At 36.6% G+C, this 72,089-nt stretch overlaps 3 protein-coding genes across 4 annotated transcripts; all 3 read left to right on the top strand.

Annotated features, from left to right (window-relative positions):
• Positions 1–7,482: 7,482 nt before the first annotated feature.
• Positions 7,483–23,692, top strand: SPON2 (spondin 2). 2 transcript variants are annotated; one of them, XM_042872175.1, is made up of 7 exons: positions 7,483–7,597; positions 17,106–17,169; positions 17,961–18,186; positions 18,577–18,800; positions 19,081–19,272; positions 20,360–20,534; positions 22,641–23,692. In XM_042872175.1, exons 3-7 carry the CDS (start codon positions 17,964–17,966, stop codon positions 22,817–22,819), a joined length of 993 nt encoding a protein of 330 aa, XP_042728109.1. In that variant the 5' UTR covers positions 7,483–7,597; positions 17,106–17,169; positions 17,961–17,963; the 3' UTR covers positions 22,820–23,692. The 2 variants fall into 2 exon arrangements, with proteins under 2 accessions (XP_042728109.1, XP_042728108.1); XM_042872174.1 differs by lacking the exon at positions 7,483–7,597 and having other exon boundaries at positions 16,737–17,169.
• Positions 23,693–27,165: 3,473 nt separating this feature from the next.
• On the top strand, positions 27,166–32,781 carry LOC122180138 (transmembrane emp24 domain-containing protein 11-like). Its single transcript, XM_042871605.1, has 5 exons — positions 27,166–27,821; positions 28,606–28,706; positions 29,442–29,567; positions 30,252–30,398; positions 31,309–32,781. Exons 1-5 carry the CDS (start codon positions 27,692–27,694, stop codon positions 31,456–31,458), a joined length of 654 nt encoding a protein of 217 aa, XP_042727539.1. The 5' UTR covers positions 27,166–27,691; the 3' UTR covers positions 31,459–32,781.
• A 982-nt stretch (positions 32,782–33,763) lies between these two features.
• RNF212 (ring finger protein 212) lies at positions 33,764–51,097 on the top strand. Its single transcript, XM_042872247.1, has 12 exons — positions 33,764–33,875; positions 35,408–35,469; positions 38,766–38,840; positions 42,048–42,104; positions 44,476–44,534; positions 45,778–45,842; positions 45,941–46,007; positions 46,726–46,771; positions 47,316–47,379; positions 48,751–48,820; positions 49,616–49,812; positions 51,060–51,097. The coding sequence occupies exons 1-12, from the start codon at positions 33,764–33,766 to the stop codon at positions 51,095–51,097; spliced, it is 912 nt and encodes a 303-aa protein (XP_042728181.1).
• Positions 51,098–72,089: the final 20,992 nt, after the last annotated feature.

The following is a 72,089-nucleotide window of genomic DNA, read 5'->3' on the forward strand; positions in this document are numbered from 1 at the left end:
ATACTTCTGTGGGATGGCATCACCCAGGCTGTAAAGGAAGCTGGTCAGAAATGCATCCATAGGGACAAAAAGGAAATTGGACATTTCCAAAAGTAGTGCAGCGTATTTTATTTTACTGTGTGGAATTCGGTACGTTAGCAATGGCTTAACTATGTAACTTCTGTGTACTTTTCTAACTATGGGTACTTCTCTCTAGCGAAAGTTCCTTACTAGAGGAGAAATCACATTACGTTTTCACCCCGTCTATATTTTCCACTTTCTATTTAGGAGGTGATAAGTTTGGGCCATGGTGGCTGTTACTGTTCCTTTCCATGCCCTTTGAGAGCTCAGACAATGAAATAAAGCCAAAGCTGCAGCTGCAGCAGAAAATATGCACTTTTTAAATGAGAAACATGTTGCTGATTTCCCCCTCCCTACAGTAAATCGGTGCATAAGATAAAGAACAACATATTGTGTAACAATTAGGCCGCAATCTATTAACATCTCAGTTAGCAAAAGTTAAATACAAGTATAACAATTAATTCTTTTTTTCAGCAACTATAGCACGTATACTGTTGGGTGTGATATTCTGCATTGCGAAGGGAAGGTACTTTCTTCTGTTTTCTTTTTTTCTTTTTTTTTTTCTTCTGTAGGTTAAATATTTATTCTTCCGTTTTAGATGAATATTTTATATGTAGCAATTTTATACATGTGTCAGGCTTGTAAAATTTTGGTAGTTTTTCATGGAGTATGTTTCATATAAACACAGATTGAAATAGTGTACTGCCACGAAATTTGCTATTTTTTGTCACAACAGCTTCGTGTTCTTCTTCAGTTTGATTAATTTGAACACTCATCTGTTGGAGGGGCAGTGATTTCTTGTGTGTGGAAAACCCACAATGCCCTATTTTGCTTTGACAGCTGTATTTATTTCAGTGAGCTAATTAATGGGAATCCCAGTTGCTAAGATGGTTTTCTGATGCGCTGTTCCAAAGAAGCAGCTGACAACTACGCACTGTGATTTCAGGAGGAAGAAAGTGCTTCATTTCTTTTTTTCCTCTCTTGATCTTCAGGTACAGAATAGAAGGATTGTCCATTTGAGAGAACACTGAATACAGGCAAATCCTTCAGTTTCACTTTAAAATTCTTACTTTTTATCATTGAATCGTTTGAGTTGGAAGGGACCCTTACAGGCTATCTAGACCAATTCCACTACAACAAACAGACACCTACAGCTCCATCAGGTGCACAGAGCCTTGTCCAGCCTGACCTTGAGTGTCTCCAAGGATGGGGCACCCACCATCTCTCTGGGCAACCTGTGCCAGTGCCTCAATACCCTTATTGTAAAACACGTCTTATATCCAAATACAGTAGTAGTTTTATTTATTTATTCACGTATTTATTCATTTATTATTTTTACTAATTTTTTATTTTTAAGAATTGTCTGCAATATGGATAAATGAATCGTATTTATATTTTAAAATATATTTCAAGCTAAAATAATTATACTATTGTTTTAAGCTATCTGTGCTACTTCTCACAGTGGATTAAGCAATGTGATTGCAATGACTAATTTTCTTTCATAGTATCTTCAGTATTCTAACACAGAAATCTTTGATTTAGTAGTTAAAGTTATAACAAGACATAACTGTGGCTGAAAGCAGAAGTCAGAAATATTTAAACTAGCAATTAAATGTGACTTTCAAAAGCAGGATGAACTTGACCTTATTTTTTAGCATGTCCCTATGTTGAGGGCAATTAATAATTGACACTTCTTCTCATAGAAAGTGACAAATTGATCATAATTTGGAATCTTGAAATCAAAATTAGATACCTTTGGAAAAAATCTTCTGTAGCCCAGTCTAAATGAAGACTGACAACATTAACTTCTGGTGAAAAGAAAAAATGATAATGTCCCAATATGAGATGGCAAGAAATTATTTGGTCTGTGTAACTAAGAAGCTGGATAATATATCTGCAGTGGATTCTTCTAACAGTCTCAACAGTCTGTTAATCTACAAATGTTCAAATAACACACAGTATGGGTACAAGCATTAGACGGAGCATTTTGAAATGAAGGGTGACATTAGAGAGGCAGTTTGATTTAGCAATTAGTGCATGGATTCACAAGTCAGAAATTCTACATTCTATTCCCATATCTGACATTGATTAGCAAGTCACATTAGGACTTATTATCAAAAGTCAGATATGCAGCTGATCATCTAATTAAGATCATCATACTATTAGCATAACTGCATTTGCAAATCATGCATGCAGAGCTTTAGCCTTTGTTTAACCTTGATCTGTGATATGAAAGCAATCTGTGTCACAGACTTATACAAACCTCTTATTCTATCATTTGAGCAGCTCGCAGTTTTTAATATATTTATCCTCCTCAGACTCTGTCAAACTGGGTATTATTATTTATCCTCATTTTGAGAAATTGGAATGGCAGCACAGAAATATGATGCTCGGATTTCAAAAGATTAGACAGTCAAAGATACAGATAAGCAATTAATGAAATTTTCTTAAGTCCCAAAGAGGATCACATCCTTAACTCCTATGAGTATTTTTCATGATTTTTAAGTGCCTAAAACACTTCAGAATTGGGTTCTGCATCTTGTTAGGTCTAATTCTATTTGGAAACCGTGTTCGTACTAAATATATGGCATTTTAGGGGGCTTCAGTGGCTAGTTTTAGTCTTATCCTGTAGAGTGAACCCTTGCTAAAGCTCACCTTCTGAATAATTTTATTCCCAAATCCAGTTCGTGTGATGCTCCAACACCGGTCCATACAGAATCTCACAGAATCATACAAATGAAAGCACAGTAAACGGGAATGAAATTTGCTTCAGAAGATCAGAGTTGGGGTAAAATGTTGTTGCAGACTCACTCAGTGATTACTAGAATCAAAGCCACCTGAGAACTATTAAGTAATTGGATTCCTCTCTGCAAAGGTGGAGAATTTAGATGTCCTGGCCTGAAAAGCTCACTATTAGCAAACGAGTTTGGCCATCTAAAGATTGCTTTCTAGTTTGTAGCTAACTGAAAAGCTGGATAGAAGCAATTAAAACTAATTTGATAAGAGAGTTACTTAGTTTATGGAAGATTAGACAATTTAACAAGACAAAATACATAGCATCTGCCAAACTTTGCTATATTCTGGGATTATTTTAGTAAATATTTAAACCTCTCTTTGCCAATTTTATGAGAGAAAGCAATAATTTTCCATCCACTGCACACTCATTTTCATGAATTTTCCACATGATGAGAAAATGAAAGAAGAAATGTCTTATTTTAAGGATTCAAAGCATATGGTAAAAGGATTTTTTGAAATTAAATTCACTTTCTTGTAATAAAAGAAAGATTAAAATTTTAAAGAATGAGAGTCTCAGCCAGGTAAATACTTCAAAGATATCCTTGATTTACTTAATCCGCTAACTGCTGGTTCATTATTTTAAATGAATTAATTTTTGTCACTCAAATGTTACAAAGATAAGTTACAAACATATGACAGGTGCTCTGTGAACTGGTATTTCTTACCTGAATGTTTCATTTTTTTACAAAATATGAAATGAACTTCTTTCAGCACTGTACATGTAAACAGACACCAGCCCATGTGATGTGAAATCTGCAGATGTCCAGGATTTTCTAAGCTATTTATCTTTCCTCCCTTTTTTTTTGTAGTACTTCGGTCACGCTGACATACTGAAGTGATAAATACACATGAACGTTATTCAAGAATGCTGGAAATGAGGGAGGGTACACCAACTATTGCCTTAATAGCCTTTTCATGCCCTGAAATATTTCATCAGAGTGAAAAATAAAGGAAGTGAACAACAGGTACTGAAAACAGCTAAATGAATAGAACAGTCACAAACTGGTACATCAAGAGGAAAAATCTGTATAGGTTTTAGACCAAAAAATTATATTTTATTTAATTTTATTCTAAGTTCTCAGTTATGAGGTATTTATTAGGTGTCTAGGGTTTTTTTTTTTTTCTGGTTTCTTTCTTAGTAAAATGATGTCTTAATGTGCTTCCTTTCTGTCCCTTTGACTTTCAGGGAAAACTTAGAGTCCTGATGACTTGTATGAAATAATATTATAGAATAACAGAATCATAGAATGTCTACGGTTGGAAGAGAACTTAAAGCTCATCCAGCCCCAACCCCTTGCCATGGGCTGGTTGCCTCCACCAGCTTAGGCTTCCCATGGCCCCATCCAACCTGGCCTTGAGACCCTCCAGGGATGGGGCACCTGTCAGTATGTCACCACCCTACCAAAAACCAACATTCGTCAACAGCTCATCTTTCCCCGGGCTTTCCTGCAGTAGAATCTTTCTAATGTTATTTTTATCTGTTTTATCTGCTTTGTTTTTATCTGCACAGATTGGAATTAATTTTGTGGGTTTTTTTTTTTTTTTTTTTTTAATCTTAGGAGACACTCAGATGCTATGACAACAGTTATCAGGATTATAGGCTGGGTAGATAATTATTTGACAGTAACTAGAGGGGTGAGACAAAGAGGTGGACACATTTTAATTATGTTTGTAACATCTATCCATTTGTTCTTTTCTGTATTGCATAATTTGCAGGAGGGAAATGAGCTTTTTACATAGTCTGATAGTGATGGGACAAGGGGGAATGGTTTTATACTAAAAAATGGGACATTAAGATTGGATGTTGGGGAAAATTTTCACTGAGATGGTGGTGAAGCCTTGGTGTAGGCTGCTCAGAGAATTGTGGATGCCTCACCCCTGGAGGTGCTTAGGACCAGGTTAGATGGGGTCCTGGACTTGATGTGGTGCCTCTTTTAATAGTTGGCAACCCTGACAATTGCACAAGGGCTGGAACTAGATGAGGTCCCTTCCCACCCAAGCCATTATCTGATTCTATGATAATATGTTAATAGGTATATTTTTGTATCACCATAATTCTGGACTATGGTATCATAATCTAATCTCTGGAATATGAGCATAAACCTGAACCTTTCTAGATCAGCTCCCATCAGAAACCAGGGCCTGAAGAGAGCAGGTGTGCCTACTTCTCACCCAGGTCACACCCAAGGTAGGAAAATGGTGCATTGCTAAACCTGGAAGCAGAGAAAACCTTCGCAGGGAGCACGGAGTTCTTCCTATTTCTGCTTCTCATCTTCATGACAGATCACAAGGGGGGCTGTAAATGTACATGCAAACTCTTTAGCAGGATCTGTTATGTTAGGATGGGGGAAAGTGGTTTCAAAGTAAAAGCGGGGAGGTTGAGACAGGATATAAGAAGTTTTTTACAATAAGGATGATGAGGCACTGGCCCAGGTTGCCCAGAGAGATGGTGGATGCCCAATCCCTGGAGATGCTCCAAGTCAGGCTGGAGGGGCTCTGAGCACCTGATGGAGCTGTAAGTGTCCCTGTTCATTGCAGGGGAATTGGATTAGACAGCCTTTAAGGATCCCTTCCAACTCAAATGATTCTATGATTCTGTGACAAAGCAGAGTGTTTTGTTCCTTGTTTAGCCTCTATTTTATGCTGTTTGGTTTTAGAAGGGTGTGACAGAATAGTATTGAGAAAGGCTGCCTCTTCTTTTTCTTGGCTGTGACAGTTTGTGTCAGGTGGACAGAGGGAGAGAGGGGAGACTGCAGTGCCTGCACGCAGACTGAAAGTCTCCTGAAAGAGCACATGGGCTGCTTGTAGCAGGGGAGCAGATCTACAGCCAAGCCTCAAAGGTCAAGGAGAGGATACATTCCTAGAGACCCAGAGGGAGACTGTGTGAAGGCTGCTGCGGCCCATGGAGGCAGTGCAAATTGATGACTCCAGAGCATCTGGAAGGAGGGACTCATTCTGAAAGGAAATAGAAAACAGGGGGAAATATTTGTTTTCAAAAACTTTATTTAGACTGCATCATCCAAAAGATCTACATCTGCTTGATTTTAAGGGGTTGCTGTGCTCGAAGGAAACACAGAGATCAGGATCACTTCAGTGTTTTGGGATACGTTCTCTCTGCAGATATAATTGGTGAGAACTACCTCGAGGCTCAGACCTCCTCAGAATCACACCATAACCTCATGAACGCAAATGTTTACATATAAGCTTTCTGGGATGAAGATCCTCTCTTCCTTATTTGGAAATGACTATAGAAATTTTAGTAAAATATCCCCAGAGTAATTTATTTGGCCAGTCCTACTGGTAGCAAGAGAGAAATAGCTACTATAATGGACTAGAAAACATGGAAAAACAAGCTTGCTGATCAAACTCTTGAATTTGATCTAATTCATGTTGACAGCTCTGCTCTGGTTAATACAAGGGATCTAAGAGCACACTCCAATAGTGTTTTCTCTTTCTCTCAATCTTTGCATGCTTTTCCATCTCGAGATGTTGAAATTGAACATTTGAGCTCTCCAGGAAAGCATCTATCATACAGTCCACACTGCAAACAAAGTGTATTTTCCATTCTGTTTATCACATCATTAATTTATAAAATCTGTGGTTCAACATTACATATTCATAGACTCATGAGACCACATACAGTGGGCCAAGTTCTCTGCTTGTCCTATATTCTGAGGTAATCCTGGTACAATCCAGCAAAATAAATGCATAAGCTACAGGACCAAATTATCAATAAAAAACACTGATCCCTGTGTAAACTGAACATAAAGCGTAACAACCAACCTTTCCCTTTTATCTTCTTTCCCTTCGTGTTTTGAGATAACTGACAGTGTTATGGAACATGAACTGAACTCCAGATGTTACAAAAGTTGTAATCTATAACCATCCTGTATGATATCTATTGAGCAAAGCTGCATCATGCTTTACTTTGTCTGTGTTATATTACACTAGCTGGCTGAGATGCCAAGGGATTGGTGTAGGGAAAATAATAGTTGGTAAAAATTGTAATTCTTATTGCCTGGTTTATCGTATTTGATAGCACATTTTTGAAGAATTCAACAAAGAAAGTGTGTAAATTATGCGATATTGTGAAATTACAGGATTTCTTTCATGATATTTTTGGGTTTGTTACATATAATATGTGAAGGCTTATCTTTGTAAATTACTATGCAGCTCAAAATAGATTTTACAAACTGTTGTCTTCAAAAGTACTAAAGTTATTCTATTTAACTGTGGTGGGAAAAAAGGCAGGTCAGGTAATGCTGTCACAAGATCTGCTCACCTGCAGGTGAAAAGATGCAACTGCATGCATTCATACCAGTTTTTAACTATTAGAGGAAAAAATACTGATATTGTTGCTGGGGATGATCCAAAATTTGGCAAACTGATGCATCTGTGAATCTCAATGTTGGCATCTCAGTGTCTCTGTTTTATACACAAGCTGTAAGAGAGTCTTATGTAAGAGTAAGTAGGGGCTGCTTACACAATCAAATTTGCCAAAAGTTACTTAGCCAAGAGAACTGTCAAAATCACTATTGAGATGAAGACATCTGTCTGTGAATTAGAACAGCACAGAAGGCAAATGCTGATGTAGTTTTGGAAACAGTGAACATGAGAAGTAGGAGATACAAATGCAAAAGAAATGTGTTATGCACAGTATTGGTAGAAACTACTTAAGACTTTTTTAAAGGAGAAGTCCAAGAGAAAGATTCAGGACTTCCAGATCCACACCTGGAAAAAGGTAAGTCTTTTCTTACATCATAATACAGTGTGCTATAAACAAACAGCACCTGATGAAACGGTATATTGGTAAATTTGAGGGCAGTACTAAATCAGTGGGGTGGGCTAGTAACAAATTTTTCCAGGTAGACCTTCATAATCTTGATGAGAAATCCCAACCTAAAAAGTTCAAGAAGGAGTCCACATTTTTGCCCCTGGGCAAAATGATCCCATGCATCAGGTCAGGATGGGAACAAACTGGCTGAATAGCAGCACAGTGAAAGGAACCCAGGGATTACTGTGGACATCGAGATGAATGGGAGCAAAAAGCATGTTCACATCATGAATAAAGCAAAATGCATACTGGGCTACAACAGGATTTGCAAGGCCAGCAGACTGAGGGAAGTTGTTACAGCCTCTACTAAACACTGGTGAGGTCACACAGCTTAGTGCCCTCAGTTGAGAGATTTCCGAATCAAGAAAGACGCTTAGAGGCTGAAGATTCTCATGGAGGTCTATCAAGGCAACCAGACTGAAGTGCATAGCATATGAGGAGACCTGAGAGAGCTGAGCTGGTTCAGTGCAGAGGATTTTGAGGGCAATCTTAATAGCAGCCTACGCTGTCTTGAAGGATGTTTCCCATCAAAGACAGCAAAACTAAAATTCCAATTGTTCGCAGCAGATTAGGTTGTAGGGATAACAGTTTCAGGCAGCACCTTGGAAAATTCAGATTGCTTGGAATGAAAAACTTTTTCATAAGGATTTTGATGCAACATTAGTGTTAGTTACCCAGGGAGGTGGTAGAAATCTCCATCCTTTGTGCTTTCCAAGACTCAGCCAAAGCTGGCCTTACCTAGTTGGGGTACAACCCAGCCTTGAATAAGATTGAAAAAGAAACACCCTTCCAACTGGTGTTTCTATGATTCCATGAAACAAGTTGATGAACTCTTTTTGGTTAAATGATTAAATATTCAGTATTGTCCAAAAAATATTTAGGACTACATTTCTGTGACTACCACATAGGTTTGCTGAGTTAAAATAATCACTAAAGAACATGTTTCTACCTTATATACACCCAAGATTAGTGTTCGTGTTGCTTTTCTGAGTATCCATTACAGAATATGAGACTCATTATTTAGCTGATTAATCAACACTTACAGTTTAGACTTTAACTGGTCTGGCTTTTTCTATAATGTTATTTCTGGAGACAGCTAGAATTGTGTCATGTAACTGTCATATAGGGTTATTAGTTTCCAAATAATAAACAGAATTCTCAGGGTGGACTGAGAAAGGGAAGAATGTAAATTATTACTGAAGTCTTCCCCCAGTTCTGTGCTTGTTTGTCCTTTAGTTTCATTAAACTGTATTTGCTTTAAAAACTGCATGGAGTTCATAATTACAAAGATGTGTTTAGAACAGTTCCTCAGTGCTTGAAAATTTCAATATATTCAGTAAACTTTATGGTAACTTTGAAGAGCAGGTTAGGACAAGAAGTGAGGAATAATACACTTAATTGAACCTGCAAACACAATACAGGGTGGTTAATTTAGATATGATTTGGGTTTTCTATTTACAAAATAAATTATGATATACGTTTTACATATTTTAAAACAATAGGTCAGGTCCTGGTTATGTTCATATTTCTGTTGCATATTTCTGTTGTTGCTTATTCAGATTTATACCAGTGCTTTAGAATGAAAAAACTGTTCAAGCATTTCTAGCAATGCAGTGCTTTCTAGCATGATACTTGACACTGATTTAGTTTTAAATGTTAAAGAAGTAAATGAATTGTATAGATTCCTGAAATATATACATTGATATCAGTTCATACTTAATTTGTAGCTAGTGCAGATTATAATAGAAAAAACTTAAATTTGTCTTAAGCTCTCTGTTGAGACATATATGATTATTAATAACATAGGAGTCTGGAACAGCACTAGAAATGACAAGAAATTGGATAACAATTTATTTAAAGAGCAGTTTTCTTCCATTTCAAAATAAAATCTTTCTGAAAACTAATTTCGCTTTCTTCAATAATAGCATAAGTACTGATTCAGAAAAGAAAATTCTTACTGTCCATGTTTTCCTTACCTTTGTTGAAAACCCAAGTGAACAGAGCAGTTTATTTAGTTTATTTATGAACAAGGGCACGTTTGTTTCTGCATATGGTCAAAAACAATAATCTCTTATGTATTACAGATTTGTTTGTCCTGATTTCTACTGCTTTTATGACATTTTGTGCTCTTGAGTGTGCATGTCATCAAATCTATGTTTTTTTCAGCAGTCATAGCTGGCATTTTAGTTGAAAGTTTGTTTCCAAGCATTGGGTCATATTTATAAACAAGTTATGAAACAGATATTTGTATATGCAACAAAACTGTATGATATCCTCCTAATTTCAAGTATTTTAAATGAGGATGTGTTTGATTATCTCAACAAATGGTAGCAGTGCTGTGAATTAAAAGTATCCATTTGGTAGGGGTTGATTTCATCACATGCTTATAAAACACTACAAAAAATTTTTGTGATGTTGCTTCCTGTTTGGAGGATTACAAAAGGCTTGACTTTTCCTATAACAAACTCAGTGGATATGCATTTAGCCCTCTGGAGTATTATTTGCATTCCATGCAGAGATCTTCCATAAGCAACTTTGTGAAATTTGCCATCACTGATGAATGTGCAGAGAGCTGTGTGGAGTTTTTTACTCCAAAGCAATACGGCTTTGTTAGCACTATGATGTTTCTGAACTAACAGATCTCCTCTTTCAGTCAGTTAATTAGCTTCGTGTTCACCATCTGCATTTAGCTTTTGTATCACCAGTTTCAGAGATTGGTTGGTGCTAAATTAAAGGCTTCTGCAATGTATTCCATCCATCAGTTGGCATATGCAGGTCTTCTTACATCATCTTCCTTTACAAGGCTCCATTTTGCTTCTGCATTCCCAGTATTGTGAGAGAAAAACCCAGATGGACAGAGAACCTGTAAGAATATTAGACAGTGACAGATTTTTGTTGTTACTTGAAGGACTGGATTAAGATTGAGGAGAAAAAAAAAAAAAAAAAAAAAAAAAAAAAAGCATTATAGCATCATAGAATACTTGAGATTATAAGGGACCTCAAGATGTCTCTGATCCCACCTCTAACTCACGTTAGGGCCAATTTCTAGATCAGATCGTACTGCTCATGTTTATCCAGTCTCATTTCAAAGCCTTCAAGGAAGTATTGCAAAGAGTGGAACAAAGCCCCCAAACTGATATGCTAAATGAGTAGTCAAATTGAAAACTACTGTATTGTACTGACCATGAAGTTTTCTACACGGGATGTATACCCAACCCCAAAAATGAATAAAGAAATGAAGTCGTATATTAGTTAAGGCCTTTATTTTTTATTTTGCTTGCATGTAGTGCCTCAAAAATATTCTGTCTGGTGCTGTAATTAAGCTGTATTATGATAAATGTCTTTGGTTTTGTCTTCAAAGCATCTTTTGTTTGAAGAAGAGGTTTTCTTGCAAATATCAAAAGTAAATTTAAAAGCAAGTTTTCCCACAGGTGTCTGAGGCAGAACTACAAGGTTAGAATCTCCTAAATATTCAGCCTGTTGCAGAGTTCTGCTATGTCACGTATGCTGTACAGTCTAGTGAGCTAACACTGCTGGTGCAGGCACTCCACAGATTAGCACAGTTCTCTGAAAGCTGGCCCTCATCCCACAGCAAAAAAATCCTAGTCTGATGAGCAGATCAAAGAAGCTGGTTTTTTTTCCCCCTATCTGTGGAGTTTTGGTGGATATAAGAATGGCACAAATTCCTGCTCCAACATCCTGTTGCAAGACCCTTTGGAAACCAAATGGGCAGTGGCAGGACAGGCCAGCTGTTTCAGGTATGCAGTGGTCTGAATGGGTGAGGACTGGGATGACACATGAGTGTAGGATTGGTGAGACTGTTCCATACATATCCTGAGCATTAACCATAGGAATGAGGTCATCGATTTGTGATTTAGCTGATGAGTTAGGGGAGGGGATTTAAATTGTTTATTTCTGTATATGTTAATTGGTGCCAAGATAACTCTATTCCTAAGAAGATAAGAAGCTATTGAAGTATTGTTTGGACAACCCTGATGATTAAATCATCAGAGTGCTCCAACTGTTAAACCCTTACACGAGTCAAGAACTGCCAGCTATGGTCTATTATGTCTGAAGGATTATGGTGAAACAGGAGAAAAAGATTTCTTAAGGATGCTTATGCAGTGGAAGACAGCTTCTGTGGTAGCATGATAAATGATAGATGAGTGGACCAAAAATGCTGGTAAAGGTGGCTTTCCACAAAAGTTGAACACCTTGGGAACTAGGCAGCTCAGCAAACTGCTTCTCTAACCATGCAAATCAAACCTCGATAGCTACTGCCTTGGGCTGTCCTATCCCTTTCTGTGCTGAGAGCTGCTTCTCCTGCTGTGTTCCTTCCATCAGAACAGTGAGTCATACGAAGGAAGTTATTTGTCTGAATGCTGACTTAGAAGTATTTGTTATTAACACAGTCAATTCTTCTGTGTTGTTCAGTGTGTAGCCACTGAATCGCTGTACTCATGTAAAGAAGGTGAAACTAAAAATCTGCAATGCAGAAAATGGAATGGATGAAGCGTTTACTATTGCCACGCAGTTTGGGTGAAACTACAATACGTGCAGGGGAAGAAGCCCCAAGGAAGCATGGTCTTTTGTCACTTTGATAGATGACCTTGATTTAGTCATTTACTACTGGCTTGCATACTAGATTTTTCAGTAGTAGAAGTAATTAAAAGTGGGTAAGACAAGAATGCTGGAAGTGTTTCTTACTGATATGTAATTGCAGTCAATATATCTGGGATTTTTCCTTACCTTGGTCTGCATTCTCAGTGAGCTCTGAATTAAACTTGCAAACAAACAAAAAACGCAACAGCGAACAAAACCAAAACCCAACCAATGCAAAACACAATGTCCTTGCAATAGGAATATCTAGACTCAAAATAGAGAGAAAATTTGCAGTTCACTACTAGCAAGTTGAACCTTGGTTATAGTTATCAGTGAGAACATGTAAAAAAGGCCAGTTGAGTTTAGATTCAGTAACAGAGACGTCTGAATCAGTTAATTACATGTAGATTATGTGTGAGCAAGGTGTCTGGTTGATGGAGAGCCTACCAATACACTTGATGGAGACCAGAGAGCTACTCATTAATCATTCATTTGGTCAAATGAGGTGTGTATTAAAGGGTGAGCTGGATAGTTCTCTAGATTTAACTGACTGTAATGAATAGACCTTCAATACATATAGTGGCATTTTACATATCTATTTCATATCGGCTTACCTAGTTTAGGTGCCGTATCCTGCAAATAAAATCATTATTGCAAAAGATAAGTTGAGATTAAAGGCTGCCTTAACTGCTATTGACAGTATTGACAATGTTTATTCTCCTGTATAAATGTGTTTTATAAAATCTTCCAATCAACACTGTAGTTTCTACACAGCAAAATATTCTGCTGCTTACCACTCTGGTACTGAGATCTTACAACTTAGAGGGTGCAGACTGTATGTAAATCTTTTGGCATTGTTGAGTGTCCATAATCATTTCTGTATCCATGGTAACTGCAGGAGAGAAAGTATGGGCGTATAATCCTTATTAAGTAGTACAATATTATGTTTCTCTTGGTAGACAAAGAGATGATAGCTATTCATAAGCATGTCAAATAACCAGCACATATCAAAATTGAACACATGCTAATTACCAGGAAAATAGAAATTGTTTTAGCATGACTTTAATGTGTGATAATAATTCAGGAATAGAGAAACAAAATTTTTGGAGCTTCTTTTCTGAATAAGGTTAGGCAAATTGACTGATATTAAAAGTAATGTTGTAATTAAGTAGGGATTTTTTTTTCTCATTTTATGAACCATTTTAGGTAGCAAAATTCAGCCTATTTTAGAAGATTTTGAACATCATTTAAAAAAACAAAACTAATTGGACACAACTTTTGTTTTATACTATCTGTCTTTCACCCATTGAATCTTGGGAAAGCCTGAAGAAACTGTAAGACCGTTTTCTTATTGTCAAGAAAGAGCAAAAGTTGCACATAGACACAAGCAAAATTAAACGCAAGGCAAATTTCAGCACTGATGTTTGAATAAGATAAACCTACTCCCTCAAGCATTCAGGGTCTATAGAGGTATGTGTATGAGTGGGAAATGGATGTAACTGAAAAACATGGACTTTAAGAACAAAGGCTATTTTGCTGTAAAAGAGAAAGAGAAACCGCCAATTCTGTACACGGGCAAAAATAGTTTCTACAAGTGGAAGTTTTTTCCCCAGTCATCTCTGTGTTTTCAGCTGCAAGCATAGATTCTGATCCCACAGCAATTTTTTTCTCCAACTGCTGGCCCACAGAAATTTGGCATCAGTGGCTTCCCAGCCATGAATGTCATTCATTGAGTAGAAATCTTTTTTTTTTTTTTTTTTTTTTTTTCCTGTTTTTAACTGGGGGAGGGGAGAGTTGGTTTCTTTTTTTTCTTTTTTTTTTTTTTTTTTTTTTTTTTTTCATTTTCTCCAACTATGAGATACTGATTTTGGGGTTCTGATGTCCTTTACAGTGTCAGAAACTGATTACGTTTAGCAGATTCTATTTAAAGAAAAAAGATTGGAAGTCTTCAGGTTGATATTTTCTGACATAATTAGGTGTGTTTTTTCTCTGCTTTTCCATTCAGCTATGGAGGTGGCTGACATGGAGGTGGAAGACAACAGTGCTTATGTATGTGTGTGAGATTATTAAATAACATTTTCATTTTCTATACTTTATCCAACAATTTCACTATGGAATTAAAAAAAAAAAAGTTTATAGGTTTTGAATGTTTTAATCCTCCCTAAGTACTTTATCATAGCTGAGCCCTTATTATGAATAGGTAATAGTTCACTGTAGGAGTGGTAAGGAACAAAATCTTCATTCTGGATCGGAATCTGACAGTGAACATGAGGACTATAATCCATTTTGTTTTCTGAGTGCCTTCAAAGTACTCTTCAAATTCTGTAATTCCAACAAAAGAAAGGTAGGAAAGTACAAGATCTTGCATCAGCAGTGTTCCATTAATTACATATCTGATTTGAAGAATCTGATAAATTCAATAAATGGGAGTAACGGAGCTCTAGAAGAAGGAACACAGATCTGGAAGGTATCTCAGATGTTCAGTTCAAGGCATTATGCATTACTATTGTAAGGGAGAACCAACTAACTTTTTGGTTTTGATACGTCTGCCTAATCGGTACTTAAAAACTTCATGATTTTTCCAAGTTAATGACTTCCAGTGATTCCGTTTCTTTCATCATTTAGAAAGCATTCCCTGTAATATCTGAGCCAAATTATGCAGCCTGCATGTATTGTTCTGTTCCTGGAGACATTCATAACTTGTAATCATAAAACTAGAATGATCTAGTTTGGTGATGTGACTTTTGACAGCAAGTTTTCCTCGAGAGGAAGAGATTAGTCAGATATATTAAATAGTTCTGTTGTGGATGCAGAGTTAGTTGCTTTGTTCTCATTTTAAGTGTTCTCCTGGAAGTACTGCAGTATGTTTCAATATGTGTGTTTAGCTGGTTCAGTAATTGTGATGATTGAAGATATTAATAACAAAACCATAGTGAAGTTTAAGGATAGTAATACCCTTAAGCCATTTTAGCAGTTCTCTGAGCAAGATTAATATTTATGGGATTTTTTTGTTGTTCCTCTAGAAGGTTGCAAGGGCTGGGGACATCACCCATTCTTGATCTGTATAAGTAGACTCAATTCCCTGAAGAATCTCTGGATCTGGAATTCTGTGCCCAGGAGGGTTAAAGCTTGATGTAATTTACTATTTACATTCTCTAACAAACACTCAAGTAACTGATGTAGAAATATCCATAATGTTTCTTAGCAATATTTCTTAGATGACTACGGATCCTGGAACAGAACTAAGCTATGGAAAGCATAGGTATTTTCACTGACATGAATGTAGAATAGAGGAAGGAGTCTTGGAAATAAAGGGCACACCCATATCTGAATGGCCTAACCTGCTCCAGAATTCCCATAATCTATTCAGACAGACATGAATTGTGGATAGTGGACGCTGAATCTAGCTATACTGAAACTTCCAGGGGATTGTGTTTTGCCAGGAGAATAATGATCAATGTGCATACAGTTCAGACTTTCCAGTTTATCCATCTCGTGGTGTTTCTTACCAATTTACCATAAGGGGTGGGGGGCCAGAAAGGAAGGAGAAGCAGCCATTTAATGTGCCAGAGAACTCAAACAACTTTGTTGGTAATCCCCTCCTGGTGGACGATAGAGTATCTGACTTGAACTGTACTCCCACGATGGCCTGGGATTTCCATCTGAAAAACAGCAGGGCTTTTTATTGTATTGTTTTGGTTTTTTGTTGTTTTTTTTTTTTTTTTTCCCTGTGCTGTACCATCTTATTAGATGTCTGTGAAAGTATTTAAGCAACATTCCTCACAATTTCAAAGGAAGACTCTATGCAAGATTTTCCTCATGGTTCATTGTAAACTTTTGAACTTAATTTCCTTTGCTGACCAGCAACAGTAGCATTTCTAACCATGTAGGCATGGCACAAAGCTTTTATTTTTCCTATGGGTATTTTAAAAAGGTGCTAAGGAAAATGATTTTAAATAAATATTTATCATTATTTCTTAATTAGGTCCCTGCTGGAAGCATAATTTTTCATAGGCAATTCGAATAATTGTAGTGAGTATGTGTAAGTATTACATATGTAAGTAGTGTTGCAGAGGACGTATGATTTAACTGTAATAATGAGATTTTTATTTGGGGATTTTTTACTCTGAAGACAGCTAAGAAAAATCTCAGTGCTTCCCAAAACCACTCTTTCCAAAGAAACCACAATGTTACAGAGCCCTTTCATCATCCAGCATACGGTACTGTAGAACACAAAAATATACACTGTACTACTTTAAATTAATTCATATTTGCAGGAGACAGTCTGTGTGAGTATGTGCAATTATGAAATGCAACTTTTTTTTCCTCTTGACTTTTTTAGCTGCCTCACCCTTTTTATTTGAACACATACATATGGTGTGTGAGAGTGAGCAAGCTCTCTGTAAATGTTTGGAAGGAGCATCTGTCAGACAATAAAACTTGCAAGAAAACATGCTTCTCATTTAAAGTGTATTTGCTAGAGCTATTCCAGTGTTGGAATCAGTTCATTTGTATAGCTTAGAGGCATTAATAAGAACAGAGAACTGTAAAGTCACCAGAAAAATCCAAACTGTTAGTAGGAATCCAAGGTATTTTTTAAAAGCATTTCGTCTATTCGGCATCACAGTCTTCTGGTAGGAACCTGAACCAATTGACATAGAGGAAACCTCTGGCAGTCCGTCCAAAAAGATTGCAAGCAAGAAGATGACATGTTTTCTGCAAACCTGGAAAGTCTAAAGATTACAATAATTGTTGGACCAAAGGGACCCTCTTCAGGCATAAATAGCAAGACTCCTACTGTCTTCTCTTGCAGACCAACTCAGCTGCCAGCAAAAGCAGGTGCTCTCCTCTTACCAGTGCTCCAGAGGAAATATTTAGTGAGTATTCACAGCTCTTTTTATCAATTAATGTACTACTAGTGCTTCAGTTCTATTTGCATAGTTTTCTCAAAAGAAAAAAGCATTTAAATGTAAGGTTTTAAGACTGTTAGTTTAAACAATTGCTGGAGTTCAACAGTCTGATGCAATTATCATATTAATTTAAAAACAAAATTTGCACAGCTTTTGACAGCGACTTTTAAAAAAATATTGTTTTTTAACAACTCTGTAGCTTTAACAGTCTGAAGCAATCTCAGTGTATTTTTTATGTACCAGTTCCAAAGAAGTACTTTATATATATTTTAAATGTATTTGATTTTAAATGTTACGCCATAAAATATTCTTTGTTGGACACAAATTTAAAATAAATCATGTCTTTTGGCAAAGTAACCTGCAATTTAATCTTTAGAAGAATAAATATACCACTAATGTTTTCCACAGAAACAGTTGCTACTCTAATTAATTCAAGATGTGTCTCTAATAAGATTTCAAAAGAAAATCAGAAACAGATTTTTTCTCAGAGGTAGAGCTATGAACAAGGTTAGGATATTTTTATTTTCATTAGAAACACTTGTCCTAGGTACAGTTACAGATTTGTAGCATATAGCCTGGAAATATCAAATCTGAAAATATTGGTATGTTTCTAGAAGCATAACAATTTTGGTGCTTGGCATATGAATTTTCTTTTTGTTAAAACTTATGCTTTGTTACATTTTATTAGGTAACTCTTATTCCTTTCAGAGCTCAGAGTGACTAATGTGTCTGCATTTTTTTTTCTCTGCCTGTGGAAGGGAATGGAAAACCTGATGTTTGTCTACTGCTCCTGCAAAGTTATCTGGACGCTGCTTGTAACAATTCTAGGCTATGCCAGCAGCTTGCCTCTGGGTGATGACTCTATTTGCACAGCAGAGGAACTTGCAAAGTACAGTATAATCTTCACAGGGAAATGGAGTCAGACTGCCTTCCCCAAACAGTACCCGCTTTATAGGCCCCCAGCACAGTGGTCATCAATGCTAGGTAAGTGAAAAGTGCACACTTTTAAGATCAGATAAATCTCTTGATCACTGTGATCTTTTTTTTTTCTTTCTTTCTTTTTTCTTTTTTTTTTCCTCTAATAGTAGATTTTAATATAACTAACATGAAAAGAAGGAAAATAGCTGAAGTTATTAAGAATAAATTGCAGAAATTGAAATATTCACAATGCTTTCAAAAATCTACAACTGTTTTCAATTGACTTCTGTTTTCAATTGGCTACAGCTGAAATAAACAGTGATAAGTCAAATGTTTTAGTGTTCACTCATGCTTAAACACAAATTTTTTAAACCTTAGAAATAAAAGAGAGCATCTGAAGAAATATGGACAGTCTAAACCAGACTTTTCTCTCATGCAATGTATTCACTTAAATAGGTGTTACTCATAGTTCTGACTATAGCATGTGGAAAAAAAATGAATACGCCAGCAACGGTGTACGTGATTTTGCTGAAAAGGGTGAGGCATGGGTATTAATGAAAGAAATAGAAGAAGCTGGAGAGAAAATTCAGAGTGTGCATGGAATCTTCTCTGCTCCTGCCATTTCCAGTGGCACAGGACAAACCTCCACTGAATTACAAGTGCATTCAAGACATCCATTAGTAAGTAAATGTACATACTAATCTTTAAAGGTTTTTTGTGTTTTTTTTTTTTAATGTCACCAGCACACAAAGTTAAATATTTGAGTAGGAATATGACAGTGAAAAATGTTATTTAAAAAAAAAAAAGCATGTCAAATTTTGGTGAGCTCTTAAGAGGTTCTGTAAAGCAGAAGTATATAAAAGCCCATTTATTTCGGAAGTTACAGTTCCAATAAGTAGTACTGGAGAATTTCAAAATAAGTAACGCCGTAAGTAATGCTGGGTTGTTTCATTTCATTAGGTTTCATTTGTTGTACGAATTGTGCCAAGTCCCGACTGGTTTGTGGGTATTGACAGCCTAAACCTCTGTGAAGGGGACCACTGGATGGAAGAGATATCAGTAGATCTATATCCGTATGATGCTGGAACCGACAGTGGCTTCACATTTTCCTCCCCAAACTTTGCCACTATTCCACAGGACACAGTTACAGAGGTAGGTGTGCATAAATAAATTAGAACTCCATATCTCTGTATTTTGAGTCCCCCACTTCAAAGCTAACTGTCCTGTAACTACACAAGGCATTCTCTCATGAAATTGTTTTCAGTATTTGAGAGTACTGATGCTCACTCTACCTGGATTTATTAATAGCTTTTGTTCATTTCCTGTATTATTCTAATGTATTGGGTAAATGCAGAAGCATCATGAAAACTGGCTTACATTTATTTATGTAGACTTATCATAGAATCATTGAATGGCTTATGTTGAAGGGGACCTATTCCACCAATATAATAATTCCAAGACGGTTTTTAACAATTCTTAAAAAAATAGGGAAATGAAAATATTCTCCAGAATTTTGTATGACTAAATTTGTATCCAAACAGGAAAAGTCTAAGTAGGAAGTTATACATACTGATGTGGGGAGGAGTTTTCCCTAGAACACGTTGCTGACACCTGAGTCTGTTACATTTGAGGGAAAGGAGCTGGTGGAAAGCAGAACACATCTCTGTTCCTACTGCAGCTTCTCTACTTTCAGTCTTTTTTTGCTCGCTCTTTGCTTTTGTCATTTTTGGGTGGTGGGAAACAGAGCATCTTAATTCAAAAGTTTTGAATAGTTGAAGCACTCTGTCGATATTTTTGTTAAGGTCAGTTCCTCTAGAGCCAAATGCTGTGCTAATGAGCAGTGAGACGAATAACAGAGAAGCTGGAAAACAATCCATCTGGCCTCCTATACACATATGACATCTGCTACAGCATACCTAATGCTATTATTTAATAGTCTTGTATTCTGTCTTGTATTAACATCCATGGTATCTCAACAAACCATTCCAAACATTACCCTGTTTTCAGTACCTCCCATCCCTATCCTCCATCCAAAGGTTGGCACAATTCACTGTGCCCAATTCAGAAGTATTTTGCTCAAACCATTTGGGATTACCAGAAGTAGTTTTGTGAGCTGGAGCTTACAGAATCCTTTTTTTCTTAGTTGCCAAAAGGAATCAACATGATGCATAAACATGATTTTCCAGTTATTTGTTGCTAGAATGATGTGTTTCTTCAAGGTTCCCTTTTTGTTTCACAGATCACTTGTTCCTCTCCAAGTCACCCAGCAAACTCATTTTATTATCCCAAACTCAAAATTTTGCCACCTATTGCTCAAGTAACAATGGTGAAATTAAAGAAAAACCAGTTGGGTTTTCCCATACCTCATCTTAACCAGCCAGCTAAAAGCAATGAAATACTTGACACGTTCTCAGGTAAGTGATTGGCACTGAGATATTCTCAATTCAGTAATTTCTGTTCATTCAAAAAATGTGTGGCACTCTGGTAAGTGATGTGGATGAAATAGGTGATTAGGCAGAGTATTCTCCTATTTGCATTGCAATAGTTTCCACACTCACACACGGGAAATAAAACAAGCCAATTGACATAACAGAGAATCTCTGAAAAAATAAGGCATGGATTTCATGCTTGAGCTACGGTTCAAAGGCTTGAGTTGTACCACAGTGAAGTTTGCTCAAGTCTTAGTATCACCATAGATCAGTGAATTTTATGACAAATACACAATATTGATCAGAATTAAAACTCCACAGATTCTTTGCAACTTATAAGTAAATACTCCTGCTTAAGTTCTTGCATGATGATGCAACAGAAGAAATAGTACATACTGTATGCATCCCTGGACATATTTGTGATAGTACCAGACATCTTGAAAATAAAAATATCACTCTCTCTTTTTTTCTTTCCTTAAAATACTAGCAAATAACCTTGTTTAGGTAGAGTGGCATTGGAACATCTGACTCAAGGTAGTTTGGAGGATAATAAGAAGAAAATTTGTTCAGTGTGAAAGATAGCAGTTGGTGTCTGTGTAGTTATTCCCTTTATACTTTTCTGATAACTTTTTATAAAGTGTAACAGAAATGGTTATGAATAAGGCTAACATCCCAAATGCTATTTGAGAGACAGCTAGGGCTAAATCTCCAATGCATTTCTTACATAAATCATGTTCCAAGAAAAGCTTCTCCAGAATAAGTCTGAAGATTAATGCCTCTAGCTGTGTCCTAAAGACCCCTCATGATTGCTAAAATAAAGTTCATTTCCCACGCAGTTAACAATGCACGATTTATACTTGCGTAAGTGCATTTCTTTATGAAGTTTGAGTAAATGTTTTTCTATTAGTAAACAAGGCAATTTTGAAGTGAGTCTATGAATCTTATGTCTTTCCTGCAACATATGAAAGGAACATTTGTCCCTCTTTAGCATACAAACGTAATACAACTCATGCAAAGCACACTGTTTCAGGAATCATTTTAAATCATGTATCTCCACTTTACAGCATATTAACCAGTAAATCAGTCTATTCAAAAATATATTCCAGAAGCAAGAGGACAGATTTAATTATCAGAGATCAAACCATGTTGCTCATTCCTGTTAGAAGCATGAGAATCGATTATTGTAACAGAAGCAGTGAGTTCCATTGTAAAACCAGAAATTTATACCAGAAGTCACATATTCAGTACAGCATTTAAAGCTGGTCTTGTGCACAGCTATTTTATGCTCAAATGCTGTAATACAAAGATTTGATGCAATTTCCTGTGACCAGCAGTGTTTTTTATTTAGCCTCTTAAGGAATAAACACCTTTTCATTTTATGGTGGATGTTTTCAATGGAAGTTTACATTATGCAAAGTGTATTTGAGTTTCTGATTTCTTTAATTGCAGTAAAACTACATTGAAAACACTTTTAGTATTAAAAAACTTCTAGTTACAGAATAACTTTTATTGGCAAAGGGAACTCTAGGATACATACCAAAAAAGATTTCCTGATTAAAAAATGAAACTTTCTTTGCTTCTGAAGCAAGAGTTAAATGAAGAGGAGTTAACTGGAATCTGATCTAACTACAGGAACAACATATCCCTCCAAAGAAACAGAAATGTACATAAATAAACCAGATAAAAGCTTTAATTCCAGTGTTTTTACTAGGGAATTGAATGACAAATAAATTATAAAATTGACACTGTGTTTTTGAATGCAATTTTTTTTTTAATGTAATCACTTAAAACATAGTCTTTTGGGATAAAAATGCTACATTTTCAATGCAATAAAAAATCTGCTGCACTACTGCTGTGGTACCTCTGACAGTCTCTTGACTGCAGTAAAAATAATAGCAATGTCCTTGAATTTAGGAGCTGAAAACAGACGTTTTTGTTTATAAGACAACATATGGATTTCATTAATATCACATGTATTTTTGTATAAGAAAGGATGCTGCTACTTGATAATCATTCCTTAATGCTTTGCCAACTATGTATTTGCCTTCAGCAGAAAATTTTGCAGTTACCTTTTTATTGTGTATTTTCCAGAAACACCACTGGACTGTGAAGTTTCACAGTGGTCTTCCTGGGGTCTCTGCAGAGGTCCTTGCAGAAAAACAGGGACCAAGATCAGAACTCGTTTTGTAGTTCTTCACCCTGCTAATGATGGAATGCCTTGTCCAAGTCTGGAAGAAGAAGCAGGATGTGAACCAGATAATTGTGTCTGAAATAAAGAAAAGATAATAATTTAGATAATTTAAAAGTAAGATAAGTGTAACTAAACCTAAAACACATGTCATTCAGTCTTCCTTATAATTCAGGTATGCCACACTATTTTGCTGACAAGATATATTAGACTGGTTTTGAACATTGCTGTTTAGTATCAAGACTTTGGGGTGTTACATTCTTAAGGTTTAGTATGACAACAGTACTTCATCATTTACAGATCAGAAAACCCAAATAAATCTCTGTTATACACTCTAAGTTCTTGGAGTACCCTCTAGTGGCAGAAAAGAAGACATTTGGAAAGATTTTGCTTCGGATGTGAAAACCATGCAATCAAAAAATCTTAACTAATAACATCCTTAAATACTGTAATTTGTTGATTTACAACTATTTATACCTAGCAATTAATTTTTTTCTCTAAATTATGTATATTGTAATTTATTGGCTATTTTGTTGTCTTTCTAAACATGTTTTACTTGCCTTTCTTCAGAAACTACTTCTATAAATCAGAGTGACCAGATTTTTGCAGTGTGGCTAAGACAATAACATGATTGAGTAAACTCATCTTGAGACTTATGAATACATGAAAATGTCTTTTTTTTTTTCCCCCCTCAAAAGTGAGAAGAATATCTACCACGAGGACACTCAGCCAACAAAATTACTAGAAAGAAACAGAAGTTTGGATAGCAGTAGAAAAACTCTGAACTTAACTTTAAAAGCTTAACTGAGATTTCAGACCTGATCGATGCTTAGTGTGTGCCCCTAATGAGGCAACTGTCTGAAAAATAGTTGTTAAGACATTAACACTGTTGGCTGTAATAGAAATTATATAATTCTCTCTGTGTATGCAGTAAATGTGTCCATGTTTCTTTAAATGTGTTTGTTGCTGTTTGTGTCATCCTAAACTTTGCAAAGAGAAAACTTAATGAGGTTCTAATATTGTCTAAGGCAGAGGTATACGCATATCTAACAAAACACAGTATGTCAGAAACCGCTCCAGATGGCAAGCTTTAATGCTCATATAAATGTTTATTATAAAATTCAGATGATCCATATCCCATAAAGAATTGTGACAACCAACTAAGAAACGAATTTTGAAATAAGACTGTTCATAGGAGATATTTACAGTCAACTCACAAAACTTTTACAGCACATTGCAGTTCTACAAACACACTGAAGCTAAAGTATTGAATAGGAGACAGTGGGTTGCATAGGTTCATTTTGGAATATTTCAACTACAAGAGCACCCTGTATTCTTTGTGGAGCAGAAACATGTAAAAAGTTCTCTGTATTTTTTTACAGGAGATAAATCTTACAAAGACCCAAGGGAATTTGAAACATTATCAGGCTAATCTAAGTTGGTCCTGAAATGCTGATGAATGCACAGTTGTTAGAGCTAAAAATAGGAGTTTCTACATCTTACATTCTTCAGGTTCCCATGGGCATGTTGTCAGAATTATGTCACTATTTTTTTATTATACCTACCTATTTTCTTCATGGTCCCCTATGTCCATTCTCTAATAGAAAGAGTGTTAACAAAATATAATTTATATATTTTGCCTCTAGTTACTTTCTCCTTTTCCAGTTTCTATCTTCTTTGTATATTAATTTTTCCTTATTTAATATTTTCTGTTAAACTTATTTACTGCATAGTTAAACAATTATCTCCATCTAAGAATACAGAAGCATATACTGAAATATGCTCTGAGGACAGAAACTGAATTCAAACTGACACATCAACTGCTTGTAGACTTAACTCCCACAAGGTTTTGCTGAAGTGCAAGGTATTCTTAGTAGTATTTTTCTAGAAGTTCTCTAAACACTGGAGTTTTGGTTCTTTGCATGTCCAGAAAAAAATACATAAGGCTGGCAGAAAATATCTGCATCTGTAGTTGTCTATGTGAATAGAGGATTTCAGCCTTGTAGGATATGATGCAATACTGGAGTAGTCCCAGCATTTACTCAAATTCCTGATACCAAAAGTTTTTCTGGGAGAAGATAGAATAGAAAAGGAAGTAAATATATAATAAGACAACACATTTTAGTGTTAGAAATACTGGGGACGAGGACATTTCTTCACAAGATTGGATACAGTGAGTTCTACTGAAGAATATTCTCATGATAGAACACATTTCTCATAATGTATTTTTATTAAACTGATTAGTGGGATATGTGATCCCTGTGTGGGATTGCTTCGTTACTTTTACTTTGAGCACAGTTTTAGATTTATCTTCACAGTTCTGAGACAATGAAGAAACAGAGAGAATCTCTTTCTTACTTTTCCCTTATGTGCAGTGTTACTGATGGCTGGCAGCCAAGATAATATGGTCCTAAACACATAAGATTAAGGGAAGGAAATAGGTAAATTAATTTCTGGGTTAAACTAATCTCAGAAAACGCTTAGGGAATAAACTTAAAATGGATTTCAAAGTACAGGTTTTTTTTAAGCAATAATGTTATGTAGGAAAAATCATGTTTGCTGTCTGGGCAGGCATTCTTGCAGCAACGGAAGATATGGTTAAAGGTAAGTGTAGCAGCAAAAAAGTCACTGCTGACTTAAAGTGTGGTTCTACAAAACACGTGGACACCAAATTCAGTACCCATAGTGCAATAGGGTACCTCACTACTGAGTACAGCTTGTCCACTACCCTAGGACATTTGGTTGTGAACATATGGAAACTTTTTCTGTTTTTTGATGAGTAGCAATGCCATCTGAAGCTGTCTACATTTCTGCGTGTTTGGTTTTTTTTTTTGTTTTTGTTTTTGTTTTTTTTTTGTGGGACGTTGCTTTGCTTTTCTGCAGACATCCAGAGCCTTGGTGCTTACTGACTTAGGAAAAAGTACATTTCTAGATAAGTGAGGATAGATGAGGGACTACTGTGATTGGTGAACTGAAAAGATCTTCCACATACTGTAGTGTAAATGCTGGCTGTGTAAGCCTTAATGGACTATACATTTAGTTCTGCCAGATAGTCCAAAGGGACTGGGATGGCTCCTTGGGGAGTGTGTGTGTCCTCTGTTAAATATCAGTATGGGGATGGGTGGTCTTGGCTTCACTGCAAAACAGCTCCAGTGTTCTAGCCATGCTGCAGAAGTGAAGCACAATCACAGATACTAGTGAGTTCCTAACTTCTAGAACAGGAGGGAAGGTGTAGGCCAGCCTTTCTCATCACTATGAGGACTGTCCCCAGCATAGCAAAAGGGTATGAACAAAAGATATGACACTTGCTAATACTGAAAAATATCAGTGCTGGATACTGCCAATACCAGGTAATTAATTGGAGTACTATGGGAACATTAAACCTGATCCAACCTATAAAATAACTCAGACTATTTCATGACAATATCTAATGCACTCAGAAAATTTCATTCTTGAAATCAGCTGAATCCTGTTTAATAGGATATGATGTGTGAAAGAAATTTTGTCCATGATAATTTACAGGTACTCTAAATGACTGAAATAAAAAGCTCTTCATATAATGCACAGCACCTGGTTGCCTGGAGACTGATTTATCCTTGTTTGATTGAAGTCCATCAGCCCTGCTATGATAGCATATGCTAGCCTGAAGTATGGAAGTGCCTGTCTTCAATGTGTTTAGATAGAGTAAAGGATCGAATGATGTCCCCTTGTATGTCTTGCTTTTGTTCTGGCACTGGAACATTTTTTTTTTAGAGATCTCAAGTCAATAAAAAGCTAAAAGGGTGCTTGCTTAAGTAGTTCACAATCTGAAGCCAAACATGTTCTTTTAGCAGGTGCAGAAAGGCATGAGAATTTATGCAGGTGCATGTCAGTCAAGAACTCCCTGTTCTGGAGAATCCAGTTATGCAATCAGATTCTAAACAATGTGTTCTTATTTGTTCTGAATCCATCAGAACAGAATTTCCATCAGAATAAATTTCTGATAAATGCTAAAGTAGTAATGAAGTCCTAACTTCACTCTTGAGGCTGTTCAGGATCTGATGGCCATGAGATGTGATTTCTATATCAGTAGAACAAGGAGTACAAGGATCTTCTGAATGGAAAACTGAATTCAAAATGGGGTCCTCCCAACTGAAAATTACCCCAAAGGTGGGTACTTTGTGCTGTGAAACACCCACATACTCTCTCACTTTGAGTAGTAACTGAGTTTGTCATCAGCCATATAGATTGTTTAGTTTGTAATGGTACAAAGGATATTAATAAAAATCTCAATAACTACTTGATTTACAATACAACTTTATTCAGAGAATTTATTATGCAGTATCCAAGAAAAAAACAGTTAAGTAAATAATCTTATTTAGGTAAAGTGTTAATTCAATATTTTTTTCCTTTTATACCATAATCATTATTGTTTCAAATTCATTTTTTGTTCAGGTTCTTCACTTCCTATTTCTTTCAGCCTTTTTATGTAGTCGCTATGATTTATGTATGGATATTGCAATGATGATGATTTAGGTTACAAATTACAAGATTCTGAAATAACAGAGTAGTGAAATTTTAAAGCACATTATCACTGGAGAGGAATCAGAAATGTAAGTTTACACTGAGCATTTTATGGAAAGAGATAGCCAATGCGGTTGCTAATAGAGAACCAGTCTCAAGTACTTGAGAGATGCTTCCAAGTTTCATACTACTGTATGTGTATAAAATAAAAGTTTAATCTAGTTGCTGGGAAATAATAAAGATTTTACAAGTTTTCTTGTTATCTCATTCTACAGAACACACTGTGGTTATTTATAAATGTGTAACCACCAGCTGCATTTTCTCATAGTTTTTTCTCTCTTTCAAACACACACACTGATAAGCAGCAAATGAGGAAAAACCACAGGGCTACATACTTCTGCAGTTATCTTCAAAAGCAGTGATACATAAACAACTGGGATACATAAAAATAATGAAAAGCCAATTAATCGGATTTCTTACGAGCTTTTGGATTTCTTTTTCACTTGCTTTGTATTTTCATAGTGGAGAAAGAGAAGAGAAATGTGTAATTGAAGATGTTCCCAGTGACACACTGGTAACTGGTAGGTACCTGTCTTTGCTACATGGTGATCTATGCAGTAATAGAATTAGTTTGTAATTTAACAGAAAAAGATGTGACTAATGAATATGGTAAAACTACAGTGATAAGAAAGAGGGCACACTACAAGTCCCTACAACAGTGACTAGCCACTATGTCCTCACATATTTGGCATGTAGATTACATAGAAAATGTTTTCCAGAGAGCTTAAGTGACCCAACATAGAAAAAAGTCTTCACATTATGTTATGACCCATTCATACCAGAATTTTTTAATTAGCAATGTTTTGGAAAAAAACAGTTCAAGATGTACTGAAGTTCTATTCAATCTGGGATATCACAAATATAGTAAATGCATGTACAGCACACGGAGTGTAAGATTGAAAGGTGGTAGTCAAAATGAATATATAATAGTTTTTGCAAATAATGTGATAAATATGAAAGACAATTAAAAAAATGTGATTTGAAGACAGTATACTTTCTCTTCTGGTGGTCTCAGTTTGTCCTCTGGATGCTGATCTTGCCAGAGCATTAGAAGTAATAAAAAAGTATCACTTGTTAATCAGTCTTTTGTCTAGTATTCTAAGATTTCCTAGTGTACTAAAAATTCATTGCACTTCACACTGCTATGAAATGCCTCCTGAGCAGTTTCATTTGTAAGTACATGAAATACATGTATTATTTTATTGCTAATCATTTGTCTTTATATTGTTGCTGGAAAAAGCAATAAGGATGTTTAATATTAAGCTATGTTTTATTTAACAGATTTTTATCTGTGTTTTTATTCAGGGAATTACAAAGTACAGAAGTGGGATATGCATAAACATGACTTTCTTGACTCTGCTCCTGGTTTAGGAATGTTTGTGACTGTTCTAACTCCTACCTCTGAGGTAAATATTCTTAATGAATGTTTCTGTGTGATTCATGTATTGACTTTTGATACTGGCAGACAAAACTATCAAAAAATACGGATGTTTTGGGGATAAAGTGAATCCATAATCCATCAGCCAGCTCAGTATTTTGATGTTGAAATGCATAAGCACCTCGTGATTGTTTTCAGAATAAATAGAAATGGCATATTTGGAAAACCATATGGAATCTTTCGTAGTTTTGTGGACAATTTTTTGCATGTCTACCAGAATTGCAAAACTATGTCATAAAGACTAGTAAGCTACAACTGAGAAAACAGGCTAGATTATAAAATAATGGAAATTTACTAATGAAGCAAAATGGTATTTGAGCAGCAGACAGGAAGGCTAATAATAAAACAAACTATAAAAGACCAGATTACTAGGCTGCATGAATCCATCATGCATAGCAACTGCTTCTGTTGCCATGAGCTCCTGAGCTTTTTCAACAAAGGGCAACTAACTCTATGCCTAAACAAGGTCTTAGTTTTCAAACTTGAAATGCTTGAGAGACCATTACGTTTTGTACCTTACAGATATTCATAGCATTTCAATGTTTACTATGAAATTAAATTCTTTATTATTCTCTCAGATAAATTCAGCGTTTTCAGGAGGTTTAATTGAGTAATTTTTACATTCATTTCAGAATGCTGCTTTTTGTTATTTTATTAATATCTATACTGTACATATCCAAAACATATTGTATCTAAATTACAGGTAATTTTGTCAAAACTTTATGGGCCAACAGCAACATTTTCATTTACATCCTATCTATCTGGGGAACATGTTATCTGTTTGCAATCAAACTCCACGAGACTTGTGGCATTTGCAGGAAGTAAATTGGTAGGTGTACTTCTTAAATATTCTTTGTTGTAATAGTATTGATTGTATACAAACTGCAGGGCTTATAAAATGGATGAGAAGTTTAATTTCTAGTAGAAAATTCAACATTTCCTTGTTATTGGAGATGAAATATTTATAATTATGAATATGAAAAGATGAAAAGACAATTCTGATATCTAATTTAAGATTAAAGAAGTAAGACTAATAACTATAAATTGATTTAATGTTTACACAGTGCTTTGAATGTGGAAGGATTTTGATCAATAACAACAACAGTTTGGATTCAGAAAGATCAATATGTGAGACCAACTAACACAAGCACTATCACAAAACTACTTATTTAACGCTATTGCATGGCTTCACTATTTAGCTTGAATTATTTCAGAAAACATTTAAAAACTACTTTGAGCAGAGAATAGAAAATATTTTCATAATGGTTAAAGCAGTACTAGTATAAAACAGTGCCCTAAATAGTTAGGGAACATTTAAAATTTGTATAGTTAATTTTAAAATGAAATTAAGAAACACTTTACATATTCCATCTGATTCTTACTTTAGGAAGGATTTCCATAAGCATTTAGAACTATTTTTCTGTAATGAGCTTATGGGGAAATTGTCTGCTGTTTTTAAGGAATTATGAAATCAAGAAGACACAGTAATGGGAATATTTTTTTTTGTTCTCAGCGTATTCATTTGGACATTAGAATTGGAGAACATTTCCTGGATGAAGCTGTTGTTCAAGCCAAAGACAAAGTGAATAAAGTTAATGTTGAAATAGAACATCTTCTTGAGCAAATTCATCACATATCCAAAGAACAAAACTATGAAAGAGTATGTGTGTTCCTTAATATAAATATTAAAGAATACTTTGTAATGGTTTATTAATTATTAAGTAATGTGAGGTTTATTATTTAATTGCAGTATTATGTTTTGGTAAGCCATAAAAAAAAAAAGAAACAAACCCAAACATCCCACATTGCCTTACAAAATATTTCTAAACTGTAAAGAACAATATAAAAACTAATTAATCACTATGAATTCATGGCTATAACAGCAGGTGTTGTTTTAAAGAAGGAATTTCCAAACATAGTTTTCGTGGCCAGAGCCAATGACAGCGGTGGAGCAGGTGGCAGGTACCATTGCGGATGATGTTGCCAGATGTTGTTTCCATGCTGGTCTTTGTGTGTAAACTTTACTGCAATGGCTAAGGAAACAACTGAATGTGATTTATATATTCTCATTTCATTACAAATAAGGCTCTCCTTCAAACAAGACTGCACCCATTATCTTCATTTTTCTACATGCGGGCAATCAGATTGTGTTTAGAACTTATCAACTAGTTCCCTAACAAAACAAATTCAGCTGCAAATAGTTTCTTGACTGCAATGTGGAGTGACTGCAAACCTGAAGACTTAAGCATGTATTTATGGGACATAAGTATATATCATTGTGTCAAAATAACAATACGTATTTTAGCAACAAGGGAAACATTGCCTTTCTGCTTCAGAACAGGAGTGTGTTTGCTTCTTAGCTTTTATTTGTACATCGGACAACATATGAATAAGAAGAAATGTTCATTTTTCTCTATACAAAAAAAAAAAAAAACGAAAAACAAAAAAAAACAACCAAATGTGCTTACTACTATGCAGAAGAGGGGTGTATGTCTAGTTAATAGGATAGTAGTATGTAACATGCAGAGTTGGTATGTAATAATTATGTTTTTTTCTTTTTTTTTCTTCAGGAACGTGAAGAAAAATTCCGGAAGACAAGTGAACAAACCAACAGAAATATATTGTGGTGGGCTGTTGTACAAACATTAATCCTTGTCTCCATTGGAATCTGGCAGATCAAATCTCTCAGAGATTTCTTTATAGCTAAGAAGCTTGTTTAAGTTTTACAAAGATGCAAAATTTCCTTGCTACCTAATGCCTAATATCCAAAGAAACCCTGTTATCTTTGAGAAAATACACTGTATAAAACTCTCAAGCTTGAATCATCTTCTACTAGAGTTTTTACTCTAAATCTCTTTTCTCCATTTATATGTATCTGGCCTTCTCTTAAGTTTTAATCCTTGAATCTCACCTTCTATCAATTCCTTTTCCTCTACAGATATGAAGATAAATCTAGAAGAAAGACGAGCATTCAAGCTCAATTCAGGATTGTTAAATTTAAAAGAGAAATCTAAATAAGATATTCAAAATTCTCTACTTGTTTAGTAACATTGTTCTTATTGTCTTGAACAGATCAGTGTTTCAGCTCTGATTGACTTAGTAGGAAGACAAACAATTATCTCTCTTGTGGTGAGAGCATCTTGAACTGAACACAATACCAACTTTTCCTCAGATATAATTGTGATTATTTTTTTTAAAGTAGTGAAAGATTTACATGACAGTGGAACCTATTGTGATCAATTACCATGGAAGAGGGAGATCCGTACAAACTGCTTGGAATTGCTCTCCATTTTTGCTCCTAGATAAGCCCTATAAATTAGGATATAGAGTTGAGATCTGACCTTTCCCACAGTTTATGTTTAGCCTTTATGAAGAATGACAACATAGACTAAGTTACAGGTTTCTTGGCAAACACTGAAATTTTGCCTATATATTTTCTTTTAAGGTATACTTACACTAAATTCTGCGTTCTGATGCTGTATTGATGATTGTTTAATTTTAATTATTCAGTAACTGTAACATTACTGTCTAATGAACTTAGCAGTATTACCGTTTCACTTATTGCAGCTTGACTGAATATATCTGAATGCCTCGAATTAGATTACTTTCTGTACAACCACCTGAGTAACTACAATATCATGCAGTCATGAATCAAAAGCTGTGGTTTAAAATTCAAATAATTAGCTTGACAAAGCAACATTAGTGTAAGAACAGGAGGAGATGGCATGATCCACCTCCCCACCTGGTTAACACATAAAGAGACAGTCTTTAAGAAGGCTTTCTGGAGGGCACTCTGAGAGAAGAGTGCTGCATTTTGTCCTCCTGCTCTTTTTTTTCAATTGCTTTTCTAGTCTAAAAGTTGCAAGCTGAAATACCTCCTGAGAAATTCTAAAGGCAGAGCCTTCTTTCTTTTACTTATATTCCTTCTCACCTTTTGTTTTCATTACCAAGGAATGACCTTGTCCTGTAAGTAGGTTTCCTTTCGCAGTATGAAAATGTATGTGAGAATCTCTGTAGTTACAAAGTAGAGATAAAAAACAGTGCTCTACAGACAAAATCAATTAAAATAAAATCTTATAATAAAATATGTCTTTATAAAAAAAAATGCCTCTATAAAGTCTTATAAAGCTACTCTCTGAGATGTGTCCTATATTTAAATTTCCAATACCTCGGGAACTGTCACTTGAAATGACCAATATGTGAGTGCTATTAAATTCACTTCTATAGAGTACCCATTTACAATATGCCTTGTAATAAAATGTTTGGTTTTGGGAAAGAAGAAACATGAGTTACACCTATATGGTATGTGAATTTGAAGAAGAAATCTTAACAACAGGGTCAGGCTTTGGCTGATATTTAGTGTAAGGCTCCTAATACACCCCAATAATAAATATAAATAACCTCACTCAAAATGCAATTATGCTTTTAAACCAAGGGCAAGCACCATGTCAGAACTCACAGAAGAGATGATTAAACTCTTCACTATTATGTTTAACCACAATCCAACACTGAGGCTTCACGTCTCAGTTAGAGAGTTCTTCATTCTTTCTTAGATTTTTTTTTTTTTTTTAATTTAATATCTTTGCTTCAGTGAAATGCTTTTGGTGTCCTTCAAGATTCCTAACTAGGTGTAGAAAGCAGAAGCTCAGTGGCAGTTCTCTGGGGGCAGCAGACTTCTTAAGGCTCCTATGCAGCCTCTGTGTGTGTCAGGAGGTCTCATGGCGAAGCGCCCACACAGAGCCCTGCTGAGGCTCTGTCCCCTGTGGAAGGAGGGAGGAAACACAGAGAGCACCCTCTGTGTGGGCACCCTCTCAGGTTTGGTGGCAAGCGGCTGTGAAGCCCCTGTTATTGTGGAGTGAGGGTTAAATCCTTCTTCCCCCCACTCTCCACAGAGGGTGGAGAAGGGGTGCAGCCAGCTCTCAGCTCGGGACAGATGGACGCGACAGAGGCAGGCCTGTAGGCCTCGCAGGGTGGGTGTCCACCTCACCCTCAGGCTCCCTGCAGCCTCTCCTGCCTTTCCACCCCATGGCCATCCGAGTATTTTGCAACTCCTGCTTCTGTGAGCCCCGCAAGGCCTCACCACGGTTCATCTTCACCAGCTGTGGCCATGTCATCTGTGAGCTCTGCCTCCAAAAAGGTAATGGCTGCCACAGGCCAGGCTTTCTGCTCCAGCCAGGCACTGCTGGCAGGCACATCTTTACCTTCCCCAAAGGCATTTCCCACTCACTGTGGAAAAAAGAAAGGCCTTTTCTATTGTTGGCCTCCTGTTATTGATAAACCTTTTCAATTGCTGCCACTGATTAATTTGCAAAATCAACCTGTGAAGGCCTCCAGGTGAATCTGGCTGGAGGTATTTGACTTTGAGAACAAGCCTTAAGCACCTAAATAAAAATTGAGCCCAGATGCTTATGAGCCATGCCTGCACTATAAAAACAAAATAAGATAAGAATCTTCTCAATCTCATTTTGGAAAGGGCGTGCTTCTTCATTAGTGAGAGAGCAGTTTGTAAAATAAAGGATTTGTAATTCCAAGATAGATTTTGCTACTAGTCTGAGGATATTTTAAACCTCAGTATTGTCAGTGAAATGCTACAAAAATTTCAGGAGGGTTAGGGGGATTGTAGGTGATGTTTTGAAGCTCTTATGTGCTACACTCAGTTTCTGAGACATATTCTGGGAATCCTGTGGTGTTCTCCCATGAGGATATCTGGGAAGGATGTAGGGGAATAGAAAAGCTCCTTTTCAAAAGAAAAAAATTAATGTTTTTTCCCCTCTTGGTCATATGAGATGACTTACTTTTATTAAGTGTAGCAGAAAAAAGTGGTACATCTTTGTTTCATAATTAAAAATAAGTCTTTCGCCTAAAAGACTTTGCATTATTGCTATAGAAGAGAGAGGATATAAATATAACATGCTGGCTGATAGAACATGCATCACGGGTTCTCTTTCTGTTATTCTAATTTGGCAAAAAATGTCTCTGAGACACCATTTTTTTTCTGAACTCAATGATAGTGAAATGTTATGCTCTTTAAAGATGCTTAAGAACATTGATCTTTAGGACTCTTAGACAGGGAGCATCTAATAAAATCATCAAATTTATTGTAGTCATATGCATTTACTAGAGGTAGTTGCTAATACATTTACAAATAATCAGAGACATTTAAAAAGTAATAAAGTTTTAGAAAGGGATTTAAAAGGTGATTAATTTTTTCACAGAAAAGAAGAACAAGGAGAAATTATTAATTCTTTGAAGTTAAGGCTTCATATATTTTATCTATAGAGTAAGACTAAGCCTCAAACTAAGAAGTCATATATCTGGTTGGCTCTAATTCATTAGTGCACTTAAGCATGCACTTAATTAAACCAGGCAAGTAGTCCTATTTAAATCAAAGGAACTAAAAGTCACCTGCATTCACTGACACTAATGATATTCATAAAATCATTTACATGAATACTTATTTGCAGGATTAAGACGTGATGATATTCACATACAATTGTGTGTACTGGGTTGCAGACTCGAAGTCTTTATTCTTGTTTATTTGAATTTCTTATATAACATTCACATTACTTCTATAAGCTTGAAACACAGGTTTAGGCAACAAATTCTATCAAAACTATATACAATATCTATTCCATTTGATGTATATTTTAAGTGTGTCTTTACTTACAGGCAAAAAAGATGAATGTTTGATCTGCAGAACTCCTTGTCGTACAGTATTCCTTTCAAAAGAGGTAAATGGAACTTTAGTACTAATATATTGCATTAATCTGTGGTTTGTTTAACAGCTAAATTATTTGCATTACAAAATACTTCCTTCTGTTTGCCAACTGTGACATGAATATTTATTGATGATAGCTTGGTAGCCTTGAATTTTTTTGCACTATTCTGCTTTTAGTTTTACAGATTTTCAAAGAAAAGGCTACATAGACTTTTTATGTCCTCTGATTCTGTTAGACTGTAAATCACTCAGGCATTTTCAAGAAATGTGACTGGCTACTTTGTAACATCAGTAATCTGTCAAAATGTGAAAAATATTTGTACATCAGAGAAAGTGAACTGTAATGAATTCATTTGTGTCATGGACTCAAGAAAATTTGCATGCTGGCCCATTGATGTTTTCAAGTGTATTGGTCTTTTTCTCCTTATTTTCTCTTAAGCTTGTTTTCCTCATGACCCTGTGAATATTAAATGATATGGACTATTGAAAAGAGTTATTCACAAGGCAATGAATAGCTTTTAGTTCTCTTAAGAAATCATTAGAAATATTTAATTTTCTCATTTCTCCCATGGAACCAGAAGATGTTTCTCCAAGAACCATCTTCTAAGCTGATTTCATAAGGGGGCTTTGAAAATATTCATATTTTCCTAGAGTGACACCTGGCTAAGAGACAAGAATGCCTTAGAAGTATAGAAGAAAAGCACTCAAGGCATTCAATACAGTTAAAACAGCAGTCATATAAAGCTATAAGGCAATAATGCATGTGAACTAGAGGACATTTTGGGACTAACCATGAAGAGGTGACCTTGGTGAAAAGCATGATTTCTCTATCTGTGTTTAAAATTGTGCTGATACATACATAAATACTGAAACCTGAAGAGGACAATGCCACCAAAAAGTAAATCATTGCAGCAAAAGAGTCAAATGCCAATATAATTAGAAAGAACAACAAACACCACAATCAAATAAACCAGAAAAGAAACGCAGAGAACCTCCAAAAGGAGGCATTTTAATAAGCCTTCATTATCAGCTTGCTTAGATGTAAGTTTTATTATCAATTTCACTCATAGGTTTTTTCACTCATTTAGGTTGTTAGAGGACTCTGGAGGTCATCTTGTCCAGCCTCTTCCTCAAAACAAAGCTAAATTCTGGGTTAGATCTGCGTTAAATTGCAGCATTTCAAATTGATAATTTAATTTAAATATACTGAAGGAATTTAAAAAATGCAATGGGTGTTTCGTTAGAACCTGCCATTGCTCTGGAGGACAGAAAGGCAAATTACCATATTCTTTAAAAAAAGGCATGAGTGATGATTACTTAGCCTTGATTAAGAACAGATAAAATGATTGGAATGTTAATTAAAGATGCATAGAAAGAAGTCTTAAGGCTGTATAATTTAGGAATCTGGGTGGAAATATACATGGAAACCTTTCTATGCTTGTGCTATGGCATTCTCAGTGAGTAGGAAGTCTTGTAAATGTGTTAAAAGTCCTCACTAAATTGTATATTGCTGTAATCAACATCCACACATTAAATATTCTTATCTTTGCATCAGTGCATGCCATTCACCTTTCTGCTTTCCTCCTATGGTCCTCGCTTGCTCTTTCCAAGAGGATCATTAAGCTTTCTGATAAAACAAAATCTCACTGTTCATGATTTCAGAATATCTTGTTAACATCTGCTATTCTTCCATCAACAAATAATATTTAAAATGTTTTCTACAGTCCTTCATTTTAAAGAGTTTATAAATCAGCAACAAAGTTTATTTTTATTTCTTTCGGGATCAGAGACTCAAACCAAAGTTGTTGCTCTGCCAGGACTCTAAATAAATTTCTAGTGCCATCCCCTATGAACACATCTTAAAGACTTCAAATATATTTTCACTGATACTTTGCCTTGCTTGTTTTTTATTTACTCTAATGCCTTAGATGGCTTAGACTGTACCATTGCTCTGTCAGCTTTTTTCTTTCTCATTCTGTCTGTTCACCAGGTGGAACTTTTTGAATGCTTTGGCTAATGTCAACCAAATTCAAAGGGCAGAGGATATTCAAATGCTATTTATTTCCTCCCGTCTTTGAAAATTGGTAGCTGGGGAAAACAAGGAGAAGCAGTTTAGTTCCCCTGATGAGAGAAATGCAAGTTCACCTTAATCAGTAGGTAGAAGTGCATTTGGCAGCCACATGCACAGTGTTGGAGTAACAGTCTGTGCATGCTGTCCCTGCTCAGCTGGATTGCAGTACAGGACATGGCTGTAGCAGATATCAGAACGTGGGGAACAAAAGATAAAAATCTGCAGCAAATTGAGGTTATTAATTTAAATTCTCACGTAATGATTTTTCATACACATGAGACTCACTTCTACAGATTGTAAAAAAAAATAGAATACACACTGAAGGCAGGTTTGGGAAATTAACCTGTTACCTACTTATGGTTATCTGACCAGTGTTACACTATTTCTGGAGTAGATAAAAATATTGTCTCTCTGTATGTTTGTGCATTCCCACATGGAGGAAAGCTTCCTTCTTTTGTTATTTCAATGTAATATTTCCAATTTAAGTGATAGCACTTATCTAATTTCTTGATAGATCAGAAGAAGTGTTGATCCATTCATAGATGGCCTATTTCTTATTTATTTAAGTAATCCATCTTTCTTTCATTTTTCAAATTTTCAAACTTTCGGAGAGTCTGCAGAACTTGAAGTATTAATTTGTATTTTGCTGGCAATGGTTTTAGTGCTCTTTTACTGGTTTTTGAAAGGTGACTCCTTACATAACAAATGTCTATTTTCTGCTTATATCTTGTCTTACCAGTAAATGTGTCGGGATGGTTTTTGTTTCCAGTTTAGAAATAGATGTTTTCTTTATTTATTTAGACTAGATTTTTCATTTTGAAAAGCTATTTGCAGTTACGTTAGAAATCATGCAAGGTTCTCAGGTGAAGGAGCTGTGATCACTGATTACTGCCGCTCTGTAATATTTTAGCCTAGCACTCTAACCAGTGTAATTGTTTTGGGGATATGTTTTGTTTGTAGTTTCTTATGTCCTCTGGAAATTTTTACTGTCTTTGTTGCAATAAGTGTGTGAGCACTGCAGTTAGACAAAAGCACAAAGCCTTCCAGATATTTAATATAGATAGTAAACCAAACTGAGCTTGTTTTCAGTTTCTGTATTGTCCTACTCCTGATCTGTCCATTTTTGATTTATCTACATTCTACATTATTCACTTTAAGGAGCACTTCACCAAATGTTTTGTATAATAGATCTTGCAAGAAGAAAGTACTAACCTTGCTATACTTTATTTTCCTGCTAGACAAGTCCTGAAATTCAGTCACTGTTCATGGGAATAGACACACTGTGCAGGAAATATTCAAAAGAAATAACACAGGTGAATCACCCTTCTTTTTAATTGTGTAAAATAATTAGAAACTTCTACTGCTTTTTTTGAAAGTAGGAAAAATATGTGAATGAATGAATGCCTCACATTGTTTGACTGTTACTCTCCTTGTTTCTTTAATTTCACAGTTTTAGAGTTCTTAAGAAAGCATAAATTGCTTATCATGCCCTTTGCTTATGTTTTCAAAATCTCTCTGCAGACCACTTGTTCTGGTTATTTCAATAATGTAAAATCACTTTTAGTGCCATGAAATGAAAAATGAAATCTTCACCAGGCCCAGATAATGTACGTTAATTTTAGGAATCCACAGTTACATGGTCGAAACCTAAGCTGGCAAAAGCTCTGAAATGAATGCTGCCTTGTTTTTTTTACTTTTTTTCTTTAACAAAGTAAGCAACTTTAAAAATTCCCTGGTCTCAAAACCTAGATTTATTAAAAATAAGAACAATAAAAATAAGAACAATATGATTACTAAAAAAATGAGAAAAGAACCCCATACTCTGATCTGACCTGTTTTAAAATCAGAAACAAGAAAAGATTTCAAGAAATACTTCCTCTCCACCTTCCATAAAATCCAGACTGGACTCCATCCTTCAGGCTTAATTTCTGCTCCATGAACATAAGTAACTTTTTGGGTTAACCAAATACATATAAGCTCCCATTGCCTTTTCACCTTCTCCATATCTTCAGCCTGGCTTTGAGATTTCTTCTTGTCTCTCACGGAACATTTCATTGGCAACTTCAGCCACTCTAGTCGTACTGTAAGTAATGCATCCTCCCTGCACTGACCAGCAACTTTCATTGTTTTGTGCCAGTACCTGTTTGATCTTGTAGTGAGCTTACAGATCCAGCAGAAAAATAATAAAGGGAAAAATAAGGGAAAATCAACTTTTCTCTTCATCTTAGAAATCTCCTAATTGACAATGGTGATTATAGATTTGTTGTACTTCACAAACCTTTCCGAAGTTGAGTCGGTCCTTTCTCACAGCAATCCTCTTCGTGACACAAGGTAAACAAGAAGCCTTCCTCTGTCGTGTCAGACATACAATGTAGAAAGACAAGTAGTTATTCTGTAAACTGAACAAATCCAGGGGTCTGCATTATCAATCACATCTGAATGCAAACTTCTGTAATGTGCCAAAGAAAAGAAATGAGGGACATGATCTTGAAAGTTTAAGGTTGTTATTTTGGTAGTTTGAGATAACCTATAGGAAATAAATGGCCATGTAAAATCTGGAAAAAAAATCAAGAATCAGTCATAATTTCTACTGGCATCACAGGCCGTAAAATAAGCTTGTTCTGTGTTAGAGCAAAACATTTTATAATCTAGTAATTAATCACAACAGCTTGTGCTTAGGAAAGCATATGGGAACAAGGCTCCTATGTAGTGATTTGTCTTCAGAACAGGCTCCTACTGTCAAGCAGTTTATGGCACAAAGATTTCTCAAGGTAGAGATGGTACCATGGATTTCAAAAGCTTTTCTTCTTGAAATTGTCAAGTAGTTTTCTGAATATTTAGCATCTATCATATAATAGGATGTCTGCAAGTTGTACGCAATGTGATGAGTATTTCCTTTTTTGCATGTTTTATCTTGCTATCTGATTTCTTGCTATCATTTGATTTCTTGCATCCTGTGCAAGAGGAGAAGCAACAACTCCCAAGTACTCTGTGCTATTCATTAGTTTTAGGCTGCTAGCATATCCCATCTTCAGCTATCTCTTTGCCAGCAATGAAGACTTGTAATCTATTCAGTCATTCTTTGTATTGCTGCTATTTAATACCTCTAATTTATCTGAATTGTTTCCAGAGCTACTGTATCCTTTCTGAGATGGTAAGAAGACTCAGGGTACAGTATAATCATACACATTGACCCTGAAATGATGATGCTGCCTATTGTTTTTAACCAAAAATTAGGAGAGTGCTTTGAGGTGACCTGATAGTGGCCTTTCAGTATCTAAAGAGGAGCTACAGGAAAGAAGGGGACAGATGTTTTAACAGGGTCGGTAGTGATAGAACAAGAGGAAATGATTTCAATCTTAAAGTAGGTATGTTTAGGTTAGATGTAAGGAAAAAGTCTTTTACAATACAGGTGGTGAGGCACTGGAACGGGTTGCCCAGGGATGTGGTGGATGCCTGTCCCTGGAGACTTTTAAGGACCAGGGCCCTTACCAGGCCCTGGGCAATCTGATCTAGCTGTGAATATCCCTCCCTGTTCGTTGCAGAGAAATTGGACTAGGTGGCCTTTAAAGTTCCCTTCCAGCTCTAAAGGTTCTATGGTTCTATAATCTGACTGACTTTTTTTACTTGCCTACTTATTAGCTTTAAAGAATTAAAAATTCTTAATTAGAATTTTAATTAGAAATTTAGTATGTGAGGAATTCTGATTATTCCCTTCTGAATATTTCTTTTATCAATTCTTCAGGAGATACTTCTCATCTCTTGATAAGTATCCAGTGGGAACCTCCTAGAATCTTGCACTGTGAATCAAAAGTAACGATTTCAGTTACCTACTCCACTATGGGTTTATCTTCTCTGAGTATTCTTGGCTGTCTCTAGTCCTGTATATTTTCTATCTCTTAATATTCTTTCTCTTAATATGTCAGATTTTCTTTCTCTTAATATGTCAGAAGAAAGATTTATTAGTAAGCTTCTGCCTATTGCAATTTGTTCAGCAAGCTCTTGTCCTGCTTTGATTGCATCTCTTTATTATTAACGTGTCGTGCTTTATGATCCTCATCTGGACACAACATGAAGTGCTTACACATCACCTGATAGCATGGCTAACAATTATTTTTTAATTAACAAGATAGTTTTACAAGGCAAGTTATAGTTGCCAGTAAGACACATTACTTTTTATGTTACCATTAATTTTATGTATTTGCTTAGCACTAATGAATAAGAAACACTACAAGTAAATTGTCTTTCCAATTTCTTTACATTATTATTGAACAGTGTTAAAATACAAATTCAGTGAAATAAATCTGCCAACTCTGCCAATCTGTGCTAAATTAATCTTTCTAAGACTTTCCATATCTGATTTTGGACATGGCATGGTTTTTTTGGAAGAATGTTTAAGCAGTTATATGAAGGATATGTTAAGTATTTATCAAAATAGAGAAAAATATACATTCTTTGGTGAGGCTACATAAATGTAATTAGTAGAAGCTAGATATGATTGTGTCAAATTTTATTTTTAGATTTCAGAATTTCAAGAAAAAAATCGTAAACATTTGCTAGCATACCACAGAGAAAAGGTAAATCTAACTATGATTTTCTTATTTTTGTTTATTATGTTTGCCTTATTACTTTGTTCATGTTTTACAAAACGTATTCACTGTTTATCAGAATACTTAGGATCCTTTCTCAGCATTGTCTCCTTTCTGTCCTTACTGGAGGACCAACACTCCATATGTGCCCTAAGTGTGAAATGACAGAGGAAAACTCAGATACATCATACAAGTGCTTTTTTCTGCCATCCTCCTCTGCATGGACTCCGGTTTCTGGGAAAAACTGAGTACTCACAAAAAGGATTCTCACGCTTGCCTATCTTGTTTGTGGTCTCCTTCTTTCTTTCAGTGCATCATCCTTGCCACATGCAACCAACTGCTCTCATGATCTAGATAAAAGTTTCTTTGTTGCTTTTTCTGCCAGTTTCAGACCCCAGAGTGCAGGTGTGTTATGTGTGGTATGGACACTTGGTGTTTATATTCCTGAAAATCTAACACCTGTATTCTTCTGGAACCCAGAAATACTGAAAACTGAATAGTTGTCTAACTTCTTTAAAGCATTTTGGTATTAAAATGATAAGTTCTAGAGAGTGGTAGGTACGCTGTTCTTGATATTTGTGCTGGTCACTCTCTTAATCAAACGTGGCTTAAATTAGGAAAAACAAATAAGGAGGAGTATTAAAAAACCTGTTCCTACATCCACATTTTGTCTTTAAAATGTTTTGCAAAATTTCACATCTGTAAAAACATGCAATACCTCCCCCAAACAGTATGGTCTTGTAAAGATAAAGGAGGAAATGTTTTAAAGGTATTTTTAAAATATTCTGAGAAGCATGATAAGTTAACAAGAAAAGTTATAATTTGTCTTCAAATGAAAATATAAATAGTGTGAAGTAGTGGAGAATTAAAGCCACACAGGAAATTGAGGATAAAATACATATGCAAGATTGAAGCTATTGAATAAATTTTAACATGCTCCATAAAAAGTAATGTATGATCATGTAATGAATAATCCTAAAAATGCACATAATAGGGAACTTATTTAATGTTCTTTGAACTCTACTAGCTGGTAATGTTCTTTAATGGAGATTTTTTAGTCATATCTCTAGCACAATTAGAAACACTCTTCACATAAACTTATTACAAACATACTTCCATGAACTGAATACATTTTGAATCAGGAATAAAAATATGGACATATGGTACTTGGTGTTTTGGAAATACTGTTATTGGTGTCTTCTTCTGGTAATCCTATATTAACTGCTCTGTATCATGGGATCATAGAATACTCTAGGTTGGAGACAACCCATGCTTGAGCAACCACATATCCTTCTTGTAATGAGAGGCCAAAAACTGAACTCCATATTTGAGGCGCGTTCTCAACAGTGGCCCATACAAAGAGGCTGGCCTCAGTGTTTCTGAAGCAACCTCTGCTTGGCCACCTTAGCACACTGCTGACTCACGTTCAGCTGTATGTCAACCTACATTCCCAGGTCTTTTTCCTCTAGGCAGCTTTTCCAGGCATTCTTCCCCTAGCCTATACTGCTGTATGGGGCTGCAATTGAACACAGCCCATCTATGCAGCCTATCCAGTTCCTTCTGCAAAGCCTTCCTACCCTCAAGCAGATCAAAACTTCTGTCCTAATCTGTTAGAATCTACAAAATTAAAAGGTACACTCAATCAATCCCCTCATATCAATTCCCCCAAGCCATGAGCAGCCAGGTTCTCCAGGAAAATACCCTAAGACAGTGTCAAATGTTTTACTGAAACGAGGTAAACAAAATTCATATATCCTTTCCTTCATCTAGTAAGCAGGTTGTCTTGTCATTGAAGGAGATCAGGTTAGTCAGACAGACCTGCCTTTTTTTTCAAACTCATTCTGGCTTCTGATCACTTCCATTTGCCCTGTGATCCTCTCCACCAACTGCCATGGGATTGAGGTCTAACAGGTCTGTAATTCTCTGGATCCCCCTCCCTGCCCCTCTTGTAGGTTGGAATCACATTTGTTAACCTCCGCTCAACAGAGTCCTCCCTGGTTAGCTGGAACTGCTGTTAAATTATTGAAAGCACCTTAGTGAGTATATCAGATATAGGAAAGAGAAAGAAAAATAGAAGAAAACTATTTTAGATGACTTTCTTAGTGTTCATTTATCCAGTATTATGCTTCTTAAGAAAAGATGAAGTCTGTAGGTGCTAAATAGCAGTTCATGTTTTTAGGACTGTCTGGGTAATGTATCAGCTACAGACTTGCCCCCTTGTATCTAATAGCAGGAATGGCAGTGATAATCTAAGATTAAAACCAAAAAGCACAACCTTTCAACGCTTTGGAATGCTGGCAGTGTAAAAGTGAAATTGTACATCATACAAAGACAGCTTGTTTAAATTTTTATGTCACAGAGAGTAAAGCTGGAAGAATCTCTGAGGAAAGCAAGACAGCAACTGCATCAGATACAATGGTAAGAGGTTTAATGCAGCAGAAGCAGAATGATTTTTGGAATCAGATTACAGTAGATTTAATTGATAAAACAATTTAAAATGCTTTTGTTGCCTTTTTCTCATATTGCAGAAATGGAATGAAAGTATTTTTTTCAAAAATAAATGAAAAGTGATTTCTGTCATCAGATCATCTTTTTTTTTTTCTTTTCTTTTTTTCCCCTCCCCGACCACATTATTCAAGCCTATAAGGAAGAAATTGTTTTATTTTTAAATTCAGATCAGTGCTTACACTAGAAGTCTTCAAAAACTTCTGGAAAAATACTTTGCCAGGCTTGGTCTTCTTTAGAGTCCTTTGTGTATATTAAAAATATTCTCCTCCCTATGGATTCCTCTTCATCAAAGGAATCTTGTCACATTTATGATTATCAGTGAATGAAGATCCTGAAATAGCCTCGATAGCACGGTTCATGAAGATGGCACTTTAATAGCAAAACACCATTGATCTTTAATCTTTATTACTTTACTTTTATATTGTTTTTTCATTTTTAGTATAGACTTTCTTTTGAGTCTGATACGCAAATAATACCGACTTATGCTTTCTTGTGGTACTTGGTGTAATATAACTGAAGAAAAACACCATAAAGGAAGCTAGGTGGATTATCATAGTTTGTATACTTTTATCCACTGCCTTCTTTTACTTCTCTGCATCTCATGTAACTAGCACCTTGCTTATAACAACTATAGAGTTCTTCTGAATTCTCATAGAATACTATCAAGACAGCATGACCTAGGGGATCTCCTCATATGCTCAGCAGACCCGCTCCTCCTTTGTGCAGTTATTGGCAGAAGTATCAGTTTTACGTAGCTGCCAACATTTCCTTTGAAATTCAGATTTTTTTAAAGTTGGGTAAATGTATACATGCAAATGAAGATTTTTGACACAATTGCAGTTCATAAGTTGTTATATTTTAACATGTTGTTCCATGAAATGGCCGTGTTGTTCCATACAATCTTATTTCATTAGACATCATAATGTTTTCTTAAATTTACCCTACTGAGCATGCAGTGACTAATGTAGGCATTATGTAGAAAAGACGAACTTAATAGCTGCTCAGATATGCTGCATATTTTGCTTCCTGGTAAGCAGTGTCATGTTAAAACCAGCTATTAATGTATAAAAAGTACTTTGATATTGACCAGCTAGAAATATGAGGTAACCAAACCATCCTTCAGTTTATATCCATGTTTCTTTTTCTCTTTTAGTATGAAACCTCCTCAGCAAGCTACTCAACTGCCATTTGCCAGTACAAGCAGAAATCCACTTTCCAGTAAGAAGCACTGGTTTAAGATATTAACAGTGGAATGCATATGAGTGGACATAACAATATTCTCATATTAATTTTTTTAAATTCTTTAATAACTTTAGTGCCTTCAAGAAGACTGAATGGGTATTCCTCATATTCTCGTCAACCTAGTCATCCTTCTTCTGAAACGTAGGTGCAAATCCTTAATTTTAAATGGAAATCTAAAGAATGACAATGTTGTAATATCTTATACCCCAAACAATATCTTTTAGAGTGAGTTTAAAATGAGTATCTTTTTCTGATTTATTTGTTGTTTGTTTCTGCAAACTGTGGTGGTATAAAGGCACTGGGGATATCTATCCTAGAGTACATAATAGCTGGTTTTATAGATTGCCTTTGTACTCACTAGATGGCATGATGCACCTTATTCTGGAGATGTCTGTACAGACGATTGATTAATTGGTGAGCAACGAGAGCTTCTCCATTTATCTGTAGGGGAATATATAAATGACTTGTACAGACAGCTATGTTTGCACTATAGTTATTTAGATAGGATGAACTTCAGCAAGGCATTCAATGCCTATTTAATTTTAAATAAATTGAACATACAGCTCACTCAAGCTAAAAGATATCTGTATTTATTCATAAAAAAAAAAAAAATTCAAAATGCCCTTGTAGTGTTGACAAGTGACAAATAAGTGAGTATGATATAAAATGAATTTCTTGGCAGATATCTAAACCAACCTCAGTATCAGCTGATGGTGAGCTTTGGAACAGGTGCAGCATACTTATTATATATAACATGTTACATTTCTAGTTATTAGTAAACTTTACATAATTTTAGTCATCGTAAAGAATGTGCTGTTTTTAATTTCAATGTCATACTTCTTTTCACATTTGTTGTAAGAATGGAGTCAATGGAGGTTGATCCTGTACCTTCACCAATGAGGAAAGTAAGTTTCTGTATATGTGTGTGTGTATTTATAAATATACATCTTCTTCGGTTTCTCCAACCCCATTACCACTGTAGAAAAAAGATCACTACTCCCCTGACTTCCGTCCTCCTCAGCACCCCCGCCTGCCTCCAGTTCAGACCAATTCATACTCACTTCAGCTAAGCAGAAGTTCCTCAAAACAGAATAAAAAAGAAATGAGCCTCAACACTGTTTTTCTAAAATTCTTTTCTTCACACATCACAGAATAGCTGAGGTTGGAATGGGACTCTAGAGGTCCTCTTCTCCAAATTCCTGTTCAAGCAGGGCCACCAGCTGTCCCAAACAATGTCCAGACAGCTTTTAAATTATTATAAACTTTGTCTCTCTAAAAACTGTAACTTAGCTCTGAGATTTTGTATTTTAGTGCCGTGAACAAACTTGGAAGTGGAGAGTGCCAGAAATCTTCAGGTTTATGGTGCTCCAAACAGTAACACTCTAGCTTAAAATACATTAATAATGAATGCACTTATGCACTGTAATTAATACTATATTTTTCTTTTAGCCTGAGACAATGACTGGTCCAGCAAGATTATCAGTTATAACTCCACCGCAGGATGGACGCATGGGTAAATGAGAAGAAAGTTGTTAACTGAACAAAATGTATCACTTTAAGGGAATTAATAAATTAAAATTGTTGCATTAGCACTTCACTGTCAAAATGTGAATTGTGTTGAGGTGTAAACAATTCATCATATCGAATTCAGCAGATGGGAAATGGTTAAAAATGGTGAACAGAATAGTTTTCCCACTACTTACCTTCTCTGTTCTGTGAATTTTTTTTTTTTTTTTTTTTTTTTTTTTTTTTGTGACATTTACTGATTTATTCTCAACCGGAGTCAACATGCCTAAAGAAAATACAGTAATGATGTGGTTGAACAAAACATACATACTTAAATTATATGTTGTTGGCCTTCCACTGGCCTTCATGTTTATGCTAGTTTGTATATAGTTACCAGAAACTGACACTGTCTAAAATATTATGCTAAAAATCACTTGAGGGAAGGAAAGAAGCTAAATTGAAGTTAGAGAAATATTTTGTAACAAAATTAAAGCTTATTTTGTAACTAGAATTAAATCTGAAGAATTTAGATGAAGGATTTCTTCTCGTTTGTTAGGCATGCTATCACTATATTTAAGTTGAAGACATTTTACATGACTATGATTTCTTTCCTTGGCTGTTAAGATCTTGGGTGGCTCTCCTATGTAAATAAGACATAAATGACAGCCAATTGAAAATAGTGTGATTTCTTTAGGCATTGTTTGTTTGTGAGGAGTTTCCTAGAATTTCTAATGCTCTGCAGGTCTCCACCATTTCTGTGTCCCTCCCCTTCTCAGTATTACATTCAACACAGTTCTGCAATAGTTCATCCTCTGCAATTCTTGTTTAGTTTGGAGAAGAGAAGGCTCTGAGGAGACCTCATTGTGGCCTTCCAGTATTGAAGGGAGCGTATAAACAGGAGCCTGGTCTGGTAGTTGGTGACCCTGCGCATGGCAGGGGGGCTGGAACTCAATGATCATTGTGGTCCTTTTCAACCCAGGCCATTCTGTGATTCTATGATATGATTTATCTTACAACTGGCTTCAGCAGTTAGGAGAATCCATCTCCAGCTACATGCAGAGTGTACTTCAGTAAATGTCTTTTTTGAGCTAAATCCCTGCAAATGCTTTTTTTTTTTTATTTTTTTTTTATTTTTTTTTTTATTTTTATTTTTAGGGTTATTTTAATTCTTTCTGACACAATAACTTCATTTTATCAGCCATTCCCAGGTATTTAATTTTCTATTGTAATTTTGCAGTGATTCTCATTCTTGAATAAACTGGTCATGAATTTGTCCCAAATAATGCAATTAAGTTATTAATAATTTTTTCCAAAATGATCTCCTAATTAAAGAGGATAATTCATTTTGGCTCTGTTGTAAAAAATGTAATTCTTACAGGTAGTGTATCCTACAGAAGTTCTCAGTCATCTGGAATAACATCAAGTCAAACTACAGCAGTATCTACCAGGTAATTAAAAACCTTTCAATGATGTTAACAGTCTCTTGTGAGACACTGAAATTTATCTCTTGCCTAGCCTTTACAAATCTGTACACTGAAAGGCTATATTTTACATCTTAAGGAATGTTACTGTGTAACATTTGCATAGGTTACTAGCTGTCACCTATACAAAAGTTAATATTATTTGAAGATTATATTTTGAAAGTACTTTCTTCAAAAATGTGCAGAGATAATCTGAGTTCCTGTACCCGTGGACATCTGAAATCATGGTGCTTTTATACAAAGGGTAGTTAATTTCAACTAAGAATGTGGAATAAGCACTCTGCTTAATAAATCTTCTGAAAGTCAAGAATGTAAATGTAAGCAAGAATTATTCTCTGATTAAACCAAACATCTTCATTGGGTGCGTCATGGGTCTTTTAATGTTTTTCATCTAAGTAGTGAAAATATCTTAATTTTTTAGAACTATCAGCATCAACAGAAGAGATATAAAATGGTTACAGAAGAAGATAGTCTTGTAGTCTGCAATCAAGCTCAGTGTGCCTCCTTAGCATAAATTTTAAATATATGCAACAGAATATTTCTTTTCTATCTCAGACTCTTGGATTAGACCATTTGTTTTCTTCTGCTTTTTACTTACATAAAAATCATGTCTATCTAAAAATCGGATGAGGAATCTGTAGAACACAAGAATACTTTGTATTTCCTATTGAGATATTAACAATATGAATTAAAAAGGTTTTGAAGTCTCTTGTTCTGTGACAGCAGTCTCAAATTTTATCCTTTAATAATTTTCATTAATAGATCCACACCTATAGGACTACCACATAATGGATGTTCACTTATATCACCATCCGGATCACAAAACAGTAGGAGGGGATCATGGTCTGCTTCTGATTTCAGAACTCCTCCATTATATCAATTTACATTACCTTCACCACAGTCATCTGTAGCAAGACCTCCAATCACCATTTCTGGAATTCTACAAAGACAACATTTAGGCAAGTATCTAAGAAAATAACAACATTTAGCACTTTTTCCTGAAAGAAAGTTGGTACAATATGTGCTTGTGAATGACTTATTTACTGCAAAAGAGTAAATAATAAATTATGATCCATATTTAGCCTTAATCTTCAGTGCAACAAAGTATCTTGCTTCACCCAGAATAATATTTTAAGAGGTTTAAATTTGATCATTTCCACATTGCTTTCTAGTAAAATACCAATTCTAAACAATTTGGCAAATCTAATCATGTAGTCTTGAGTAAAGAGCAGACAATAGAAAACCTTTAGTGACACAAGTGCAGTGAATCAGTAGCAGTCATAGCAAGACTGAAATCATCAGCAGGAGTTCCTTAATAGAGCAGAATATTTGAGCTGACATATGAGAATGATGGGGAAAAAAAACCTGTGTATAATGAAAGGAATGAATAGGAAACAGATTCTGTACAAAAAAACCCTGAAGTGCTGTAGAAAGTGAGTGACAGTGAATGTCTCTCTATATTCAGTGAAGAAAAAAAGGGAGCACAAAAGGAAATCACAGCATTTGTAAGGTGAGAAGTATTAGTGATCTGACCATTAGGAGAAAAAGGAAGATGCATTTAGTTTGGGAGGAAAGGCTTAGATGATACTTGTAGTCATATCTACAAGCTGTTTTTCCCATATTCTAAACTATACAATATTCATTTATCTAATTATTACTTGCTACCCAATCACAGTCAGAAGGTGACATAAGTGAAAACTAATTTACATGTTCTAAAAAATTCTCTCATACTCAAATTATGAGTGCTTAATGAACTTGAATATGTCATAACTGCTTTAAATCTGGAATATCTGCATGTGAAATAATGCATAAGCCTTGCAGGTTCTATTTAAAAAACAGAGTAGATATCTACATTATTAAAATAAGCAGCTATGTGGAACTGAAGTACTGATTTTCTTTGAGCTATATGTTTTATAAATTTTCAAGCTAATTTAGTTCATAGACAGAACAACAATATTTACTTTGAACTTTCATTTCTGCAGCTGAAATTGAAATAGGACACATTCTTCAACAGAAAGATAAATATTTTATGTAAATAAAAAGGAGCATATTTAGATTCGTAAAATACTGTAAAAATCATAATCAAAATGTATCTTATATTTTAAACTTCTATTCATTTTTACTTTCCTTTTTCCCCAAATGATTTACATGAATAAATTCTTCTTTAGAACTTACTAAAATATTTCTGTTTGTATTCCTATTCTAGGATCAGCTAGTTTTGGAGGACAAACAGCAGAAAGATAAGCAAAAATCCGTGATTTATTTTGTTCAGTAAGCATTTTGAAAAGCTGTGCACTGTTGTTGGATATCAAAGTGTTTGTAATTTCTATAAAATGCCAAAGTAGCATAAAACAACTATTATTCAGCATGAATAATGTATCTAAAACTTGCCAGTAAAATCTATAGTAACTTTAAGCAGGATTACAAAAGATTCTGGCTTTTTAAAGGAATTTTGGTTTAAAATATATTGTAAGAATTGTAAAAATAAATTGCTTTTGTTAATGAAGTGTTAAGACAAAAGAATGCTTTTATATTCAATGAGCTCTTCTTCCTGTAAATGCAGTGAACTGCAGCAGAACTGATCTTAAATAGTTGTGTCTGTACAGATGAACCCCTGTCCAAAAACTATTTTACCGTTAGACATTAAATCAAATAGACATTTGATTCCAAAATCCAAATTTGGGTTCTTATTCAAGAGATTACCTTTTGTAGAGTTAGAATACAGTCGCCAACTTCCATTATAAGCGTCCCTCAATGGCTTTCTATTTGTTTGTCTCACAAGAAGGTATTATTTATAATTTCTTTAATTTCTTCGATTTTCTATTGTATCTTATCTCACTGTGGAGTCATCACCCAGGGTCACAGTCAAAAGCATCTCTACATGTCAAGCAGAAATGCCTTTGAGTGACATTCAAGGCATCCCAGTTCATATGAAACAAGAAGTCCAAAACAAATTAAAAATATATAAATATAAGAATATACTAAAAAGAAAACCAAAAACACAACAGTTTCCTCCATCTAACAGTAAGCACAAAAGTCACTATATTCAGCTCCCAGGTATCCATCTTCACTGATATTTTCTTGCTTTGGAGATGAATTACGCTCGTTTATCTTAAAGAAAATTTGCAGTACACTAATGATACACCAGAGGGTGCTAACTTACCTCTAAACAGTTTTAGTTCTACCACTCATTCGGGTAAGTGGAGTTCTTATATTAGCTTTTACAATTTGGGATTTTTATAGAAAAGCAAAAGATGATACAAAGAAGTGCAATAAAGTGATGTTTGAGTCTGAAGATAAAATATCAGAAAAGCATCTGAATATGAAACAAAAGAGGAGGATTGAATGTTAAAACAATAATTCAGATAGAGTATTTTAAAAACTTCAGAAAAAATAATAGAAGCAGAGATTAGTCATGCTTGTGGAGTTACAACGGTGGTCTGAAGGAAGAAATTAGTTAGACCTAATACTGGGAAATGGAGCAGAGTACTTTGGCACTGTGCTAGTTTCTGAGGATAGGGTCAATGCACCCTCACAGTGGTTACTCAACACTTCTGAGAGAAGACAGCATGGTGTATAGCTTTGAAAAACACAGAGACTGAGTGATCCATGAATTCTTTTCAGTCTTTCTGTCTGAAGCTTTCTGGCTTCAACTTGTAGGATAGCACTGATTTTTCTTTTGCAGTTTTGTGGGAGAGAACACAGGAGTGTATATATTTCACCACAAGGGTGTTTTATGAGTGTATGAAGAAAAGATTTTATTACTAGTCAGAATCATATTATTCATGCAGTAAGGTCACCATGGATGCTTAAGCTGGCCTCTTGTTTGCATTATCGTTGCCAGCTTCAACTTCGTTTCACAGTCATCACTTATCTTTTTCACAAGGTGATAGTTATACCATATAAGGTAACATCATGTGTATTTATTGCTTAATAATACAAAAGAAGTCTGTAGTAGACAAAAGCTTAGTCTGTTAGACATAATATCTGATACTTGCCAAGTAGCATTTTCTACAATTGTGCCAATTAAAATGTGAAATTGCTGCTACTTGGTTTTGAAATCTCGTGTTCTGCCACTCTGCAGATCAGCTTAATCTGCCCCTAGGGTGCATGTTCTGCTGCTGATGGTCAGACGTGCAGTTGTGTCAAGCTCTTCCTACCAATCTCTCCTATGAGGACAGAAACATCCTTCTTAAGAACGACACTTCTCATGTCAATTCTAAATTGAGCGCAGCACCAGCACCATCAACTGCTACAAAACTTTACAAGGGAAACTGCATAATTTGCAGAAGATTTTGCCGGTTGAAAATCTTCACGGAGAAGGTTAGTGATTTCCTGCTCAAAGCTCCCTTGGCAGGTGAATCCCATGGCCTCTGGTCAGATTTCCATCATTTATGTTTACAGCACTGATGCTTTGTCCCATGGAGAGATGCTGAAAGTTTGTTCCCGGACTCACAAGAAGATAGTAGTACTAGGGACTAGGATGTCTGTTGTCTGGAGGAGATAGAGAAGGAACTTTCATGGGATGGTGAGGAGGGACAAGGGTATGAGTATTAAATACTTTTCAGAGTTAGGAGTCAGCAAACAAGCAGTGTTATGAAGTTGTTTACTCTTAACCACCAGCAGAATAGGAAAACTATTTCTGTTCCATAACTGAAAACAACATGGGAAAGGTCCTTCAGAGCTCTGCCCATAAAAAAAAAAAAAACAACAGCCCACTGATCTGACTTATCCTAGACCTATATAGAACCTAACGAAGTCAGGAAGAGGGCTGCTCTATGCCCAGTCCACTTTGAAATCTTCTAAAACTTATCCAGAAGTGCTGCCAAGGCCTGTATGCAAAAAAAAAAAAAAAAAAAAAAAAAGTCTGCAAAAAGTCAACATTGCTGAAATAATCCCCTTTAATTTTGGCACTCTACCCCATGCAAGTGTTTTTTTGTTTTGTTTGTTTGTTGTTTTTCTAACCAGCACAGAGCCTTTGGAAGAAAGGCATACAACACATTTCCTATCAGATCAGCCTCCATAATAAGATCAAAGGCTATCTATCAGCATGCTAAGAATCTGGAGGAAACAAAATAAAAAGAGGAAAATGAAGATCAGTCCTGGTAGACATTCCTAAAGGCTTTTTTTGGCTTTTACCTTAACCAAGCACATGTTACAGCCATGTTTGACATCCTTGCCCAGCACAGTGTTGAGCCAAACAGAAGCTGACTTTGGAGATGGTCTGACTACATCTGTGTCTTTATGAATTTGGCTGTGCGGAGTGCAGTGAAAAAGACATTTCAACCACCTCCAGCTCCTCTGAACTCAACTGATTTCAAATTGGCAGGAGGGCAGAGAGCTGGTAATGACAGCAGGTGATGATAAACAAGGCTCTGTGGAATGACAGTAAGGAGCAGGTGGGCCGTTTGGGATTACCCAATCCAGTCTCAGTTAGATTTTGACCTCAATCTGCAAACAAGACCTGGCCTGAGAGGGGATCAGTTCTGTATGTGTTTGCTGTTATGTTCACAGCTGTCTGTAACATGGGAGCTTTATGAATTGGTGATAAAAGCAGGAAAAACTAGCTGGGAGGTGGAAGGCAGGGTAAGGGGAGGAGAAAAAAAAGCTGTTTGGAACACTGGGGAACTTTTTCAGGGCAAAGAGCCACCTTCCAGTCTCACTTAGCTTTTCTCCCTGCTCATGCACATTGTCCTTTCTGTTGTTGCCCATGTGACATTAGTGATGGACTGGTCCAGGCTTGTTTAAAGAAAGGAGAAACAGAGGCAGCCAAAGAGCTGGTTGAATGCCTCTTGTCAAGATTCTGCTCTTTCTATTCTTTGGTATCTTGTTTTTAGGAATAGATGCACATATCTGGATTTTGTTTCCTGTGCTGTTCACTGTGAACTCTGAAATGAGCATTTCTAGCTTTCTGTATTTGTATTTCCCCTTCTATTACTATGTCTTTAGTACATAGAAATGACTAGCATATCTTTTACAAATTCTACAGCTTCTCTACTTCAGGAATAAATAGTTTAAGGAATAAGTAACAATCGTGAAGCAGGGGAATTGCACATTTTCACAGCCATAGAGCACTTATTCCTAACAGCATTTCACAGCATACCAATAGTCTACACTGTGTGCTGGAATAAAAGCAACAAAGCCTTGTAATGCTACAGCACCATACATTAAATGTTTACAGAAACCTAAAACAAGGAACTCCAGTTTGTGTGTGAACTACCAAGTTTGCAGACTGTTAGTGTTAGACTAAAAAGCTTCTAACACAGCACACGGCAAATACATTAGTGCTATTTTCCAGAAAGCATCATTTTCCCAAGTTATAGGTCTTACTGACAGATGCAGTGGAAAGGCCCATTCTGCCAATTGTCTGCTTCCTTCATATCCTCTGATTTTGGTGCAAGTTTAAAGCAATGTGCTTTAATAGCCTCAGCCCACTATTTTGAAAACTTGCAATGTTATATATCTGTGTGGAAAGTCACATCTCAATGACATTTGGTTGGCACAGTGGGTTTTGAGAAAAAATGTATGAGAAACAGTGTGAGCCTGTATGCAGTAAACTCACATTTTATTTGCTCATATATCACTTTGTCAGGGTTTTCAATAGCTCTTGTGGAAAATGTGTGAATGAAATGTAAAGCAGCTTTTACATACAGTAAGGGTTTTTTTTAAACATAGTATATATTCTCACAACCTATGGCACATACGATGTGCTGGGTAGTACAGCCTTGTCTCCCTGTCAAAAAAAACCACCCAAGTAAACTCTTTCTCAAATTACCATTTTGCAGGACATGTCCGAGGCTCAGTAACTGGTACCCAGCCATGGATGCAAGAGGACATGGGGGAACTGTACCTTTGCTTGCTCTTGCCAGTATGATGCTGTGGTTATGGATTTAGAGGAAAGCTGCTGCACATTTCCAGTTCAGCTTCAATCTGGGAACTGTGCAAGCTGTAACCCAGCTGCAGCCACTCTTGCTTCACACCGTAATTCACTGCCAGCTAATAATAATGTGAAGACTCCTGGAGCCTTTTTGCACAGCAGATGAAACAGCAGACTTACAGAGTTCAGGAACAGGGAGCTTAGAGTCTTATGAATAGGCTGACAATGCAGTTCTTGGCATCTCTGTAGGAATGGGTAGATGGGACAAAAAGCCAAATCCATGTTGGGGCATGGAAATGTATTCGGAGACCTTGAGCATCAGTACCTTGCACTCCTCCTCCTCCTAAACCACACAGATTGAGTTTACTACAGCCTATTACTAATTACTGTAGCTTATCAGTGGTAAAATCTTCTAATCTTCTCTAAGCATTCTAGCTCTGTCATTCAGACCGAAGGGTGACTTCATAGGTATTTTTCATACATGTCAACATTTCAACTTGCTAGAACTTGAGCACCCTTAGGACAATCTTTGTTCCAAACTATCATTCCTTTAAAACTCACCTCATTTAGTTACTACAAATATTAGTGCTAAAGATGAAAGCTATAAAATAAATATCACGAATACGGATGCCCTGTGTATGAAGCACATACACATTGAAAAGCTTGCTGTCATTTGCAATGGTTAAACCTTGCATAGTTTCCTCAAGAATCAGTTGAGAAAGATATAAATAAAACAATCAGATCTCCAAAATGTGCTGCTGAGGTAACTGCAAATTTTCTCAATTGATTGTTAATATGGCAACAGGCTATTTGAGAGGGAAAAACAGAACTGGAGAGGAGAGAATAGATCTTTTAAGACTCAGCTGTGCCTGTCAGAACAGTTAAAAGAGTAATAGCTTTTGTTAGGCAATAAACTGGAATCCCTGCTGTGCTTCGTATAGTTTCCAAAATTTGTAAATGCAGCCTGTTTCCAAAAATTAATTTGCTTCTGCATAAAAAACCTGAAGTTTATGTGGAGTGCTTTAGAGCTTTCTCACAGTATGCTAATCGATGTCTTACTTTACCTGAATTACCATTCATCAGTATTGAACAGTTTGATTACTCCCTTTACGATGCCATATTACTGCATAGATCACTTTTAATGAGATACCAGTGTAAAAGCAATATGTATTCCCCAACTTTACATAGTGTTTAATCCACATTCTTTATAGCCCAAGGCAGTGAAAGTTGTGACTTCTCAGGGGATAGAAACTCTTACATTTTCCTTTTAAGCAGAAAGAAGCAGATCCTGCAATAGTGCATTAACGTTTCCCAGCAATGCCACATCAATGGCCACAGGCCAGACTTTGCCATTGAGGGGCCCAGCACCCAGCAGTGACTTTGCTCCAGCAAACAAATGCAACCGAGTGGGACAGGAGTGAGATGTGAGGCTGGCCATCTGCACAGTTTTATCCTTTGTGAAGCTTTTTGGGCAGGGGTGCCTGGAATATAACTACTTGCTGCCAGTAATTATTTTTAAAACAGAGCAACCAATCTATTTCATACTGCACGAAAGGAGCAACTGCTGTGAAGTCAAATATGGGTGAAACACTGCTCGCTGTTCCTGTGCATATTGGGGTTTTGGTGGTTTGAGAAAGGAGATAAATGCTTGAGTTTTGGAAGATAATTTCATAAACTCAAAAGCTTCCGGCTACCAGATTATAACTTGGAAATCAACAAAGAAGGGCAGCAGAGCTGTGAAGGGTCTGGAGCACAGGTCTTGTGGGGAGGGGCAGATGGAACTGGGACTGGTCAGTTTGGAGAAGAGGAGGCTCAGGGGAGACCTTATTGCTCTCTGCGAGTCCTTAAAAGGAAGCTGTAGCAAGGAGTGGGTCGGCCTCTTCTTCCAGGTAGCACTGATAGGATGAGAAGGAATGGCCTTAGTTTGAACAAAGGGAGATTCAGGTTGGATATTAAGAACCATTTCTTCTCAGAAGAGTGGTGATGCCCTGGAACAGGCTGCCCAGGGAGGTGGTGGAGTCGCTGTTGCTGGAGGTGTTCAAGAGCAGTGTACCTGTGGAGCTGAGGAACGTTGTTATGGGCACGGTGACAGGTGGGTGGACAGCTGGACTTGGGGATCTTTGGGGTCTATTCCAACTGTCATAATTCTATGATTCTGTGATTCTATATTTCAGGATTAGTAAGGATTACATCTGAATTCTTTTCTGTAAGTCTGATGTCATTATGTTGGCAATACAGAAAATATCTTTATAGTCTGGGGCTGTTTATTTAGCCTGAACATTAACAAAAAACAAAACAAAACAAAACATCAAAACATCACAATATATTTTAAGCTTATAGATTATTTAGAAAAGCAATATATATACATATATATACCAAATGTTAGTACCTCTGTACGTCCTTCCTTGGGGTCCCAGCTATGCCTAGTTATGCTTTTCTGTCATAAATATTTATGTTACATGTAACTCTGACATTTATAACAGAGTTCTCAGCAATTTTTCAGTAAACATTTAATGCAAATTGGTGTTATTTCACCACTGAGGGAAGCCCAGCAGATGCAACAATGTTTGAGCACCAGAGTGTGTGACTCAGCTGTATCAGGCACACATGAATCCAGTACACCTCAAGGTTTCCTTGCCATGGAGAACCTAGGACATATAATTAAATGTGAACTCTGTCTGAACTTTTCCTTCAGCTCAGTGCTAAGTTATGTAGCCTTCCTGATGTCTAATGAGAGTGAAATAGCACTGCAGGACTAATTTAACTCCGACAAAAACAAACAAAGCCTGAGATGGCCATCTGATGGAGGCCAGCCTATTACTAATTCCTGTGCTCAAAGACACACTTGTTTTAAGCTGAAATAGCTCCTTTTTTTTCCCCCTTGCATTTAGTTTAAAAAAGAGCAGCAAAACTTTTATGGTGGTTACTTGCAAAATAGCATGGGGAATCATAGAATCACAGTTTGGAAGTTTGGTCTGTAGGTGCCATTCTGGTACTTAGCACTGTCTTTCTGCAGAAGCGACTTTTAGTGAAAAGAATTAAGTTTCCAAGATAGCTGATTTCAAAATAAACATGAGATGTTTTTTGAAAAATAGCTGGGCTTTTCATATTTCCCAATTGTCAATGAAAAAGGAAGTTCACAATCCCATATTTTTCTATAATCTAGAACCTGATGGAGCTGTAGGAATTCCTGTTCATAGAGGGGAGTTGGACTAGATGGCCTCTAAGGAACTCCTCCAATTCAAACAATTCAAGATTCTATGATTCTATATAACAGCTACCTGACTACTTTCCAGGGGTTAGTGGGGCAGGGCTTTCCTGAGACAGAATGTCACTTTTTTTGGTTGCATGGTTGCACATCCATACAAATATACATGAACATTCATATAAAGAGGCATTTGAATTCAAATATTTGTTTACAGGAGCAAGGAAGAGGGGTTTTTTTGTTGCTTCTACATCCATGAAAACACACTGAGGTCACATAACAACAACAGAGAAATCATAGAATCATAAAATGGTGTGGGTTTGAAGGGACTCCAAGGATCATCAAGCTCCAACCCGCCTGCCACATGCAGGGCCACCAACCTCCATCTCTAATACTAGACCAGGCTGCCTAGGGCCCCATCCAACCTGGCCTTGAACACACCAGTGTACTTGAAAAATAAAAGAATGAACAGAAATGTATTATTAATAATGCAAATCGCATTTCAACACTAATTTTCATATCTAATCAGATGTTAAACTTCTCCCAGATCATTTGTTTCTGTGCAGCACAATGTCAGATCTCGGGTCTTGAAGCAAAGAAGGAATTTGCCTCATTTTCACTGCTGCTAATTTAATGCTCTGAAATTTCTGCTGTTCAGCACAGCAGAGTGCACCCTGTGTAACACTGGCTGAAGTCTCCCCAAAACATTGCAATAGCAAGGAGTACAGGTCTGCAGGCTGGTGCAAATCCCAATGCAGCTTGCAGCCCCTCCAATAAACCAGAGCACTGCTTCCTTATGCCTATGATAGAGACAGTGGGGTTGAATGGATGGGAAGCAGAAGGCACTCTAAATAATGAACTGCTGAGTAAGAGTCAGGTCAGGATTACTGTGGTAGGGTATGGCTATCAGCAAGTGGTAAAGTGAATGGTAATGGTCTCTGAAAAATGCATTCAATCAGGGAAATTGCCCCACCTGTGGCTCATTAACAGGATTAAGTCCTGATACAAAGTGACAGTCAGCATTATTTGTTTAGGCAAAAGCTGCTCTCTTTGTACTTTTTGGCATATCCAGCTGGCTTTGACAATACGGATCTGAGGCAGCTAGTGCAGCTTTAATGTTAAATTAGCCAGGACTAAGAGCTTGCCAATACAGAAACAGAAGAGCAGAAACAAAGTGCTCTTTTTTGCAAAGCTGGCACATGGGGCCAGATCCATTTCGGTAGCGCCCATGTGGTAGGTGCTCCACTGCAGGCATTAAATGTCACTTTGTTACCAGAGCCACACACTATCGTGGTACAAGGCATGCTGTGCTCCTTGCAAACACCCTGGGCTTGTTGGGAATCTGTGCTCCATGCTCCATAGGAAAACCCACAGCACTGCCCTTTGTGTAGAAGATGCTCCGGTGGCAGAGAACAGAAAACTGTTCCAAAGTATAAACAAGAGATAAAGCCTCAAAGTCCTCAGCTGCTAAAAATTAGTGCTGCTACTGTGAACGGCTGCGGCTGCTGGAGTACAGTTCATTGTAAGAAAGCTGAAGCGTGGTCTGCAGCGCGGTGCTGATTCACTGCGTTCCAGCTCTGTGCTGGGGAGGAGCTCCTGATCGGGGATGGGTTTGGAGAACAGAAAGAAGACGTTGTTTAGAAGTTGTTACCTTGCTGGATCTGGGTAGGTTGCCCAGAGAGGTGGTGGATGCCCTGTCCCTGGAAACACTCAAGATATGCTGGATGTGGTTCTGAGCACTTGATGGAGCTATAGGGTATCCCTTTTCATTGCAGGGAAGTTGGACCAGATGAACTTTAATGGTCCCTTCCAACTCAAACAGTTCTATAATTCTGTCGTTCCTGTTGGTTTAAAAAGAATTACGCCTTCAAAGTTACCTACTAAGCCACTGCTGATGGAGCAGACTCATCATGTAGGAGGGCTGTGGGGCACTGCCTCATGGTCATCCCCCAGCAGTGCTTGAGGTAACCCTGTGAACTGCAATTCTTTGTGTTGAGGGGAAATCAGCACTGTTGTTATTTAACAACATGTAGACATTCCATGTCTGTTTCCTTTTGCAAGTATATAATCTCATACCATAAAAAATGGAAGAAATATGTTCCTGCATCTAGGCCTACCTATTCCATCAGGAAGGAGGCTGTGCTGCCAACCAGGAAGGATAACCTGAAATACTTTGCTGTTTCCTCCAGATAGCTCGTCATTCTTTAAACAGGGTTTTCTCTTTTAGTTGTCTACTCGTTTGGAAAGTGCTGCTCAGAGTTGTGACTGGGACAGCTTTGTTGTTTAAGATATTAAATAATCACCAACTTGACATCATTGGGTTTGCCTTTGGCTTCCTTTCAATCCTTGTGTAGGGTATTCCCAGAAATTAGAAAATGAGGTGGTGGGAAGGGTCATTTATGCCTATAGTATGCCCTATATCAGAGCTGAGATATAGCTGGAGCTTCTGCTGAGAAGAGACCAAGAAGTGCTCCAGCTTCCTGCAGTTTATGCTCAATTCTTTATGTGTAGACAGATATCATGGAATGTAAGCAGACACTTCTCAGCAGTATACTTCTTTGGAGTGTGAAATCAACTTGTGGTTTTAAATCTTGCATTGAAGTACAAGGAAACCACAAGTGCTCATACTCATATTTTATCAGTGCATGTCCCAAAGTTTTATAAGTGTGGAAAAATATCTTGAGGGATGTAAGTCTTGCACAGAAAATAAGCCAGTTGGATTTATTTGGCTACTGCATGTTGGATAACTGTATAGAAACTAAACTGTAGCACAGTAACATAGAAACATCTTTTTTACTTGCGTTTATTCCAAGCATTGTAAGTCCACAGAGATTTAGGATAGAGACACTGTGACCCACAAGGGTACTTAGCTCTCAGTTTGTAATGTATATTTGAACAAAAGCATTCACCTTTTTATTCAAAGTTCATTTGCATTCATTGCATATGTAGCTGAATTTTTCCAATTTTATTTTTTGGCCAAAAAAACATTGGGTCAAACTTATACCTGATGTAACAGTGCTCATTTCAGTAGAGTTACTCCAGCAGTGGTTAAGATCCATAGCTTATTTTTAGGCCAGATAATAATACCAGTAAAATAATACTTAACGACTGCAAGTTTGGCTCATATTAATAGATTAAATGTGGGTAGATGCAAACAGATGGCATTGGTTGCTTTGTCACTTCCTGGCAGAGCTGGCCTCATTAAAACAGCAGTTTTGCTGAAGCTTTTGTGCCTGCAATTGAAGTTGCCAAAACTCTTAAATAGGCAGGATTTCAAAGTGATAGTTGGGATGGTTTCCAAATGTATCTGGCACAGCACAGCACTCCACATTAAACTTGTAAAGCTGTGTGTTTTTGAAAATAAAGGAGATCTTTCATTTACTTAGTGGTCATTTTTTTCATTTCATGTCATTTATTTTATTTGTAAGAATACTCGGTTCCCCATGAAGTAAACACTTGGAGGGATGTAAAAAAGAATTATTTAGTAAACAGTATGAAGATGGATGTAATATCATGGATGTTTCCTCTCTGAGCTTTGTCAGAAACAGAACAGGGTAAAAATGTTCTCAAAAATGAAAATTCACAACTGAATGTGGACAAGAGGATGAAATGAATATTTGAAAGACTGAATGCAACTTTTGCTGCTGAGTGGTGACACAGTGATGACAATTACCAGCTTTTTTTCAAACTGCAGCTTGCTGCGTTTGAAGTAGGAGGTGGTGCTGCTGGCAGGAAGAACACTGTCTTCTGGTTGAAACCACAAGCATCTGCAAAAGCACATGTATTTAGTGCCTGAAGGAAGGGTGATGTTCATTGCTGCATGGGCACTTGTGCAAGAGGCTTTGATCACGGAGCTCCAGTGCAACCATGAGCAAATCATTGAATCTTTCTGTCTTGTTTTTTTTTTTTTTGTTGTTGTTGTTGTTTTCATCAAATTGGTTTTATTTACTATGGAGGAGATAGAGAAATTACAGTGGTAGAGGGTATAAAATTGGATGGAGATTATTGCTGTGGGATGCTAAGAAAACAAAGCTACCTGCTAGTAGCTGTAAAATAGGTAGGGTGACCAGCAATTGGACCAGAAGGGATGGCATGGAGCTGCATCAGGGGAGGATCAGGTGGGAGCTGGGGAGAGGTTCTGCACCAAAGGGTGGTGGCTACAGCACTGAGTTGCCATGGTTCAAGGACTGTTTGAACAATGCTCTCAGACAATGCTCTCAGGTTTGGATTTTGGGTGGTCTGTGTGGAGTTAGACTCCATGAACCTTGTTGGTTACTTCCAATTCCAGATATTTTATGATTCCATGATTCTACTAAGGGTAGAGGAGAATAAAACTGTCTGATATTTGTGAGTGTAGACTGAAACTGCCAGATGTCATATTAGCAAAAATATGTAAAATATGTTAAAAAATAACAGGGGTTACTTTTTACTGGTAATTGGCAGATTAATTTGGGTGTGATGGGAGGAGACACTGAGTGAAAAAGATGAATCTGTTGAGTGGAAAACTTATTTGACTTTTGAAGAACTCAACCTTTTATGGGTCTCAAATATGTAGCAAACATTTTCATTTCATGGGTTCCAAGAAAACTACAACAGGCCATGTAGAAAATCCAAAGTTTGATATACAGTATCTGGCTTTAGGAAGGAGATTATGCTTGCACATGTGCTTGGTGTATTGTAGTTAATGACACATGAGAAACACAGCTTTAATGGGTTCACAGATTATTTATTACAGGAGCAGAACATCATAAATTTGATAACCAGATCCTAGTAATTTGCCAAAATATGTAAGAAACACGTTGATGTAGTTGTGCTTGTACTGCATTCACTTTGGTAGATTAGTTTACTTTACATTTATGGGAAATTTCCAAAGACAGATGATGAAACAGTATGCCCTTCTGAGCATATATGTACAAGATATCAGTATATTTGGGGGAAAAAGTATGAATTTACAATTATAAATTACTGTAAATTTGCAAATCTTCTCAAAGAAGAGTTTTGAACACTGTTGTTTCTTCTAATCTACAGAAAACTATTGCCTCAGCAATAAAAGTAGAAACTGATGCAACATCTAATGAGAATCTATTTCACTAATTTATGGGTGCTGGTCATGGAAATGTGAAGAATAGTTTCCAGTAAGTTCTGTCCCATTGTGCTGTTTGAACCATTTTTCTTCTGACTAACATTTAGCATGAAGTTGAGAGCGGCTCAGAATGAGGGAGCTTAATTTGAGAAACATTCCTGTATTTTAAGATATAGGGTTTTAAGGTATAGGGCTAATAGTTATAGGGTATATATAATAATTTAAGTTATAGGGTTAATATTTTAAGGTATAGGGTTTCTAATTAGTCTAAGAAAGGTACCAACAGTATAATTGAAAGGTAGGTTGTTACTGAAATGACTCATTCCCACAGCACTTTGCTTTTATAACAAATACAAGATAACAGGTGGCAGAAGCACCTTCAGTTTTAAGCTGAAAGCAAGATTCCCCTTTAGTGTAATAAACTATCATTAGAGGTGATCATATGAGATCAGTAATTTTGCTCTCTTTAAGAGGATCTGGTAGAAGAAGTTAAAGAATGGAGGAATTCAACCAAGCTGTGTAAAAGTTCTTGTTTCTGTGCATTGAGTGATTCTTTCATCCAATTCCCTCCTGCTTTGGCAATGGAAATTGCATGTTACTAGATTTGGACATGGAATTTAAGGAATAGTTTTGGTGTCTTTAGGAAAGATCTCAGGCTCTTTTCAGGCGGGGTATTACTTTCACTCTCTCAGAACAATTTAACAGGCTTACCAGTTGTGTGATGCATAAGGTTATGGCACTCAGGGCCTCTTCCCAAGAAGGAAACACATTTTATATGACAATATATAACACCATAACAGTTTGTTATTCATGAACTCCCAGCTCTTTTATTTATAAACAAATTTCATCAACAGGCATGATGGTGTCTCATTTTCATCACATGAAGAATTTCCAGTATTTCCCCTTAGATGATCCAGTGATTTCAGGTCTAGGTGTGACCAACAGAGTTTTGGTTCTATATTTCAAAGCTGTTTGGCAGATAGAGCTGTCCCAGCACCCAATGGCTTACTAAATCCTCATGATAGGAATTAGGCTGATGTGTGATTACCAGCTTAGGCTGCTTCCAGATTTAAAGCAGGAGATCATAGGATCGCAGCATCATTAATGCTGAAAAAGAGCACTAAGATCCTCTGGTCCAACTATCAGCTCATCCCTATACCATGTTCTTCAATGTCACATCTCCATGTTTCTTGAACACCTCCAGGTATGCTGACTGCTAATCTAGTAGCTGGCTACTCTCCATGTACGTACATGTATGTACAAAGATATGCACATGCGTGTTGAGATTTCTCAATGCCAGATTATGAAACAAATGGCAAGCTTAATCTATATGGAACTTGAATTGAGTTAGGAGAATTCATTCAAAAGAAGGATTTACATCTTCAAATAGGTACACACAACTGCAACTTAGATATAGACCAGAAAGAAGAGAAAGAGAAGCTAAAAAGCCATTTTCAGTGCTCCTTCTGGCCTCTGAAGGATTCTCCATTTACCCAGTTCTTTCTTTGGTCTTTGACAGCAAATATTCCTTGATCTTGGTAGTGTTTTGTTAAGCTATTTTAGAAGTATAGTATTCCAGGAAAAAGATTGGTCCAATGACTGTAAGGCTTCCTTACACTCTTTTCTCAAAACCACGATGGTTCATTTGATACATGGTTGTGGTTACCAGCAGCTATTATATACTGGTTTTATTGACTGCACTTTGAAATGCTTGAGTTGAGATTAAGCCTCTGTGTTGTTCCTCCTTACTGACAGAGAACATACGTCTGTGCAAGTAAAATGAATATTCAAACTCTTTCCTATCTGATTATGTCCCTCAAAAGATGTCTGTTTATGCTTAATAGGAAGTTCTATTTATTTATCTCTGTGATGGTCTGCCTGAAGCGCAGGGTGGGAGCAGAAGGGACAGCTGCCCATCAGCAGGCTTTGAGAGCTGTTAAAACAGTCACATAAAGGATGAGATGTGTCTCCACCTCCCTTTGACCAGACATAACCAAGCCAAAAACACAAACAAAGCACCGTATTCTGTCTGAAATAAGAAGAGTTGCTAATGGGGAAACAGATCCTTTAGTGGGAAAAAGAGACACGGGATCAGCAGTCAGCTGTATAAAAGCTTGTATCCATCACTATTCTGGTGTGATAGGTGCCAGGTAAAAGAGACAAGTGGGATATTTGTTGTTCAGAAATGCCATCCCCATGAGACTTGCTATTTCTGCTAAACAGGAAACTATCTGTCTCCCTATCTCCACTCCAGACCCTTTGTCTTGTATCTGTGTGTTCATCCAGAGACTTCCATCATTATTTTTACACTGTTGGCCTTTGAAGAAAAGTAGATGTTAAACAAAATCTTTGTCTTGGAGGTGTATAGTGATAAAATTTTTCCTCACCTCATCTTGAAAAGATGTGGCAGGTGAGTGGTGGCCAATGCAAGGAGCTCTAAATGAGCTTCCTCAACCAGTATAGCAACTGCCAGACACACTGGTCTAGCTCAGCTGCTTTGCACTGCTGTTCAAGTGATCCCATCCATGTATTTTTAAGCTAATATAGCTGCTTTGCATCACCATAGCATTCTAAAGCCAGTAGTGTACACCAATGAATAGGAAATCCACCTCTTGAGCACCCTGACTCTTACTTTATTCAGAGAAATCCCTGCCTCCAGCAGTATTGGTTTTATGAGGATTCCTTCTGAGGTGGATTGACTTTCACAGGAAGTGAAACATTTTTTCCAGGTTCACTTCCATTAATTTCTATGCAAGGGAAAGGGCATCCAAAGCAACTTTGCAATAACATGCATATTAAGTCCTCATTCACACAAAGGTCCTTGTACAAATTTGGGGGCAGTCTGGAGAGCTAAAAATCAAAGTTATCTGTCTCTGAATTGCCAGGACTGTGTACAGGGCCTCAGTGTAAATGAAAATCAGGACATAGCTGGCAAAGTTGTGTTTCAAGATGTTCCTCCCAGAACCCTTTGCTCCACTGAAAGCACCAATACAGGAGAATTTGGAAGAAAACCAAGGGGGCAAAGGAGTCAGAAGAAAAGAAATATTTTATGGATCAATATCCTGGTCAAAGGCAAATATTTTCTCCTGTCCTGTCTGGCACAGAGTTTTGGAAGGGATATTTTTAGACTAAGTTACATGAATTTTTGATTACCTTAAGAGATTTATTTTCTGCCAAAACAAAGGCATCATGTTTCTTTAACCATAATGTGGCACTTATTATGGGGAGGGCCAAATCTTGCACATAATCATTGAGGCCATATGCAAATAAAAGGCACCATATTTTGCGTAAGTTCCAATTTTAGCTATTCTTACAGAATTTCTCATAATAACTGTTTTATGAAAAGCTGTCTGGGGCTAGTTTGTTAAACCATAACCAGGATATTTCCCTTCAGCTCCTGGTAAGGAACTGCTTTCAAGGAATATTTTGAGATTTAAAAAGAAAAATACATAAAATAAAAATCTTTGCCCATTTAGTTCGAACCCATCCTGTAATCAGAGTTCCTCATCTGGTTCCTCTGCTGCTGTTATTATAGAACCACAGATGCTAAGGAACGTCTGGGTCCCTCTGACCCAACTCCTGCTCCAGTGGGGACACCCACAGCACAGTGCTCAGAATCATGTCCAGGCAGTTTTTGGACATCTCCAAGGAGTGAATTTGTCGCCAAACACAGCAGTGATGGTGCCTATGGGGTGAAAAACACAGGACAGCCCTGTACTGGTGTTCCAAGTGACCAAAGGCTACTGTTTACTGCTAAAACAAGACCTGCAAATCTCTGCACAGTCAATGCTTGTCTGTGCTCACCATTTTATCACTCCCTCTTCCCACTTCTTCCTCTTGTATCTCTAGTCCCAGCCTTCATCCAATTTCCCTTTTTGTCTTTTCTCTGGAAAAACAATTTGCCTGGCATGTTGAAAGACTTGTGAGAAGTATAACATCTCATGTGCTTGTGTGTGAGCAGGCCAAGCAGGGGCTGCTGCATTATAGCAATGTTTCTTGTGCATAAATATTGTGAGAAGGATATACTGGGTCTGGAACACAAGTCTTATGAGGAGAGCCTGTAGGAACTGGGATTGATCAGTGTGGAGAAGAGGAGGCTCAGGGCAGACCTTATTGCTCTCTGCAACGCCCTGAAAGGAGGTTGTAGTGATGTGGTGGTTGGCCTCTTCTCCCAGGTAGCATTGATAGGACAAGTGGTAATGGCCTTCATTTGCACCAGGGGAGGTTCTGGTTGGATGTTAGGAAAAATTTCTTCTCAGGAAGAGTGGTGATGCATTGGAACAGGCTGCCCAGAGAGGCTGTGGAATCACTGTTCCTCGCTGTGTTCAATGAGGCACTGAGGGATGTGGTTTAAGTGGACATGGTGAGGATGAACTGATGGTTGGGCTAGATGATCTTAGTTATCTTTTCCAACTTTAATGACTCTGTGATTCTTTCTTCATAGTCCAGTTTGTAATTTCTTTCAGATTCACCCGTTTCTCTTCTCTGTTCCTGTACCTAAATTTCCCACCAGCATCTCTATTTGATCTCTACCTCACTCAAGTCTGTACTAGTGATTCCTTTCAAAGTGTCCCCGGAGAAAAACTAATAATGGTCCAAAAGTACACCATGAAGTCATTCACCTCCCTGCAGCTTTCACGCACCCTGTGCCCTTTGTGTTCACCCCTTCACAGTGTGGGCTGCCCCACATAATTAGGGGAAGTAATTTGGTTTGGACAAATGAGGCACTGACCTTGCTTTGCTTTCAGCCTTGCCATTAAGTTGCTAAATGACCTTGAATAACATTTTTAACCTCGTCTGTACCAATCTGTCTCATCTTGTGACTTTTTTTAACAAAACATGTCAGCTCCTGGGATCTTGTTATATGCTATTAAGGGCTTCTGGCCAAAGGATGTTATTTCCCCATCGGATGGTTCAGCTGGGACTTAGCCCTGTAACCACAGATATCTACACTGCCAGTATCCACAGCTGAAATGGTCACTTATGTTTCCTGGGTAGTCAGAGAGAAGTTTTAGGCTGAGATTCACCTGAGCAAATGTAAACTTTACCTTTGGGATGAAAAAAATTGCCTCGTCAGAATGTTTGCATGTTAGTCAATTGCATTTCTTCAATTGAAATATCCAAATAATTTTGAGTAGATAGCATTTTTCGGTAAATAAACTATTTATTTTTTTCATGCAGTTCTTTTTGGACATACTCCATTCATTAAAAAGAGGTGACTTTCCTGTGCTTCAGTAGAAGTTTGTTTGAACATGAATTTTTGAACTTTTGCTTTGTGAGGAATTTTTATAACTGTGAGCAAAGAATGTAGACATGGATATAGCAGACAGTTAGCACTGCAGACTCACTTCTCACACAGATCCTGTGTTGGTCACACATAAGCACAAAGCACTGAACTGCAGAACATCTTGAGAATGTCATCAGTACCCAAATGCAGATATAACACCAAGAAATTGGTATGTGAGAAATAAACTTCTATTTTAAATAAAAACAGAATTCCCAAGAAATGGCATCTGATGAGGAGCTCACAAATAGAAATATTCTGTTTTTCCATGCAAAGGAAGGGGTTTTGAGAAGAATAGACCTTTTGCAAGGCAACTGGATGGAAAGGTCACTCTCCAAAAATGCAGAAATGGAAGAGCTGAATAACTGACTAGCACAAGCATTGCACCTATCACTGCTAATCAGCATCACCTCATACAGCTGAACTGGCATTAGAATATTGGAGTGTCTTTGAATAAGACTGAATAACAGAATTAACTTTTGAAAAAAATTCAAGGTTCTGCCAAAAGTTATTACATGCACACTACAAAGGGGTGTCTGTGAGCAACTGGGAGGGAAACAATAATTATAAACTGGAGCAATAGCTTTCATAGGATAATAAATGAATTGCAAATAGCACACATGTCAGACGCACTAAATATAAAATAGAAAACTGTTCCAAAACCGAAATAAAATGAGATTGTGACTGAAACAAATAGCTTCTTCATCCTTAGAAAAGGAGTTTCTTTCCTAAAATATATTAAAAATATATATATATCTTTGGAGTTGAAATGCCATTTAATGTGCCAAAGTAATAAAAAAAGTATAATAATAAAAAAGGTGCATGCTCATTTAGCTACTACAAAAATCCCAAGAACATAAAGAGATCGCTAGAGTCCTACCAACCATGGGGCTACCTGGCCTGCAGTGCTCAGATGAGTAGACCTTCTTAGACCATCCCCAAGTTTGAGAGATGGGCATAACTAGGAGAATGGATTCAATCCTAGAGAACTAAGTCTCCAAGAAAGAAAATTTAGAGAACTCCTTCAGCTTATTAGTCACAGAGTTACTGAAAATGCCTGTGCCAGCAGTGTGAGGCTGGAGAAGTCATTGTGAAGAAAGGAAAATGGAGAAGGATGCAGATAATGTGAAGGAGACAGGGGAGTTAGTACTTTCATGTGAGTTTCTTCCTTCCAATGCTCCTCAGGAAGGGCAGGTAAGATGAGGAGGATTAATTATTTCAGCTTGAGTGAGTGAGTTTGATACTCCAGGGAAATATAGCAGTGGCTTGTAATTCTGAAAACTTGATGTTGCTCAGCCAAAACCATAGTTTGAAGCCAAGGAATCCACCCTGATCAGCAGCTGGAGATCTAAAGAAGCAGAGGTACAACAGATCAACTGCAAAGAAAGTTTTATTGGTCCCCACGTTCCTCCAGCCCCATGTCACCATGTTGACATGTACATCATTGATAAGGAAAGAGGGAATTGCCTGTTTTTAATAACTCTGCTGAGACCACTGCAGTGTAAAGATGTAATGTGAACACCTGGTATTTGAGGATCGAGTGGAGGCTAGTAATCTCGTTTTGAATGGGCTATCAGCCCAAATAACATTTTCATTTTTTTATCAGGCTGGACAGGACTTTAATTAGACTTGGGAAATAGAATTTCATCTTCCAAAGAGCCCTTTGAGCCATCTTGATCAAGAAAGAATTAGTACTGAATCGTGGAATCATGGAAAACGAAGAGTCTTCTTTCTCACTTCTTTCTTTGAAGTACATGTCTAACACTTGAGTGAAAAGATGACTGTTTAGAGCTCTCTCTTTTGTGATGACAATAAGCAGGACTAATAAAAATAAAGGCCATCTGGGCAATCTGTTCTAGTGCATCACCATTCTTTCTGAGAAGAAATTTTTCCGCATCTACAACTTGATTAGAAAGGAGAAACAATTCCTTAGACATTAGTCTAAGCCTTTGTAGAGAAAGCTTAAAAATTCTGTGTCAGTGGCAAAATTCTTTGTTAAACTAGAAGGATTTAACCATTGTCTCAGATGTAACCAGGTTGCACTTACTGGGTTAGTGGACAACATTATGCTGCAAGGGCAACGCATGTCATGGACTCCAGTAAGATTAGTGTGTGTTCGTTGCTTTCCTTTTGGACAAAGAGCATTTCTGACAGGGTTGAGTGAGTGAGGGGTGCCTGAGAAACGAAATTGGGAGGGTGAATTTTCAGTGAAGATCCATTTAGACAATTTGGTATCTATTACAGTCTAAAACCAGACAGCGTCTGCATGCAAATGTAGGGAGGTAGTGAAAGGGAGCCTCATAGCGTGAAAGGCTCCTTTTTCTTCATTAGCATTTACAAAGTAAGAAAGTGGCATAAATTCAGCATCTGATGGCTGGAAACACTCTGGACATGCTCTGCATGTCACGGAGCTCTCAGACCATCTCAGCACCATCTGCTGCTATCATGTTCAGGTGCTCTCCTCACCAAGCTGAGCTTAAGGATTCATTACAGCGATGGAAAGGGTCTGCAATCTCACATCAGTAGGATGCGGCTGTCTGCTGCTGCACACAAGGGAAACCTTTGTTCATTGATTTTTGGACCTAGAGCAGAATGGCTGTGTTTGGGGAGGTCATAAGGATGTTCTTTTTCATGGTGCCTATGGCTGGAAAGCAAGAAAAACAGAAAGAGGGTGTAACTAAGAAAATCAAGAAATCATAGAATTGTTTGAGCTGGAAGAGACCCTTAAAGGCCATCTAGTTCAACTCCCCTGCATTGTGCAGGGACACACACAGACACACACAGCTA

This window comes from Lagopus leucura, unplaced genomic scaffold (genome assembly GCF_019238085.1).
Source record: "Lagopus leucura isolate 7727_CA_CO unplaced genomic scaffold, USGS_WTPT01 Super-Scaffold_100004, whole genome shotgun sequence".
Lineage (NCBI taxonomy): Eukaryota > Metazoa > Chordata > Aves > Galliformes > Phasianidae > Lagopus > Lagopus leucura.

Bases quoted from the DNA above. Each gene is read 5' to 3' on its own strand.
- SPON2 (XM_042872174.1), top strand. From the start codon at position 17,002: ATGTTTTCTGCAAACCTGGAAAGTCTAAAGATTACAATAATTGTTGGA. The intron at 18,187-18,576 runs GTAAGTGAAAAG...TCACTTAAATAG, and splicing joins ACAGTGGTCATCAATGCTAG to GTGTTACTCATAGTTCTGAC. The intron at 18,801-19,080 runs GTAAGTAAATGT...TCATTTCATTAG, and splicing joins TGCATTCAAGACATCCATTA to GTTTCATTTGTTGTACGAAT.
- LOC122180138 (XM_042871605.1), top strand. From the start codon at position 27,692: ATGAAAAGCCAATTAATCGGATTTCTTACGAGCTTTTGGATTTCTTTT. The intron at 28,707-29,441 runs GTAAATATTCTT...TCTAAATTACAG, and splicing joins TTCTAACTCCTACCTCTGAG to GTAATTTTGTCAAAACTTTA. The intron at 30,399-31,308 runs GTATGTGTGTTC...TTTTTTCTTCAG, and splicing joins AAGAACAAAACTATGAAAGA to GAACGTGAAGAAAAATTCCG.
- RNF212 (XM_042872247.1), top strand. From the start codon at position 33,764: ATGGCCATCCGAGTATTTTGCAACTCCTGCTTCTGTGAGCCCCGCAAG. The intron at 48,821-49,615 runs GTAATTAAAAAC...TTTCATTAATAG, and splicing joins ACTACAGCAGTATCTACCAG to ATCCACACCTATAGGACTAC. The intron at 49,813-51,059 runs GCAAGTATCTAA...TTCCTATTCTAG, and splicing joins TCTACAAAGACAACATTTAG to GATCAGCTAGTTTTGGAGGA.